The sequence below is a fragment of the Glycine soja genome, chromosome 18 (genome assembly GCF_004193775.1).
Source record: "Glycine soja cultivar W05 chromosome 18, ASM419377v2, whole genome shotgun sequence".
NCBI classification, from domain to species: Eukaryota; Viridiplantae; Streptophyta; class Magnoliopsida; order Fabales; family Fabaceae; genus Glycine; species Glycine soja.
The window spans coordinates 22,895,456-22,967,544 of NC_041019.1; the positions used below are offsets into that span (position 1 = coordinate 22,895,456).

The 72,089-nt window shown below is 39.8% G+C and overlaps 2 protein-coding genes across 2 annotated transcripts; one reads left to right on the forward strand and one right to left on the reverse strand.

Moving 5' to 3' along the window:
• Positions 1–6,011: 6,011 nt before the first annotated feature.
• LOC114397105 lies at positions 6,012–6,686 on the forward strand. Its single transcript, XM_028359222.1, has one exon. It carries the CDS (start codon positions 6,012–6,014, stop codon positions 6,684–6,686), a length of 675 nt encoding a protein of 224 aa, XP_028215023.1.
• An 8,158-nt stretch (positions 6,687–14,844) lies between these two features.
• LOC114395655 (copper methylamine oxidase-like) lies at positions 14,845–23,265 on the reverse strand. The gene is made up of 12 exons (XM_028357487.1): positions 22,834–23,265; positions 21,589–21,698; positions 21,138–21,443; positions 19,575–19,687; positions 19,149–19,479; positions 18,805–19,020; positions 18,466–18,702; positions 17,831–18,016; positions 17,260–17,400; positions 16,457–16,725; positions 15,538–15,619; positions 14,845–15,150 (listed from the first exon to the last, which is right to left on the reverse strand). Exons 1-12 carry the CDS (start codon positions 23,012–23,014, stop codon positions 15,028–15,030), a joined length of 2,295 nt encoding a protein of 764 aa, XP_028213288.1. The 5' UTR covers positions 23,015–23,265; the 3' UTR covers positions 14,845–15,027.
• Between the last annotated feature and the right edge of the window lie 48,824 nt (positions 23,266–72,089).

Consider the following 72,089-nt stretch of genomic DNA (forward strand, 5'->3'; position numbering starts at 1 on the left):
ATCAACTATGCCAAAAGTCAGTTTGGGATTATTGGAGGGATGGTCAACTGGGCAAATGAGGCAGCCCAACTTTTGAACTGCAGACAAATAGAAACCCCTTTCTATTATTTGGGTATCCCAACTGGGAAAATGGAAATGGGCCCTAGCTTCTGAACAAAAGCAGCTATGGGCCAGAATTATTAACTCCAAATATGGTGGATGGAAGGAGTTCCAGCTTCGAAGAGATAAAAGGGGATTTTCCAATTGGTGGAAGGATCTGAGGAAGATTTACCACCAGTCTCAGCACAACATTTTTCATCAAAACATGGTTTGGAAGATAGGTTGTGGTGACAGAATTGATTTCTGGCATGACAGATGGGTAGGCGAATGCACTCTTAAACAGCAATACAACCAACTTTTCATGATAAGCAGTCAGCAACACAACCTCATTTCAATGATGGGTAATTTCTCCCAGGACAATTGGAGATGGGATTTGCAGTGGAGGAGAAATGTTTTTGATCATGAACATGACTTGGCTGTGAGCTTTATGGAAGACATTACATCTATATGTATTCAGAGAAATGTGAAGGACATTATGATGTGGAAAGCTGAACCTAACGGTGTGTACTCCACCAAGTCAGCTTATAGCCTAATGCTGAAGCTAAATGATTCTGGTTCACAAGACAGGTTTTCTAAACTAATTTGGAATCTGAATATACCCCCAAGGGCAGCAGTTTTCATTTGGAGACTTCTTAAAGACAGGCTCCCCACCAAAGGGAATCTGTTAAGGAGACATGTGGATATTCAAGATGCTGGTTGCCCACTCTGTGGCCAAGGGCAGGAGGAAGTGGGGCATCTCTTCTTTAATTGTAAAAGGACAATAAATATGTGGTGGGAATCAATGGGATGGATCAAGGCTGTAGGACCCCTTCCAGCCTCCCCATTAAATCATTTTGTTCAATTTTGTGTTGGGTTTGGGACAAACACAAATCAGAGTACATGGAGTGCTTGGTGGGTTGCTCTAACTAGCATTATATGGCATCACAGGAATCTTCTGATTTTTTGGTGGGTTGCTCTAACTAGCTTGGGGTTTTTTGGAGGCCAGCACCAGAGGTGCTTGTATTTCTTTTATTCCAGTACCACTTGTACTGCTTTGATCATTTTAATAATATATATATTTTATGCCTTCCAAAAAAAAAAATTCATTTCCTAAGGGACTCAATTCCTCATTCATTGAAACCAGTATGCAACATTTTACATCAAACACTAGTATATAACATTTTAAAGCAAACACCACTATATAATATTTTAAATGAAACAGCAGTATATACATGCTAGTTCCTATGTACGTACCTGGAGTTGCTATAACCCGAACGACCTTCAACAACAATGTCAATTAAAAGTAGTCTATGATAACCTGAAAAAAAAAACCAATGGTCATGGACATGGCTGACACATTTGGAGAAGATTTTGGTATTCATTTCTACCAATGGTCATCCAATATCAGAGCAGGATTTAATCATATAGTAAGAAATGGAAGCCATTAAACCAAAGTCAATACTCATGAATGCTAGAAAATCCATCAAGAATGATAACAAAGCAGTAATTTCAATTAAATTCATCTTAGTTTTTCTATTTTATAATCACTCCTAGGTTCTGTCAAGAGCAGACTTGACAGATTCCTTGTGTCAGATCAATGGCTAGCCCTATGGCCTGACTCATCCCAGCATGTTCTCCACAGAGATTACTCTGACCATTGCCCTGTAATTTTGAAAACTAAACTGGTTGATTGGGGCCCTAAGCCCTTTAGGGTGCTGGACTTGTGGCTCAACCAAAAAGGATATCAAAAGCTGGTGCAGGAGTCTTGGTCTAAGGATCAGCAGGGTGGATGGGGGGGCATTGTCCTTAAAAACAAGCTGAGAAATCTTAAAAATACCATCAAACAATGGAGTAAAGATATTGCTGATATCAATGTTAGTCGAATCCAGAATTTGAGACAGAAGCTTAATGACTTGGAAACTACAGCTGGTGATAGAGTTTTATCTCAAGAGGAGGTCAAAGTCAAGAAATTACTGCAACAAGAGCTGTGGGAGGTTTCAAATGCTTATGAATCCCTGCTGAGACAAAAATCTAGAGATAAATGGATTAAGGAAGGTGATAGTAATACAGCTTATTTTCACAAAGCTATAAATGTCAGAAGAAACTATAATGCTCTTCAGGGTCTCTTCATTGATGGGAATTGGGTTCAACAGCCTGATCGAATTAAGAATCAAGCTTTTAATTTCTTCCTTCATAGATTTTCTGAAGATAAGAGTTTCAGACCCACCCTTGATGGGGTTTTCTTCCACTCCATTGATCAGAATCAAAGAGAGGGACTCATTGCCCCTTTTTCTGATCAAGAGATTAAAGATGCTGTTTTTGGAGTTGTGGTGGTGATAGATGCCCGGGTCCCGATGGTTTTAATTTCAACTTTATTAAGGCTTTTTGGAAGATTCTGAGACCTGAATTCAGGAGATTTGTGGATGAGTTCCACTGCCATGGAAGCTTTCCTAGAGGCAGCAATGCTTCCTTCATGGCCCTTATCCCTAAATCAAATCATCCTCAATCCTTAAATGACTACAGGCCTATTTCTCTCATCGGCTGCATGTACAAAGTCATATCCAAGCTTTTGGCAAACAGGTTGAGGACAGTTATTTCGGGTATTGTTGATGAAAGGCAATCAGCCTTCATAAAGGATAGACATATCCTTCATGGAATTCTGATCCTTAATGAGGTGGTGGAGGAAGCTATGAAGACAAAGCAGCCAGTTATGGTCTTTAAAGTGGATTTTGAAAAGGCCTATGATTCAGTATCTTGGTCTTTCTTGGCCTACATGCTGTCAAGACTAGGATTCTGAACTAAATGGAGACAATGGATTGCTGCCTGCCTTCAATCAGCATCTATTTCCATTTTAGTTAATGGTAGTCCGACTAAAGAATTCGCTCCTACTCGAGGTCTGAGACAAGGGGACCCTCTAGCCCCTTTGTTGTTTAACTTAGTGGGGGAAGGTCTCATTGGAATGATGAGACAGGCCATTGTAAAAAATCTGTACCGTAGCTACTTGGTTGGAAAACAAAAAGAGCCTATTAATATTCTCCAATACGCTGATGATACTGTTTTCATTGGTCAAGCTTCCTTGGAAAATGTTATTGTTTTGAAGGCAATGCTTAGAGGCTTTGAGATGGCCTCTGGTCTGAAAATCAACTATGCTAAGAGTCAATTCAGAATTTTTGGAGATTATGTTAACTGGTCTCAAGAAGCTGCTCACTTTCTGAACTGTAGGCAGATGGGGATTCCCTTCCACTACTTGGGCATCCCCATTGGGGTCAGATCCTCAAATCAGGTGGTATGGGAGCCTTTGATCAGCAAATTTGAAGCTAAACTCACTAAATGGAACCAGAAAAGCTTATCTATGGCTGACGGGGTTAATCTGATAAATTCTGTTTTGAACGCTTTACCAATCTATCTATTATCCTTCTTTAAGTTACCCCAAAGAATAGCTGATAGACTGGTTTCTCTGCAAAGGAATTTTATGTGGGGTGGGGGGCATGATCAAAAGAAGATTCCTTGGGTCAAATGGGATGAAATTTGTCTTCACAAGAAGGAAGGCGGTTTGGGAATCAAAAATCTGATCAAATTTAATGCTGCTCTCATGGGAAGATGGATTTGGGAATTACATTCTAAGCAGAATCAGTTCTGGGTCAGGGTTATAAATTCAAAGTATGGGGGATGGCCAGCCTTGCAGAATGGCAGAGTCCATTGCTGGGACTCCCATTGGTGGAGAGATCTTAGGAAGATATATCAGCACAATGACTTCAAGATTATTCATCAAAATCTGGTGTGGAAGGCAGGTTGTGGGGATAAAATTCGATTTTGGAAAGACAATTGGCTGGGAGAGGGCTGCAGTCTGGATCACAAATACCCTCAGCTCTTCATCATTAGTAAGTAGCAGAACGATCTTATTTCAACCATGGGTAGCTTCTACCAGAATATTTGGAGATGGGATTTGAAATGGAGGAGACACCTATTTGAACATGAGGAGGGAGTAGCTGTGGCTTTCTTGGATGAGATTAGTGCTTACCTTATCCAAAGTCACTTGAAAGATACAGTTCTGTGCAAATTGCTTTCCTCAAAGACAGACATATCCTCCATGGTGTAATGATAGCTAATGAGGTCTTAGCTGAAGCTAAATTCAAAAATAACCCCTGCATGGTTTTCAAACTTGACTTTGAAAAAGCTTATGACTCAGTTTCTTAGGGATTCCTAAACTATATGATGATGAGGATGGGATTTTGTGAAAGATGGGGAAAATGGATCCATGGATGCCTTTCTAGTGCAACTATATCAATTTTGATCAATGGCAGCACTACTAGAGAATTTGTGCCTGAGAGGGGACTGAGGCAAGGAGATCCCCTTGCACCTTTCCTATTTAATATAGCAGCTAAGGGACTCACTGGTTTGATGAGGACAACTGTCTCCAAAAACCTTTTCAGCAGCTATAAAGTGGGGAGGCAAAAGGAGGAGATTAACATCTTGCAGTATGCAGATGATACACTGTTTTTTGGAACTGCAACTACAGCTAATGTTAGAGTCATGAAATCTATCCTCAGAATTTTCGAGTTGGTTTCAGGACTCAAGATTAACTATGCTAAAAGCCAATTTGGGTGCTTGGGTAAATCTTTGGACTGGTGCAGGGAAGCAACTAGCTACCTTAATTGTGGCCAGCTGGAATTTCCTTTTTCTTACCTTGGAATTCCAGTAGGGTCCACCTCTAAAAGCTGGGATGTTTGGCAGCATGTCATCAGCAAGTTTGAATCTAAGGTAGCCAAATGGAAGCAGAGATGTCTCTCTATGGGAGGCAGGATATTCCTAACAGCCCTTCCTATCTACCTACTGTCATTCTTCAAAATTCCTAAAAAAGTGGTGCATAAGGTAGTATCTATTCCACACTTGGTGTTGGTTAAATGGAATGGAGACAAACTTCCATCTTCAGATTTTTGCAGTGCAAAAAAAAAAACAATCATGCAAGCATATTTGAAAACTTAAAATACGAATAACTCAAGTTAAAATCAATTCATTTTTTACAACTGTGAACAAATTAACTAAGGTACAGTAGGCAAATTTGTTTTCACTAATATTAGTAGGTCATCACCACTGCAGTAGAATTTAAGTTAAACTTAGATAAGTACCTTATGAAGAGGCCAGCTACCTTGTCACAGCTAACAAGTCAGAACTGAACAAATTTCTGCATGTATAATTCAACAAATTTGTTATCAAACTTGTGTCTGTGTGTTTCTATCATACGTGTGTGTGTGTGTGTGTCATCAGTGTGTGTCTGTGTGTTTCTATCATACGTGTGTGTGTGTGTGTCATTAGGGTTTGTGTGTGTGTGTGTGTGTGTGTGTTTCATGACCAATTTTTCTTACTGGCAATTCAGTGGCAGTGTATTGCTTAGGCTTCCGTCGAAATGAAAGGAAAATCAACGAGTCTGACAGAACAACTTCAGTCTTCACTCTTCACTCTTCACTATTAGAACACAAATAAAAAAAATTAAACTACTTCAAGGATAAATAAAAGGTTCAGAAGCAGAAGACCTAGATTGTCTAAGCTATTTTATAATGGGAAGCTATAGTTACAATGATGATGAAATGAACTATAGAAAAAACAAGTATAAAATACAGAAGAATAAAAAACAATTAAGGGCAGAACTCAAAAGCTTTTAGCCATGCTGCTTGGAATTTAATCAATGAATCAATCATGTCACTGAAATTTGGAACATAAATGAACTTCTCCCTTACTATCATTCTATTTCTCTATTTTTTCTCTCTCTCTAGCTGCCTTGGGCTGATGGTGGGGTACCGTTTAAAGAACGATTCTCAGAATTATACCAAATCTCTTCCCAAAGATTGCATTCTATTGAAGACATGGGGTACTTTTCTGAGCATGGGTGGGAATGAAATTTCTCTTGGAGACGTAATCTATTTGATAGCGAGATGGGGGTAGCATCAACTTTCTTAGAGACTATTGCTGCTATCAGAATTTGTGGTACCCTGAAAGATACCTGGCTGTGGGGAGCTGAACCTAATGGCATCTTCTCTACTAAATCAGCCTACAACCTCATTAAAGCAGAGCAGCTTTTGGAAGATCAAGATTCAGGTTTTCACCAGCTTTGGGATCTTAAAGTCCCCCCTAAGGTTCTGTCTTTTGCTTGGAGGCTGCTCTGGGATAGACTCCCTACTAAGGATAATCTTTCTAGGAGACAAATCCAGCTTGACAATGACCTATGCCCTCTATGTCAAACTCAACCCGAAACTGCATCCTATTTGTTCTTCACTTGCGATAAAGTGCTGCCACTGTGGTGGGAATTCTTCACTTGGGTTAAGGAAGGCACAGTTCTACATAATAGTCCCATGGCTAATTTTCTTCACACCTCAACTACAACTGGAGGAAAGAATATTACTAGAAGAAGGAAGACTTGGTGGTTGGCTGCTACAAAGTCAATCTGGCAATCCAGAAATGACTTGGTGTTTCACAATCAGGCGTTTGATATTCATAAGTTGATAGATAATTCTATTTTCCTCACTTGGACTTGGCTCAAGGGGTGGGAAAAGAATTTCTGTGCTCCTTTTCACCACTGGTCCTCAGCAATGTCCTTAGTTTTTGTTTAAGTTTGCTTTGTAGGGAGGGGTTTGTGGGTTTCCTCACGAGGGGGTCATGTTTTTTGTATCCTTTCAGGAGTTTCTTCTCCTGTGTTTCATGTAGTACCCCTGGTACTCTTATCTATTAATATATTTATTCTTGGCGGTTAAAAAAAATGGTCGTGGATCAAAGCAATGGACAAGGATTTTACTCTTTATTTTAACCAATGGTCCTCTAATCTTAAGGAAGGTTTTAGGAACTAGGAGGCATTAACTCTTAAACTCTTAAACTGTTACAAGAACACAATAAGGGTAAGGGAAACTGTTAAACTCCAATAATAGGCGTTAACTCTTAAACTGTTAGAAGAACACAATAAGGGTAAGGGAAACTTCACTAAGGAGAAGAAGCACAAAGTTGTCACGATGCTCGAGTTAAATATGAGAAACCCTAGCCATGTTTAGTTCACTAAGTGTGCGATACATGAATGCAATCAAATATTTATACAGGATTAGACCAAACATACCTACGTGAGGTGGCGAAGGAGAAGAAGCACAGACTTCTGATGATGCTCGAGTGTGACGAACACGATGCTTGACCTAAGACAAAATGATGGTCAGATGGAGAACATACAGCTTCAAGGTAGATGGAGAACAAAGAGAGCAAGAAAGCTTAGATGGAGAAGAAGACAGAGAGAAGGACAAGACAACGCGAAGGAGACGAAACATACCTAGGTATGGTGGCGAAGGAGAAGAAGCAGAGACTTGTGACGATGCTCGAGTGCGACGAACACGATGCTCAGATGCACACAGGGACGGTTTCGCTAGACGGAGATTAGAAGAAGAAGACAGCGCGGAAGCTTAGATGGAGAAGAAGACACAGAGTGCCAGCTTCTTAGGGCTCACCATATTTTTTAAAATATAACTTCAACATCGGTTTTTAAAAAAACCCAATGTTAACAAAATGATGTTAAGGTTAACATTGGTTTTCTAGAGAAAACCGATGTTAACATAACAAACGTTAACATCGGTTTTCTAAAAACCCGATGTTAATAAACATATGTTAACATCGGTTATTTAAAAATCGATGTTACTAATAAATGTTAACATCGGTTCTCCAATAACCGATGTTAATGAACTTCGTTAACATCGGTTTTTCACAAAACCGATGTTAACGTATACACGGTATTTACAATTATGCCACCGCGCATATGTTAACATCGATTTTTTTAACAACCGATGTTAACACACCGATGTTGAATCCGCTTTTTGTAGTAGTGTACTGCCAATGCTTTCCTTCATGTACGTTTTTTTGGGTAAAATATAATCCTGGGACGGTGATGGGTTGAGTGACTTTTTTGAATACTATTTTTTGGAGCTTTTCGTGTGTATAATGTATTGTTACATTTGTAGTTACTTTAAACACATTTGTATATTTTTAACAAACTTTAACAATAAGGATATTTAAGTAATCATTATATTATTCATAGGAAAGAAGATCAAACAAACACATGTTTTAATTATTGCAGGACATATAAATTACCGAACATTTTTAATTGTTAATCAAACACATTTTATACAATATATATGTCAACAATATTCCTATATTTTATTCCCAAAAATAATATTTTCAAAATTAAAAAAATTATCCGTGAAATAAAGGCTCCCACGTGTCTATATATGAACATGTGCTAAAAGCTTTTAAACAAGCAAGAGCATGAGTTTGTGCGCATGAAATCAACTCAAGTGGGTTTATTATAGTGCAAATCATCCAAAGATGTTACTTATGGCACCATAAAAATCCCCTTTGCACCTCCTTCTTTTTCAAAATTCAAAAATCACCCTTTTTTTTTTATTTTATAACTTCTCACCCTTGTCCCCTACATACTCGAGCTCCTTATTCAGAAACTGCATCCAAAACTACTTGCATCCTACTACTTTCTGCTAGTATATACTATATATAATAAATGTTTGAGCACCGCCTCTAATTTTAATTGCAACGACCACCTGCTCCAATTATAGGTAAATATCAGCCGTCAAATAGTCTTAGGACTAAAGACTGAAGAAACGGAGAGACAAAGTAAGTACATATCAGGTTTTTGGCATCATGCTTCTGTAATATATTATGATAGGGATTAAATAATCTGGAACGATGCTTTTACATTTCGTATTATCTCTAATCTGGAATTAAACAAACAAACAAAATTGTAATCTGAAACAGGAAATCAAGAATAGGCTTTCCAGATTAATTTGATGCATTATGGAATAACTACTCTGAAATATACAAAACAAATTGATACGAAGGAAAAAGAAACAACTTGTAGAGGCAACAAAGACATACAAACAAAGGTACAAAAGCAGAACAAAAGGGTACAAATAGCAATTAAGACAAAGAGGACCATCACAAGGTCCTCTTACCTCAGTGACTGCGTCTAATGCAGTATCAAGGGGAGGAAGTTGACCTAAAATGCCTAAAGTGCACCATATTGCTAATCATTTGTAATTGTTGGGTATTGGGGGGACAGTGTAATCAAAATTTGATTATCCAATGATTGCATAGGGATTTTTCTTGGCACAAAATGACAAGCTATTAGCAAGGAAACTAGTATAAATAAAGCAATTTGTAATTCAATTACATATATGAAAATATCCAAGCTTTCCTCCTCTTCTTCCTATTCCTTACCTTTCTGGAGGTACTAGCCTCGAATCCAGTTTTCTGCTTAACATTTTGGTGCTCTGGTTGTTTGACTCCCTCCATGGCCTCCTTCGACAAGCTCGATGAGATTCTTCTTCGACTATCCAACAATCAGCTTACCCTGGGTGAATCCATGAATACCCTGACTCAGAAAATTAATGATCTCCTTAACAGAGTCACCCCCATCATGTCTCCATCACCTTCATCCACTTCATCACCATCTTCGCCTGTACCTGTAAACCACCATCGCATGAAATTAGAAGTACCTCGATTTGATGGTACAAAACCCCTTGGCTGGATTTTTAAAATAAATCAGTTTTTCGAGTACCATGGCACTCCTGAGAATGAGAGGCTTACCATAGCTTCCTTCTACATGGAAGGACGTGCACTCACTTGGTTCCAGTGGATGACTGGAAATGGCCAATTTACGTCGTGGTCGGTGTTCCTGCGGGCCCTACAAACACGATTCGCACCATCATAGTACGAAGATCCAACAAGGGCATTATTCAAGCTTACGTAAAGAAGTTCAGTGGCATAATACCTCTCCAACTTTGAAGACCTCGCTAATCGAATTGTTGGCTTACCTCCGCCGTTCCTCCTGAGCTGTTTGGTTCTCCAGACCGACATCGGAGATAAAGAGAGAGGTATAAGCGCACCAACCGCCGACGTTAACCCAGGCCGCGGGCTTGGCACGTTTGCAAGAAGAAAAGCTTCTCGATGTCCATCATCAACCCAGGTCACGCGCCCCACCCGTGACAGTCGTACCGCCACTCCAGCACTGCCCCCCAGAACCGGAACCCTTCCACCCTTGTTGCCTTTGTCGGGCCATCAGGCTCCACCACCGTTGAAGCGCCTCTCCCCAGAAGAAATCGCCTCTCGTCGGGAGTGCGGTCTCTGCTTCACCTACGACGAGAAATACCATAGAGGCCATCGTTGTGCCTCTAGGGTTTTTCTTCTGATAGCAGAAGAGGGCGAGACCCCTAACCCTCATATAATAGTGCTTGACCCGCCCCTCGACTCATCAGTCCAAGTGGAACCATCAGACCCGGGCCCGACCCAAATCAGTTTCCATTCGTTGGCTGGTCAGCTTGCCCCAGAAACACTGTGAATACTGGGCTCACTTTCCGACTACCAAGTGGCGGTGCTGGTGGATGACAGAAGCATTCACAATTTCATCCAACAGGAGTTGGTGACTCTCTTGCATTTACCTTGTCGCACAACCTCAGTCCCCTTACGGGTCATGGTGGGAAACGGGCAACACCTTCAGTGCACAAGTTTCTGCAAAGCCATTATCATTGATATTTAGTCCTCAAAGTTCATCGTGGACCTCCATGTCCTTCCAATCTCCGGCGCCAATGTGGTCTTAGGCGTTCCATGGCTCAAATTGTTAGGTCCCATCCTTACAGACTATAACCCCTTGTCCATGCAATTCATCCATGAGGGGCGGGTAGTAGAGCTCAAAGGAGATACAAATGGTACTCTGAACATCATCACTCCGCCACATTTTCGGCGTATGGCGCGATCTCAAGCAAAGGGTGTCTATTGTCACATATCCCTTTTTCCGGAAGCAGTGACCATTCTGCAAGATATTCCCCCAGCCATCCAACCCATCCTGATTAAGTTCACGCACTTGTTTCAACAACCATGGTGCTTACCGCCGGAGCGTGACATTGATCATCATATCCACCTTCTTCCACAATCAACTCCGATCAACATGCGGCCGTATCGTTACCCGCATTTCCAGAAGGTCAGGTGGACCTCATGCTCCAAAAGGGCCTCATACAACCCAGCACGAGCCCTTTCTCTTCTCCGGTGCTGTTAGTGAAGAAAAGTGATGGGTTATGGCGGTTTTTTGTCGACTATCGTGCCCCGAATGCCATTACCGTTCGTGATCGCTTTCCAATTCCCACCATTGACGAGCTTTTGGATGAGCTCGGTGGCGCCAAATGTTTCTCTAAGCTTGACCTCCTTCAAGGTTACCACCAGATAGGCATGCACTTCGAGGACGTACCCAAAATGGTGTTTCGCACACATCATGGGCATTACGAGTTCCGAGTAATGCCTTTTGGGCTGTGTAATGCCCCGTCGTCGTTCCAGGCAACGATGAACACCATTTTCTGACCATATCTCAGCCAATTCATCATTGTGTTCTTTGATGACATTTTAATATATAGTGCATGCCTTGATGATCACCTGCGTCACCTTGAATTGACCTTCCAAGTATTATCTGATAATCAATTCGTTTTGAAAATAACCAAGTGATTTTTTGCCCAAAATCAAGTGGAGTATCTTGGTCACTTGGTCTCGCACAAAGGGGTTGAACCACTAGCCTCTAAGGTCGATGCCATTCAACAATGGCCAACACCGAGGATGGTCAGGGCAGTTCGCAGCTTCTTAGGCTTGGCCGGATTTTATCGCCGTTTTATTCGCGACTATGCTTCGATAGCAGCTCCCCTGGTCCATGTCACCACTTTGGCTGAATTCAATTGGTCACCACAAGCCCAGGCTGTCTTTGACCAACTCAAGCAAGCATTATCTCAAGCTCTTGTCCTTGCCTTGCCGAATTTTGACCTTCCCTTCACCATTGAAACAGACGCTTTGGGGGTAGGTATGGGTGTAGTGTTGTCCCAAAGATACCACCCCATAGCCTTCTTCAGCAAGCCTTTCCCGCCCATGCTGCTCCGTGCCTCGGCCTATGTCTGCAAACAATTCGCGATTACAACAGCGGTGAAGAAGTGGAGGCAGTACTTGCTTGGCCATCGCTTGACCATAATTACAAACCACAAAAGCTTGAAAGAACTGTTGACGCAAGTGATACAGACACCCGAGCAACACATATACCTCACACACTTGATGGGTTATGAGTATCAAATTCAATATCGCGCCGGTGCTCATAATCAAGCAGCAGATGCTCTCTCTCGGTGTTGTGAGCATGATAACGCCTCTCTGTCCCTTGTCCTCTTTTCATGGAGGAGTTGCGCCGTCAATTGGAGGCCAATGCAGAATACCATCGTCTCTGGCAAGCCATTAAAATGAGCCCCGCCAAACACCCCGATTTCACTCTAGTTCAAAATTTGATTTTGTGGAAAGGTCGCCTTTGGCTTCCAAAGGGCCTAGCCATGATTCCCACACTGCTATTGGAGTACCATACCACCCCCACCGGCAGTCACATGGGTACTGCGAAAACGACAAACCGCTTGCTGGAAAATTTCGAATGGTCGAGTCTACGACAGGACGTTACAAACTTCGTATCCCAATGTCTCGATTGCCAGCATGTTAAGTATGAAACAAAACGTGTTGTGGGTTTGCTCTGCCCTTTACCAATTCCTCATCGGCCCTGGGAAGCCTTGTCCCGGGATTTTATCACAGGGTTGCCGCCATTTCGTGGCAATACAATAATTTTGGTGGTGGTAGACAAATTTTCCAAGGGGATTCATCTTGGCATGCTTCTAACAGCGCACACAGCCCATGCTGTAGCTTCTTTGCTCATGAAAATAGTGGGAAAACTTCACGGCTTGCCCTACAACTTGGTTTCTGACCGAGACCCTTGTTTGTGAGCAAATTCTGGCAATAATTGTTTTTCCGGAGTGGAATGCAACTGCGGATGAGCTCCGCTTATCACCCACAAAGCGACAGCCAAACGAAGGTGTTAAATAGAGTCATTGAGCAATGCTTGCGAGCTTTCGTCCATGGTCGACCGCAGGAATGGGGCAAATTCCTCCTTTGAGTGGAGTGGTCACATAACACTTCTTGGATCGCAGCCACCGGCACCACCCCCTTCAAAATTACCTTCGGGTGTATACCCTTTAACTTTCCTGAGTATATCGCAGGGTCATCAACTTTGGATGCTGTTGACAAAATGTTGACCAATAGGGAGGAAACATTCCAAGTGATACGCAAGAAACTCCTCCGGGCCCAAGAACGTATGAAGCTGACTGCCAATACCAAAAGGAGAGAGGTGACTTATCAGCCAGGGGATTGGGAGATGCTCAAGTTACACTCTTACAGACAAGTCTCGGCAAAATGGGCACAAGCAACCTGAGGCAAGCTAGCAAAAAGGTTCTATAGACCCTTTCAGGTGCTTGAACGCATAGGACCAGTGGCCTATCGTTTGAAATTATCGAAAGAAGCCCATATTCACTCTGTATTTCACTGTTCATTGTTGAAAACATTCAAGGGATCCCCAGATTGCATTCTGAAAGCAGAATTACCTTCACAATTTGTTCAACACCAACCCATCATTTCCCTCTTAGCTTTGCTGGATTATCGTCGATCATCGAAAAACGCACCCTGGGAAGTGTTGGTGCAATGTGAGGGGTTGCCACCAGATGATACTTCGTGGGAGAATTGGGAGCAATTATGTGAAGACTATCACCTTGAGGACAAGGTTAATTTCCAAGGGCCAACGGATGATACGAAGGAAGAAGAAATAACTAGCAGAGGCAAGAAAGACATACAAACAAGGATGCAGAAGCATAACAAAGGGGGTACAGATAGCAGTTAAGACAAAGAGGACCATCACAAGGCTCTCTTACCTCAGTGACTACATCTAATGCAGTATCAGGGGAAGGAAGCTAACCTGAATTGCCTGAAGTGCACCATATTGCTAATCATTTTTAATTGTTGGGTATTGGGGGATAGTGTAATCAGAATTTGATTATCCAATGATTGCATAGGGATTTTCCTTGTCACAAAATGACAAAAGCCGTTAGCAAGGAAACTAGTATAAATAAAGCAATATGTAATTCAATTAGATGTATGAAAATATTCAAGCTTTCCTCCTCTTCTTCCTCATCCTTACCTTTCTGGAGGTACTAGCCTCGAATCCAGTTTTATGCTTAACACAAATTTATAGATCATTTGATCCCAAAGCAAAAACTAAATGCAACTTTATGCGGTTTTATCTATCTGTAACACTAACACAACTTCTGAATAGGATCATCCAGATTCTAGAAACAACACAAGTCCACTAAAAAAATGCATTTCAACCACCAGGAACAACACAACTGACAATGAACGGTGCACCAATGAGGTGAGCCCTTTGGTTTGTGGTGGCGTCAACTATGGTGGCGATCTTCTGGAAAGGCTGTAGTGAAGGGTGAAAGGGAGTGCACTAAGAGAAAAGGAAAACACAATTAGGAACCAGAATGGGTGCCAAGATGGGAAAAGGGTCACTTTCAGGCTTTTGAAAAAATATCAAATTTTGGGGAGCTGTAGCTTGAAATATGTTGGGGTAGGAAGCATGAGCCATCGTCTAATTTGCTTCTCTGTGTGCAATGATTGGGCCTCTTACACTTTTTTATATTATTTTTAGTAAATTTAATTTATCTATAAAAAAAACCCTCTTGTTCTTCTATAGTTCTATTAAAAAACCCAACTTTTAACTTGTGTTAGTGGAGTTTTGCAAAGTTCAGATTTTATCCCAAAAAAATATGTTTTATAATCTAAATTTATTTAAAACTTCGCACAATGAGGCTTCAGCATAGATTCCACATCAAATCAAAAGACATTAAGTTAGTTACCCAGCATCTACCATGCAACAAACACATACAAATTATACAATATAGGCGTTTCTTAATTATCCAGCTAAGGTTTGAACACCAGCCCAAACAATAGTATTTAATATTTAATAATTTGAACATAACCACGTAAAGTGGCAGATCCTCATTTTTTATCCTTTCAAAGCTTGGCAATTAGCCCATTCTGAATAGGCTTGGCTGGCAAGCCATTCTCTTTGTCATCCAAATCACTTGGGTTAGGTGGAACATCTACAGCAGGCGAGCAATTGAAAAACCCATGCGGCTGCATCATAAATAGCATGAACACAAAACTAGCATAAGCTTGTTTCCAAGTAAACATCTTTATTCCATATGAATTAAGTGTTTCAATATTTGGTGGAACAAATAAGTGCTAACAACATACTCTCTAACATACTCCTTGTAACACAATTTATTATTGGTTAAAATTTGTTGAAAAGTAAAAAAAAAATAAAATTAAAAGTATAAAATTGAGAGTGGCTCATTAAATGAAAAGTAAAACCTACAAAAAAATTGTGCTTTTCAATCAATTTTAACCAATTGTAGGGAATGTTGTTAACATTTCTCTTGTTTATTCGAGTGAAGTGTGTTAGTACGAATCTCATTTGAAATTCGCAGAGAGAATGGTAAATACTAATGGTGAATGGCATACCATAAGCATGAAACCAATGCGTTCCACGGGCATAACAGGCCAGTCTTCCAATCGAGGAATGTGTGTCACTCCAAATACGTACCTGCAACATTTCCACCAAATAAATAGACATATGCAAAAAATAAATAAGCATGTTAGGATTCATGGACGTAATACAAGTGACACCTGATTGATGTCGCCACACATCATAGATCTCAAAGAAGAGAAGAGGAGTACCAACAAAGTAACTCATTGTATTTGATTAAAATGATAAAAGATACAATGGCAATACCTAAGTGCTCTATTTATAGAGCCAATTCCTAACAAATAACAAACTAATACTACTCTTAACAAACCATAACATCAGAACTGAGTCTAAGACAACAATTATCAGTCATTGATGGCACCTCGGCTACTAATTGTAAGCACCATTGCATATTCAAGTTTGCAATGGAAAGGGGAATTGGAGAAGCATGCATAAAGCAAATATAATAGTACGCACTATATTAAAGGTTCTTTTTACCATATTTATATTGAATTAATAAATTAAAGTCATATGATTAAAATGTTTTATCAATTTAGAATTGTTTTAATTTTGGTTACCTTTTCAAAGTGCAATTTTATCTCAGTAAAAGAAATTTGCAATATATATAAACAAGAATATAATGACCATGCACTGTTTGTGTAAACTTTTACTCTCTTGGCCAATTAGGAATCACCATAGGTAGTTATTGTAAAAATCAACAAATTACCATACATGATAGTTTGTAATTGAGTGAAAGTATACTTTAGGTCATCAGCACATAACCGATTTTCTCTATTGGCAAATCAACCCCAAATTGATACAAGTGTTGTTTTCAATATTACTTTGATAAAATTTGTAATATTAAACTGGGCAAGTAGCAGGTATCATCTCGCTGGAAGAATTGAATGAACTAACCAAAGAACTATATCAGCTTCCTCCAATGATCGGTTTTGCTTAACCCAAGTAGCCAAACCCTCTCCAACGCGCGGATTTTGATTAGGGAACTCTCCTCCAGGATGCATTTCATCACGGGCATAAGGAGTAACCCAAAGGTTGTGTTTCAAGAAAGCTGCTCTTCTCAAAAACTTAGCCTCTGAGCCAGCTAAAGGTAAACAATTTGAGCCAGGTACTAGCTTGTAACCAGTTAGATGCCCAGTTCGGTTTACAGTCCTTGTGTTCCTAACCTAAAATGTAATGTTTTGTAAGATATATAGTTTGTTCAAACTAGCAAATAATCCCAACATTTAAAAAATATAACTACTGACACAGTGAATATGCCTGTAGGACCTTGGAAATTTGGAAAACAGAGAATGTAGTAAAAAAAAAAAAAACAGGATAACGAAATAGCTAACAAATGAAAAATTTGGTACAATTAATTTCCTATAGTTTCTCAATATGTGGGGCCCACAATACTAGTAGCTGGACATCTTAAATCAATGACTACTTGAATCATGCAATCTAAAAAAAAACATAATTTTTTTCAAATTATGTAAATAAATTTAACACATGTAGCATAAGTAGTACTGTGCAATACCCTTCATAACTTACAGATCAGAAGCAGCATAAAACAGCAGCCAGATCTGAAAATTTTAGATTGTCCCTGCTACAACATCTAAAGTGGACAGTGACAGCAGAAATATTCACCCAGGCAAAAAATTTAATATCTGAATTTTTTTTTTTCCTGGGAAGAGGGGGTTTCAAAATCAGTAAGAACTTACAATCCAGTGACGAGCAGATAAAGGATCACAATCACGCATTGCTTCCAATTCTGATTTAAGCAGTTTTTCCTCGGCATAAAATGCATTGTTATGAACATTATTGTCTCCTGGCTTTTCAACTTTGACATTTACCTCAACGACCTGGGCAGAGTGGGAAAATATGAGCTTATACTTGATGAGTTCTAGTTTATGATGGAAGAGGAAGACATTTATATCAAAAAGGAACTGTAAAATCAGGAGTTCAACATGGAAAATCAAGTATCAACAGGTAAAAGAACATAAACCATATACAGCCACGGTAGCGATGTCAAAGATTTAGAACATAGTAGTTAGTAGTCAAAAAGACATAATTAAAAGAGAAACTACTAATCACTGTTAATATATGGGTACTCTTTTGAAAGACAATAATTGTAGACAGCTCATTGTCCAGCTATAGAATGCAAGACATCTAATCGTATTACATGAGTTACGCTATTGTTACTATTATAAGATTAGGCCAGGTGGGGGAGAAGAAAAATTTGCCTTTTGCATTAAAGAACCTGCCCACTTGAAAATGAAATTGCATTCTAACCTGATTAAATGCTTCACCAGGCTTGCAATCTACTGCCATGTCCATACGAGCAACAAAAAAATGTTGGTGGACAGGCGCATATAGTCCAGGTGCAATGGTTGTGCCATATTTTCGAGTTTCACCTGGTTGAAGTGATCCTAAGCTGAGAATTCCTGTGAGCTTGATCTCTGCTTCTATTTTTCCATCCTGAAGGAAGGAAAATACAAATAAAGAATTACAGAGACAACAATCTAACATGTTTGAAGTTTAAACATTTTTTTAAAAAAGCTTGAAGTTTAAACATGTAAATCCAGCAGAAAGTCATAAGGAATGCAATTTGGAATATCAGATGAGAAAAATGCATGATTTAATATACATGAAATTCAAATCAATAAATGGAATATCTCTTTGCAATATAAAATAAGGATGCAAGCAATGCTACCAATCCTATTCCCATTCTGATTTAGTTGCTACTTGCTAGGGTATATCCCTCCCCTTGAATCCCTCTTGGTACTCTATATAGTATAGACAAACCTACAACCGGCGATACTTGTATGTATTTAAAAGAAAGGAAGTATATAGGCCTAAAAATAATTGATGGTTCTACCAATATCATTCAACTGACTCACAGATAAATGCTTGGATATTTAACTTGCCTGATAAAAGTGCCAGAAAAATCCATACTCATAGTTAGCCACAGTGCATATAAAAGACACTGTCAGCCTTCTAGACCTTCGAACTTCAGCCAATCCTGTTCTCCAATCTTGATGCTTCCATAAAATACCATGATCTTCTTCATGCAAACAAACACAGTTCTCAATTGTTTCAACACCTCCATAGAAGTTTGTGAAGTGCGCATCAAAGTATTTGATATAGCCTAAACAATCGCAGCCCTGAAACAGTCACATTATGCAAAACAAATTCAATTTCATTTACATTGAGAAAGGAGGCAAAATGAAGACAAGAATGTCTGGAATATAAGCAAATGCATTTACCTTCTTGAGAGAATGAGCATTTTTACCCAGGCCATCTTCCCCAGCGTCAAAAGCATTTTTCCTATAGTGAGGATCATTAGGATCTCCATACGGGACTACCATCTCAACAAAGCTCAATCTATGGGCCACAGGTCTTCGTCCCCGACTTCCATCAATATAGGCTACTGAATGAATTACCAAACCCTCCCTAGGAGTGAATCCAATACGAAAATTCCACTGCAAAAATGGTCAATCAGTTTTAGCAATTCTCAATATGGATGATATATTTTTTTTTTTTTTGGAAGGCCTCAATATGGATGATATAATGATGTAGTTTTGGAAAATATACTTAGAAAAACAACCACCTTCTGCCATTCAATGAAGTGCCCATTAACACGAAAACTTGGACCTTCAGGCTGAATAATCTGTAAGGGTTTCACATCACTTCGGTCAACTCCTCCCCGGGTTTCACCAGAAGTATAATTTCTTAGTGGATCAGCAGGTGGAAGTGGGACAAGTTTACGGTCTTCAAATTCAAGAACAACCATATTTTGCATGTCAACAAGTACATGGATTCCATCAACAGGACGGGCATAGCCATTTTCCATGGGGCAGTCACTTTCAGTCCTACAAAAGATTAGTGGTTTAGCAAGTCTTCGGCTAGGAGCATCAACTTCACTGTGATATCCAGCACACCTACAAGTTTCAACACAAGTATTAGACAGAACAAGACATAGCTGAAATAAATTCTCATAATATGTCAATCAAATCATCTTGAAGCAGTAACTAACCAGGGATCCACCATCACCAGATCCATATCCTCAATCCCTCTCTTCTTCATTGCTTCACGAAATGGAGGAAAGTCCTTTACAACAGCTTCACACTCTGCATACTCCACAGCATCCTACAGGTTCAGAGAGAACAACATAAGCAATGTTGATTTGAAAATAATTGAAACTAAGAACTTGAAGGTCAATGTAGCAGTTGCAGTAATTATCATAATTTGCTAATTAGGATTTTTATTGATGATTATGGTATTCAATTTGGATAGTTTTAATCTTGTGAGTTAGGATTTATCCTTAGTTTGGAAAGGGATATTCCTTTCCCAGTTTCTCTCCTCTTTCAATATTACTTTATTTTAGAAAATGGTTTGTGTAGAGGGCTACAAACATCCCTCTTTTTGCAATTTGAGGACATTTTTGCTTGATTATTAACTTAATTTTCAAAAGAAAAAAAATTGTTAACGAGTTTGGTTACTTTGTTTTATAGGCCTAAAACGTACCATGATCAAGTCAATTGCATGAAATGAGTAAATGATACAATTTTTTCCCGTTGTGTGCATGAAATTCAAAGTGAATCTATAATTCAAGTCTGCAAACAAGTTCTTTCTGAATTTACAAACTTTTTTGTCACCTAAAGCTAACCATAGTTCTAATTGAAGACAATTGTGCCAATAACTTTTTAGGATTGTCCAAGAACAATCTTATAAGAAGTGATTCTGATTCTCTCTGAGTCCTCATACAAGTATTGGCAAAGCCATTAAATTCTACGAGATAAACAAAGTCACAGCACAAAGTAGGGTTGGAAATGAGTCAAGCTTAGCCAAGCTTGGCTCAGCTCGAGCTCGACATGAACCTTATTTCCAATTCATACTCGACTTGGTTCAAGCTCATGAATAGCTCGTTAGCTCGAATCAAATGAACCAAATGTCAAATTTTTTAAATCCTATACGTTTCAAATTTTTAATTTATTAGTAGATTTTAGATAAAATGATCGTTTAATTTTTTAAAAAGACAAAACTGAACTTATTCTATTAGCTTTGTAGGACCACAAGCTATGACAAAAAAATAAACATAATTACAACCAAGTCTGCATAAGTAAAAACTACCCCACCCTAAAGATATAAAATAATAGAAATCTCAATCAATTATATATATATATATATATATATACACACACACGCACACACACATATACATACATATATTGAGCTGATTCATGAGCCAAATGAGTCGAACTATGCACAGCTCAAGTTTGGCTCATTTATTTAACGAACTCAATTTTTAGCTCATTTGGTTCATGAACCAAATTCAATGAGTTGATTATCGAATCGAGTTTTGAACTATTTTCAAGTTGATTCGGTTCATTACCATCCCTAGTACAAAGTAATATAAAACTAAGATAGTACCAATGGCTTCTTAAGTTAATCACAAGTTGCAAACTTCCACACAGAAAAATTGGAAAAGAAGGTAAATATTTTAATAATCAATTAGCATGGGGGCAAAGAGAACTCTAAGACTCCTAATAACATCACCATTAAGGAAGAATAGAAATTGAAGTAAGTTTGTATTCACCATTGGAGGCTGAACATCTGGAACAACAGTAGATGAAACCACTTTGCCCCTATGGTGTCCTCCTCGAGTTGCTGCATGAACTTCTCTAAGTTCAACAATCCATATGCTAGTCTCATTTGACCTTTTATTGTAAACAACTAGTCTTGCTTTCCTTGGTGGAAGTTTTGTTGGAATCACAGGTCCACCTTTTGTCCTAGGGAGCAGTGATGGTTGGAAAGGAGGGAAGAAATATGCATCTGCTAATGCAACAACTTGCTTTTCTGGTTCTACCAGGTCTACTTCAATAAAGCGCATGCTATCCCTCACCTGATAATCAAAGAACTTCATCAACATGCATAAACAGTAATATAGAGAGGTTATAGCTTGATGGGCAATGTCTAACACAGTTTTGCCATTACTTGGTAGTAAACCCAAGCAAAATGTATACCAAGGAGGAAAATGAGTTATGTACCTCAGGTGTTGCTCCAGCTGCTCGAACGGTCGCTACAGCTACTGATATTTCAGCAGCAGTTAGTGGATCCAAGGGGTGGCTGGTTTGAGCTCTCACCATGACAGTGATACCTATGCCAAAAAGAACAGTTCTTCAACTTTGGAAAAGCAATTTCATAAAGGAGAGATGAGCAGATAAACTAGGCAAAGATGATAAGAAAAACAGATATGACAGAGAACAACAAAAATGGCAAGGCAAAACTGGGTATAAAACCCAAAACACAAAAAGGTTCCCAATCTCCCTGCAAATCAGAGGGAGCAACAAAGTTGAAGCACCCCCGCAAAATAACTTATGCCGACCTTCAATACAAACTTTCATTACATAGATTACTGAAATGAAACTCCAATTTTGATTGGAGAACAATGCCTAAAGCACCTGATGAACTACATCTAACTTTTGTCCTTAAAAAAATCCCTTAAAGATAGGACTCCTAACCCTCCCCAAGCAGACATATCAGAGGACTGCACAAACTGAACATTGCCATAGAAGAACTTATCCATTGCTCTCCAAATTAAGAATATAGGCTGATTATTAGAGAGAAAAAAGAAAAATGTTCTCTTTCTTTATGCAATTAAAAGGAAACATGGCAATTCATTCAAGTTCTCCAACATGACAAGTAGAAAATTTTAATAACTCTTCCACCGAGTATAAAGAGAAGTTAAAATAAGAACAAAGCATGAAACTGATACAAAAAAAAAAAAAAAATCCAAAAGGAGAAAAAGATTAAAACTCAGTATAAGAGCAAGCGCAGTGTGTTTTTACCATGTAGGTAAGTCCAAGTAAGAAAGGTAGTATGTTACTCTGTTCAGTAGATGACAGTATATAGAGAAAATGATGGTGAAAATGAAATAAATGAAATTTTGGAATCAGATAATTAGATTAGAGGAAGACAAATAAACCGGACTCAATATAAAACTAGAGAGCAAGATCAAACATGTATGGAAGCAAGAAAAAGAGTGAATAAAGTGTACTTTTATAACTGATAGTCAAATTCAAATAAAAATTGGAGGAGTCAGAAAATCATCATAAAGAAAAGGATAAGTCAAACAAATAAATTGACTGAATGAAAATAAAACTACTTTTACATAACTAACTTGTTTATTCTTATCATTCTATTAGCAACCCAGAAGACGATCAAGTCAAATAGCAATAACAACAACTAAGTATACAAAAAAAGAGAAATTGAAATATTAAAAAGAAAGAAACCTTTGGCAGAAGCGGTTTTGGGAGGAGAATCGATGGCGGAAATGAAGGTGGCAACAGAGGGTCGTTGTTGTTGTTGTGATTGTTGTTGGGGTGGCGCTGAAGAAGAAGATGATGTTGCTGCGACCTTGTTGTTATTTTGAGGGGCGCAACATGGCGTCGTTTTTTCCTGAGTTGTGGCCATTGGAGAGGGTTAGCGAACTCGGCGTAGTAAATCCCACTGTAATATTCCACTGACATACAGCAACAATAATGCCAGTTGTTGTTTCCACTCTTCGCCACCGCCTCCGCCACCACCACTACCACCAACTGCGCGCAGCAGCAACAACAACAGTTCAATGGAATCGCACGAGGTTGTGTTTTTATTATAAAGAAAACAAAACAAAATACTAGTAGTAGCTTTTTTTCTTCTTTCTTTTTTTTTTTTTTATCTGAGATGTAGAATAATGAGAGATACTTATGCTTGGAAGATGGATACGTAAGTAGTCTTCAATGCTTTTTTTTTTTTCCCAATGGGAGAGGAAAGCGATGGGGTGGGAACTCGGTTTAGTGGAGTTTGGTGAATCCAATTTTGTTAATTTAATTAATAATTATTAATTAATCATTTATTGATTCATGTCTATCTATCCATGAAGGAAGGAAAGGATATATTAATGGCAAGAGGGAGGGCAGGTAGGTGGAGGTGGGGAACAGAGGGGAGTCACGTCAACGAAAGCGACAAGGGTTGCCAAATAAGCAGATCAGCTACCAGTGAAAGTGACACAACAGACGCACACCTAGACTCCGACGGAACGTGTAACTGGAAGTTACATGAAGGACCCACTTATGACTCATTTTGTGTTCTAGTCATTTTTTAAGTTTAGCACGAAAATTGATTCAAAAAATTGAGCATTGTTTTAGTGGATCAATATTTTAAATGGCGTAAAATGGATCATAATTTTTGAACTATTGGCTTAATATCATTCCATAGGTCCTTTACACTCTTTATATTAGATTTAAGTTTATCATAGTAAATTATAGTTCTCATAATTTTTGAATTATTGTTGTCAACTATCGTAGGTCGTCGTTGAAAATCATCTTTGATGGCCACGACGCTTCATAAACTTTAATCTTCCCCCAATATCTTCCTTTGCTTCATGTGACTTCATCATCTTTTTTTTTCCCTTTCACGATTTATCTTTTTTGGCTTATGGGTTTGATTTGATGAGATTGCTTTAGTGTTTGGAATATGAGCAGGACTATACCCTTGCGTTCTTTTCACAGATCCACACCCCAAACCCTTCTCTCTAGCCCTTACGCTCTTTGAGGACCCTTTTCATAAGCCCTTTGTTGGTTTTGCTCCATGCAAAAATAACACATCGGTCTATTTGTCCCTTACCTTCTTCTCTCTGTTTTCTACTAACAACATCATTTTTTATGCTGCATTGGTAGGGCAACTCCATGCCCAAACGCTAAGGACGTGCAAGATGACTCAACCCGAACCAAAACCAAACTAATCATAAAAAAAATGCAATTTGGTTCGAACGGGTCAAGAAAATGGGTCTACATGGTTAAATTTGATTGGACTCAATGGTTAATAATAGACCAGTTGGAAACCAACCTGACCCGCAATTGTTTAACTTAATATAAGTTTAGTTAGGCTCACACCCAATTCCTTTCATGAGATTACACTATTATTGTCAACCATTACCCAATGACCTATATTTACCAATTAACCCTAAATTCATAAAAGTAAAAGTGTAAAGTGTAAACCAAACCAGCTGTCAGTCACTCACCCACTCTCAGTCTCTCACTCCTTTAGCAGCTTCGTCTTCCCTCCCCTAGTTCCCCATTTCTCTTTCCCTTTTATGTTCAACACAAAGCACACCTACCCATCCTTTCTCTATTTTCTAACTTCTTTCTTCTCCCCCTGAACACGTGACCCCCTTCCCTTTTCTCACTTTGCTTGTTGGAGCAATCATCAGAGCAGTCGACCACCACTTCCTCATCATGCCAGAGCTATTGTGGGAAGTGGGAACTGTCATGACATAGCCATAATCAGGGTTATGATCGAATTCGTGAGACTCGTGATGATGGTTGTGTTTCTGGTGTTTGCAGTTCTGGCATTGGGTGGTGGTTGAACTGAGAAATTTGAACCTCTTCTTTGTTCTATTTTCCATTTATGAGTTTTCATCGAACCCATACCAAGAACGTGTCACCTGCTCAAATTGAACCTTTCAAACCGAAAATTACATTTCAAAAGAATTTGGAACACAAATGTCCACCCGTAGGGTTAGGTCAAATGGTTTTTTTTTTGCCCGAACCCAACTAACCCAACCCGTTGCACACCCCTACCAAACACTATTCTTTAGTGTTGCACCCCTTGCGGGGGGGCTTCCACATCGAGACATCATTTTTGTAACCCTCTTAACTTTACACTACTGCCACACTCTTTTTGTTTTTGGTCTTCTTCGATTTTACTTCTTTTACTTTATTCACACCATACACATTTTTGAGTGTGCTAATTGAAATATATATTTGATTTTAGGTCTTTTTTTATTTATTTTGGTGTTTCAAGGTAATTATTAATGATTGTGTTTACGGAAATCTCTATTCGATTTTGGTTTTATGACACCTTTAGATGAACTTTTATTTTGAAGTGGGGTCATGGTTTCGAAAACGAGGAGTGGGACGCTGATGGAAGCTTGCTTGTGGGACTTCTATGGAGGCTAGATCTTGACCTTCAATGAGGTCCTTTAATGGTGATTTTCCACCATGGAGATACAGCGGAAGACAAAGGAGAAGAGGTGAGAGGAGGCACCCTCCACTAGGGAATAAGCCATGGAAGAAGGAGCTTCACCACCAAGATGAGCCTTGGATAAGAAGCTTGGAGAGGATGTTTCAATGGAGGAAAAGAAAGAAGGAGAGAAAGAGAGAGGGGGGAGCACAAAATTGAAGAAAGAAAAAGGGAGAGAAGTTGAACTTTGAGTTGTGTCTCACAAGACTTTCATTCATCAAAGTTACAACAAGTGTTACACATGCTTGTATTTATAGACTAGGTAGCTTCCTTGAGAAATTTTCTTGAGAAAACTTCCTTGAGAAGCTTCTTTGAGAAAACTTCCTTGAGAAACTATAGCTTAGCTACACACACCCCTGTCATAACTAAGCTCACCTCCTTGAGAAGCTTCCTTAAGAAGATTCCTATAGAAGTTAGAGCTTAGCTACACACACCTCTCTAATAGCTAAATTCACCTCCTTGAGATGAGAAGCTAGAGCTTAGCTACACACCCCCTATAATAGCTAAGTTCACCCATATGCCAAAAAAACATGAAAATACAAAAAAAAAGTCCCTACTATAAAGACTACTCAAAATGCCCCGAAATACAAGGCTAAAATCCTATAATAGTAGAATGGCCAAAATACAAGGCCCAAACGAAGGAAAAACCTATTCTAATATTTACAAAGATAAGCGGGCTAATACTTAGCCCATGGGCTCGAAATCTACCCTAAGGCTCATGAGAATCCTAGGGCCTTCCCTTGGATCTCTAGCCCAATCTACTTGGAGTCTTCTATCCAATGCCCTTGCGGGGTAGGATTGCATCATTCCCTCCACCTTGGAAATGATTTGACCTCAAATCCCGAGGTTCTTCATACTCTGGGTTCCTTCCCTCGACACCTGTAAAAAGAACAAAAACATATGTATTAGTGGTGTTTGGTATGTTAAAGTAAGGTAAGGTCTGAAAACCCATTTCCTGGGCATCTTCCCATGAAGGAACATGGTTCCTCACCAACTCAATGAGTGGTGCTACAAGTATAGAAAAACATGGGACAAACCTTTTGTAAAAGTTTGTTAAGTCATGGAAGCCCCAAATTTTTCTTATACTTGGTGGAGTGGGCCACTCAGGAATGACCTTTATTCTCTTAGGGTTCATGGGAACCCCTTGATCACTATTTGAAAAATTAAGAAAAGTAACGCAATAAAACATACCTTTTTCTGTATTTTCATATTGATTATTCCTACCAAAAAGTATGACAAACCTAAGGTGTCCCATATGAGTACCTAAGTTTGTATTGAAACTAAAAATAAGAACAAACCTACCTAATGGGTCCCTATGTACACACACCATGAAGATGTTAAGTGCACAAGTGATTTTACAAAAGAGGGTTGCACCACTCAAAACATTCATCATACCACCTATTTTAGGGACTTGGTGCCTAATAATACCTATTTTGGGCACCAACAAAGAACAAGGATTTAAGCTCTTGCAAACCAAACCCTCATCCAACAACTTCTTTACTTGAGGAATAAACTCAAGCCCAAGAGGTGTGGCAATGCTAGCAAGTGTCTTTTTACAAAAGAGAAAATGTGGAGGTTGTCTAAGAGGGAAAGTTTCTTTAATGTTTGTCTTTATTGTAAAATGAGTTTCCTTCTTAGCTAACCTCTTGGAGGAGACACTTACCTCCTTACACTTCTCTTTAACCACTAATGGTTGTCCTTCTTCTTGGGGGTAGATTTCTTCTCTAGATTCTTCCCCTTTTGCTTTTTCACTTTCACTAGAGGAAGTTGAAGTAGTAGCCTTATCTTGGCTACTATAAATGTCTTGGCCTTCATAATCATGGTTTTTGTGGTGGGGCATTGAGAAGTAATGTGTCCTCTTCCAAGACATTTAAAGCACTTTATAGAGCTAGTTTTCTCTTGCATACTAGCCTTAGGGGCTTGCTTTTCTATTGTCTTCCCCTTATCATCTTTGGGCTTAGAAGGTGTCACCCCTAAGATGCCTTGACCTTGGTCTTTCTTTGGATAAGAGTGAGAGCCATAAGATTTTGATGTAGACTTCTTTTTAAGTTGTTGCTCTACCCTTATTTCCCAAACTAAGTTAGCCTCTACATTCTCCTTCCCATGGAAGTATGGGAGGTTAATGTTAGCCTCTTGAGACTTTCTTTCCTTTTCTCTTCTATGGGAGTGAGGTCTAAGATGTGACCTATGCCTTCCTTCGTAATAGTCACGAAGTTCTTCACTTAGGCTCTTGCAAGAGTTATGACTACTATAGGAGGAATGTTTTTCTCTTTTCATTTCTTTCATTATTTTTCTTCTTTCTTCCTATCTTATTTTATTTCTTTCATCTTGACTTATTTCTTCCACTCTTTTTTTCCTTTTTCTTTTCTGTCTTATTTTTCTTTCCATAACTTAAGGGAACTCAACTCATCTAAGATTCTAGATAAAGGGTCTTTATGACTAGTACCCTCGCCATTAACACTAGATGAATGATGACTCATGTTGGTTCTTAAGTTGTGGTTCTTTCTTGTTGGAGGTTTGAAAACAAAAGGTAAAAGAAACTATGATTGAAACTAGCTAAAATAAACACTAAAAGAGGTGTGAAAGATAAGGTAAAAAAACTAATTGGTAAAAGGAAAGCTATCTAGGCGGTTTGACAATGGAAGGTAAAGGAAATAAGCTATGAAAGTAAGCAAGAAATGTAAACTAGACGAATCCTAAGAGTGTTTGGATGACCATATTCAAGGTTCCCAACAAAACACTCACTATCCTATGGAAAAATTGCCTAAAATTATTACATACAAATGGAAGTTTGGTAACCTATTGGAGGCTCCCAACACACTTCCAATGAAAGGCCTTTTTGTTACAAAACTTGAAAGCAATGAAGGTAAGTAAATTGCAAATTACAAAACGGTCCTCAATTTTGGTGGTTGTTCTCTCTTTGGTGATTCACTCAATTTGGAGTGCTTCTTAGTCCAATAGCTCTTAAGGTGGTTGGCCCCTTTCTTCTTGACTCAAATTCTTCAAGGGATGGCACCAATCCTCCTTCCAATTCCCTATATTGCAACCCACAAACAAGGAAACAAAGAGACAAGCAATAACCAAAGACAAAAAAAAATGAAATGAAAGCTAAACCAATGAGTTTTAACAAGACAATTTTTCAAGGATTACTCAACAATTAAAGCAATGAAAAAGATATAGAAGCAAGCTAGGACTCAAAGAAAAACTTAAAATGGTTCTAGAGTAGAGTAAAAAAAACTATAAAAAAGAAGACTCAACAAACCTCTAGCTTTGGCACTTGTTTTCACAGTAATTTTCAATTGAAATTTCGGAACTAAGATTGGTATAACATAGGCACCAATTATAGAATAAATTTTGAGCCAAAACAACAAGCACACTTCCCTTTCACTTTTTTTTTCCTGGATACTGATTTTTCTGCCAACTTGTGTGATTTTTAGTATTTTTTCATTTTATCCAAATCACTTGATTCTTTTTTTATAACTTTTTTCCAGATGTCTAGCAAATTCAGTAAAAATTTCAGCTCAAAATTCAAAGTAACCAATTCTCAGTAATTTTTACAGCTTTGTATGTCCATGCTGCCAACACCAACGATTTTTTTTAAGCATGGTATATTGGTTGCATTGGGCTTACTTTCAACCTTCCTATGTATGTTGAACTCACAAGGATTGTTTACCACAGTTTTAGAAGTTCAATATTCACTTAGGATCAACATTTCAGCCAGCAATTCAATCACCAAAACTCAAATTCACAATAGACACAATCATAAGGAAACCTAAAAGTTCAAGAAAAGGTTCACAATCAAAGACTCTCTAAGAATTTTGCATGAACATGTTAAGGACTAATTAACATGAACGATTTGACTCAAATCAAATAATAGGCTAAGAGAATTTCATACACTCATGAACAAATGAGTTAGACAAAGAAACAAGAAAAATAAAATTCAGCATAACATAAGAAATCTTATGTGACAAGTTTCATGACTAGACACGACTTCTATGACAAAACTACAATAGGTGAAGAAGTCACTCTATATTTTTGAGGTTTTCTTCTACTTTAATATTTTGTAAGAATTTTATGGTTTAGGTTTCAGCCACAAAAAATAATAAGACAAAACTCAAAGGAACCTAAACTCAACACAATTCATGGTTCAAGAACAAGAACAAGAAATTTGAACCATAAAAAATCAAATCTAGCTTCTATAGCAAGTTTAATCGGTGGAAACTCTAAAGAATCATGTTAACAACATTTAGTACAAGACATGTGAGGAGATACATGGAGAAAAAATGAAGAAACAACAATGGAAGAGAAGATAAAGCAAAAAATTAATGGAGGTTTAAGGAGCACCTACTTGAAGCTCTTGTGCTTTGATACCACTTGATGGAAGCTTGCTTGTGGGGCTTCTATGGAGGCTGGATCTTGAGCTTCAATGAGGTCCTTTAATGGTGATTTTCCACCATGGAGATGCAGCGGAAGACAAAGGAGAAGAGGTGAGAGGAGGCACCATCCACTAGGGAATAAGCCATGGAAGAAGGAGCTTCACCACCAAGATGAGCCTTGGATAAGAAGCTTGGAGAGGATGCTTCAATGGAGGAAAAGAAAGAGGGAGAGAAAGAGAGAGGGGGGAGCACGAAATTGAAGGAAGAAAAAGGGAGAGAAGTTGAACTTTGAGTTGTGTCTCACAAGACTCTCATTCATCAAAGTTACAACAAGTTTTACACATGCTTGTATTTATAGACTAGGTAGCTTCCTTGAGAAGCTTTCTTGAGAAAACTTCATTGAGAAAAATTCCTTGAGAAGCTAGAGCTTAGCTACACACACCCCTATCATAACTAAGCTCACCTCCTTGAGAAGCTTCCTTAAGAAGATTCCTAAAGAAGCTAGAGCTTAGCTACACACACCTCTCTAATAGCTAAGTTCACCTCCTTGAGATGAGAAGCTAGAGCTTAGCTACACACCCCCTATAATAGCTAAGCTCACCCATATGCCAAAAAAACATGAAAATACAAAAAAAAAAGTCCCTACTACAAAGACTACTCAAAATGCCCCGAAATACAAGGCTAAAACCCTATACTACTAGAATGGCCAAAATACAAGGCCCAAATGAAGGATTCTAATATTTATAAAGATAAGCGGGCTCATACTTAGCCCATGGGCTCGAAATCTACCCTAAGGCTCATGAGAACCCTAGGGCCTTCCCTTGGATCTCTAGCGCAATCTACTTGGAGTCTTCTATCCAATGCCCTTGCAGGGTAGGACTGCATCAGACGTAGACTAGGGTAGTCGTGGTGGTGTAGTCGGAGAAAAAGGGGTTTGGATGAGTTTCTTAAGAACCTTATAGTTTTATTTTCACAAATTCTTTGCTTGACTAAGAATTGGATTTGTGAGAAACATTTGATTGGGAATGGATCTTGAATTTAATTAGTGTGAAGATTTATCAATTATTTTGTGAGAAACATTGAATTGGATTTTACAGGAGGAGTTATGGGAGAATATGTGATGTTAACCACTTGGATGTTGAAGTTCCTTTGCCTCCTCGGAATTGTCTTCTTGTTGGATTGAAGAAACAAAGTTCAGATGGTGATGTTGTTGTATTTCCATCTTTGGTTGTTGTTGTGACAAACGAAAGGAAAAAAATATCACCACCAAAAAATTGCCTTAGGCAATGGTGAGCGATGGTTATGTGGCGGATTTGGGACCTGGAGCCTATAGTGACAATTTTCTTTTACAAATATAATAATAATAATTATTATCACTAGGGTTTTAAATTGAAGTTGCACTTGTAATCATGGATGTTGCTTTGTTGCAATTATTGATATTGTTAGAAATTGCAAAAAAATGTGGTTGACATGGCCTCAATTGTAATTTTGAGGTGATTGTGTTAAGTTGGCAAACCTTTCCATTGTGGCTACAATTGTGACTATAGACCGCAATTTAAAACTATGATTATCATAAATATGAAATAAAGTATGAGATGAAATAAAATGTGTAGTTGAATAAAACATAAAAACACTTACTTAGCTGAAAATAAACAATATTAGGAAATAAAAAAAACAAAATTTAATAATGACAAAAAATAGAAAAGGCAAAAAGATAATAACACTAGATATATACTTATATATTTTTCAGTCTGGGTGGGTATTTGCACTCCAGATGAAAAACTGAGAGCAAAGAATTCAAATTATAAAAATGGAGGGGATAAAAAGATAACAATACTAGATATATATTTGTATTTTTACCAAAGTTAGGGGTACAAATGCACCCCATCAAGACAACACAGGTTTGCTAATGGTTGGAGGTTGCTGGTTAGGAATTAGAAGGGAAGGAGGAATGTTATGATGAGGGTCTATGGTAAAAATATACACCTTAGATTAATCTAACAATTGATAATTGTGTTTCATAGTGAATCATCTATGAAAATGATTCACCCTTAAATTGATCCCAAAGTTGTAATTAAAAGTCAAAAGTTTTCAATGTTTTTTTTATTGTTTTTCTTGAAAAATTTAGGTGAGTTGAATTTTGAGGTTCATCCAACTAGTAAATCTATTTAAACATTACTTATTACCAAAAAGATCATCAAATCAAAAGCAAAGTATGAATTTATGTTGTGAAATATAAACTTGATTTTTAGTTTTTTACTAATTGGATCAACTTTTTGTAGACATGCTTTTGTTTTCTTTTTACCTTTTATTTGTCTCTGTGAATTGTATGATTGAACTAATAGTTAGGTAAAATTATAAAAAAAATTATAATGAAATAATTTTAAATATATTACTGAAATGAGTTTGTTTTGTCACGGTCTCCAAAACTTGTTATGCAGAATTTCTTGTGTTATATGGCCTCTTTATTTTTCTTTTAAATGGATTGCCTATCATGTGGCATTTTGCATGATGTGTAATTTCTTTATAAAAAAATGTTGCTTGTTCATGTGGTACTTTTTTAACAGTTCAAACAAATAATTAACTAATTAAAATAAATCATGAAGAGATCTTTATTAAGATTAAGCTATTATATTGTTTGAGTAAAAAATGTTTTAGGTATATTATTATTATTATTATATCTTAAAGATTTGCTTATGTTCAAATTATAGATATATCATTAGTTGTTAGTATTACTATTATTTTTAATCTTACTATTATGATTATTGTTATTATCATTATTCTAGTGTTAGAAATTAATAAGAATAAGATAATAAAACACTAAAAGAGCAACTATGGCTCAATAAGATATTAAACTTGCAAAGGCACATACCCACCTAAGTTTTATAAAAAGATGAGAGAGAAAGGAATTTGGGTTAGAGTCCTTAGTTAGAGCTCATCTTAAAGCGTTTCCCTTAAGTGAGTGTGTTCCTTTACCATTTCCAAGTCTTTACACCGATGTTTTATGTTTTTTTCTTCTCCTTTCAACCCTCCTCATAGTTCCTAAGGTTAGGGTGTTAAATCCTCAATAAAATTGTGAGTGATTAGAATCTAGAGTAGATTTTATGTGAATGGCGTAAGAGGGGCGAGTGAGTTATCTCACTCATGGGTTTGAACATGGATTATGAGTAGTAGGGTTGGCCTTAAATCCCAATTAGTTATGTATGTTATGTTTTAATTTATCACATTTGAATTTTGATTTGATCAGGTTGGTTGTGAATCTAAAGCATTTTAATTTATTCCATGGATTGATAAATCGGCTGTTTGGCTATTCTTAGTGTTTTGGCCTTTTTTGGGATTCTTGCAATTTAGAAATTCCATTTTGCCAAGTGTTTTTTGTGTTAATTTTGGCCATTGAATTGTTTAATTCAATTTGCTATGACCTACGTTGTTTTGGAATTGTTGTTAAAACACTAGAGAGTGTTTGGTGAGGCTAGGAGACCTTTAAGGGTAACTTGAGTTCATAAAAACACAAATTGTGATGTTATGTGCATCCCAATTTGCTGAGTGAATTAGGGATTTGTGAGAGAAATAGGCCCATGGATATGAGTGTGGCCTTGGAAGAAATCCATTAAGCAAATGAATGGGAGAAATTTGCTCAGCGGAATTTTGACAAAGATTGGGCAAGTAGGCGAATATAGGACTTCTCAAGAGAATTTAATGACTGAATTACGTTTAGATGTCTTCGTAAGAAATGTTGTATGGGATGTAAGCTAATTGATGACTTTTGTTTCACCTAAAAATAAGGTCTATAACTCAAAGATATGATCAAATTTGCGAGTAAAGATCGAGCTGTCAAAATTAGGTTACAATTTTGTGTTCCTTATAACTTTTTTGTATAGTAGACAATCAAACTAGCTTTTGAGGTCAACAAATAGAAGTTGTAGATAACTTTCTTAGCTTTAAAACAAGATAAAGAATAACTTAAAGGGATTAACATTACTCCAGATGTTATGATTACATTCTACGGAGCTCATGGTTGCATAGGAGAAAATATTGGTGGATCAAGTGGCCTCAGAATAATTAAGAAGGGGGGGTTGAATTAATTATTAATGTGTCATGACTAATTAAAAATTATCCTTCTTAATATTACTAGATTCAATTAGGCTTTTACTACTAAGTTAAGAAAGTAATGAACAAAAATAGAAACTTAACCAAAAGTAAAAGCGATAATTAAAAGTACACAACGAAAATTAAAGAGTGTAGGGAAGAAGAAGACAAACACAAGATTTATACTGGTTCGGCCACAAATCGTGCCTACATCCAGTCCCTAAGCAACCTGTGGTTCTTGAAATTTCTTTCAACCTTGTAAAATCTTTTACAAGCCAAAGATCCACAAGGGATGTACCCTCCCTTGTTCTCTTTGAAAAACCAAGTGAATGTACCCTCCACTTGAACTGATCCATAAGAGATGTACCCTCTCTTGTTCTCAGTATAAAAATATCCAAGTAGATGTACCCTCTACTTGTACCACAAAGGATGTACCCTCCAATGTGTTGGGACAAAGAATTCTCAGGTGGTTAGTCCTTTGAATCTTTGTAAGGGGAAACAAAAGATATCTCAGGCGGTTAGTCCTTTGAGATATTTTGTTTAAGGGGAAGGGAAGAATCAAAAGAATTCTCAGGCAGTTAGTCCTTTGAATTCTCTTGGAAGAGAGAAGAGAGACACAAAAGAATTCAGGCGGTTAGTCCTTCTATTCTTTTGGCAAAGGGAGAAGAGAGACACAAAAGAATTCAGGCAATTAGTCATTCTATTCTTTAGGCAAAGGGAGAAGAGAATGAAGAAGAATAGCACAAGTTTTTTTATCAAAGAACTTTTCTTGAAAGAGAAAGGATTGAACAAAAACTTTTAGAAAGATGAAGAGAAATGAATAAGAAAGATATGTAAAGAACTTGTTATGAAACTTGTTGGAAGATTGATTGAAAGATATTGAAAGATGTTGTGAAATTCATGCCATGGTCACATATTTATAATCTCTTGATGACTCAAGTTAAAGTTTGTGACTCCTGGAAATTTCTTTAAAACTAGTCACCTTTTAAAAATTGTGACTCTTTTGAAAACTAGTCACTTAAAAAGTTGTGACTTTTGAAAAAATCTTCAGAAACAAGTCACTTGAAGAATTGTGACTTTTGGAAATTTATTTTTCAAAATCAGTCACTGGTAATCGATTACCATCAAGGTGTAATCGATTACATATCAACAGATGTGACTCTTCATATTTAAATTTGAAAATTAAAACATTTAGAAACACTGGTAATCGATTACAAGTATTGTGTAATTGATTACACAAGTTTAAAATGATTTGAAAATGTTTAAACTCAAGTTGTGAATCTTGAAATTTGAAATCTAACGTTTTAAAACACTGGTAATCGATTACATGCTCATGGTAATCAATTACAGCTTTGTAAATAAGTTTTTGAAACAATGTTGGCTACTGGTAATCGATTACTACCTTCTGGTAATCGATTACCAGAGAGTAAAACTCTTTTGTAATGATTTTGTGAAAACTTCTTGTGCTACTCAATGTTTTGAAAAACTTTTTTAGTACTTATCTTGATTGAGTCTTCTCTTGATTCTTGAATCTTGATCTTGATTATTCTTGAAACTTGATTGTTGAATCTTGAATCTTGATTCTTGAAACTTGATTCTTGAACCTTTGGAATTTGCTTAACTCTTGATTCTTTGGCATCATCAAAATAACCTTGGAAGGTATTGCTTCCACAATCTCCCCCTTTTTGATGATGGCAATCCTAAAATCAAGAGAATGCATGCAAGTTTTGTTCTACCGTTCACTCATCCCTTTCTTCCCCTTTCCTTTTGAATTTATGCTTAATTTTAAAGTTTTAAAAAATTTAATATCTTGATTTCTAAAATACCTATTTTCTCTCCCCCTTTGGCAACATCAAAAAGGCCAAAGTACGTAAAACATAATTTAAAACATACACAAAGCATTCTTTGTAAAACAAACATAAAAGATTCTAAACCATTCATAAAGCAAGACATGAATAAGCCAAATTAAAATGCAAACCACATATATATCCCAACCCATAAATATTCAGTCATACTAAGCAAATATTAAAAATACTAAGTGTTCAAATGTTATAAGCATATAGCCAAATACAAGGCTTTAGAAACAAAATATAATAATAATAATAATGTCTAAACTGATGATGGTGGTAGAGGTAAATCAAGGCAGTCGCGAATGATGGTGACATCTTCTTCAACCTTTGTGATCCTTGAGTCCATTGCATCGAATCGCATGTCCATTTGTCGTTCCAAAGCATCAAACCTCTCACCAACATAGGTTTGAAGTCCATCGAACCTGTCCAAAATACTCTGAAGGAGAGAAAAGTCCCCTTCAACCGGTACGTGTCCTTCATCATCATTTGGTTGAGCACCCTTTTTTACCCAAGAGCCATCACGCTCTTTGCGGTAACCAAAGGAGGCAACCACAACAGCACTGATCAAGAAAGATCTCTTGATTGGAACATAAGGTTCAGAATCAAGAGGGATGTTAAAATGTTGAAGGAACAAAGTGACTAAGTGTGGATACGGTAAGGGAACATTTAATCGCAATGCCTTATGCATGCGATACCAGACTAAATGTGCCCAATCAATTTGTCGGCCAGTATGAAAGGCCCACATGACTATAAGATCTTCTTCAGAAACCTGTGCAAGGTTTGGAGATCTTGGGAGTATGATACGAACAATAAGATAATGAAGGATACGACTTTCAAGAGCCAATGAACTGGCAAGCAGCCGCCGGTCATATCCACTTGGTTGCAGCAAACCAACCAGCGGGCATCATGCCTAGAAAAATCAAATTTCCAATCATCATCTAGTGTACCTTCAAATGGTACACCTTCGCTAGACAATTGAGTCAAATCATAGAAGAGGGATTGGTCAATGACAATCTTTATCCCATAAACCTCTAAAATCAAGGTACTTTCTTGAATTTCAAGATTAGAATAAAAAGCTTTTACCAATTCAGAATACACAGGCAATTTTAGAGACATAAAGGGAATGGGATTTGAGTTTTGAAATTCTTGAATGCATTCGAAACTCTCATCAGAAAAGAAATCCATATCTATAAACTTAGGGTCTATGATAGAACGAGAGGAGAAGAGGTTTGTGTACTGTATATGTTGTTCTTCTGATGAGAACAATGAGGATGAGGAAATGGAGGAAGGAATTGGAGTATCCTGAGCCTCGGAATGTCGTTGGCTTCTACTCGAAGAACCTTTGCGCTTCTTTGATGGTTCCACCATTTGAGAGACTTATTCAAAATTTGAATTGGTTGAAATGAAAGAGAATGAAAAAAATGAATTTTGGGCTTTGTGGGAAGTGATTTGGATAAGAAATGAGTGAGTTATGGCAGAAAGAAAAATTGGGAATGAGGGTTTCGTGAGAGAAATGGAGGTTCTGGTTCGTGAATTCTGAAATTTGAATTTATAAGCACCAGGGACGCGTTGTAATCAATTACACCTTTTTGGTAATCGATTACACTTAGCCTGACTCGCTGTAATCGATTACATATTGTGGTAATCGATTACCAGAGAGCTTTTTAGGAAAACTAAGTGCTGAATGAATTCTTAGAGTGAAAGGATTTGAAAAGTGTTCAAAATAATTTATATCTAAAAACTTTTATAGGAAAATAAATATATATAACATAATAGATTTAAAAAAAAACTTTATGAATGACTTTTAAGCAAGTAATTCACATATCATACAAAAAATCATGCAAGAATCATATGTACTATCAACTATTTGTTTTAATAATAAACTTTATGCTTCAAGAAAGAAAATAACTCAATCAAACATATAAACACATAGCAATCAATCAAGACAAACAAATAAAATTTTGTTAGTCATCATATAAACAAGTTAATTGAAAGAAAAAATTTCAACGAACTATATTTGAAAGAGAATGATTTTGAAGTTACCTTTTTCATGATTCAAGTGTCTAGATCTTTGAAGATGGAAGTCAAACTTTTATTTTTCTTACTTAAACTTATTGAGTGATGTTATCATCACTTTCATAGTCCTTGGATAGAAGGTTGATCTCCTTCTCCGAACCATTAGATGAGTCATTGTCATCCCAAGCAATATACGCCTTCTTGGATCTTCTTTCTTTATAGCTTTTCTTCTCATTCTTCTCGGGCCATGACTCATTTGAGGGGCAGTTTGCTTTTTATGTGACCGGGTTGATTACACTTATAGCATTTAAGTGTAGGAAAAACTTCTTGGGATCTCTTCCCATTGTTGAAGTTATGGCTTCTCTCCATTCTTCTATTTTTAACGAATTTGTGAAACTTATTCACAAAGAGTGAGAAGTCCTCTTCATCATCAGATTCTTCTTCTTCTTCTTATTCTTGCGTTGAGGAGGAGGCTTTGAGTGCTATGCTTCTTTTTCTTTTGTCGGTCTCTTCATTTTGATTGAGACGTTGAAGTTCCATTTCATGTTCCTGCAATTTGCCAAACAAAGTGGCAAGAGACATAGAGGAAAGGTCTTTACTTTCAGAAATGGAAGTTACCTTGGGCTGCCATTCCCTACTTAAACATCTTAAAACTTTATTAATTAAATCTTCATTAGGGAAGATTTTTCCTAAGGAGGCAAGATGATTGACTATGTGTGTGAATCTTTTCTGCATACTTTGGATGTTCTCATTAGGGTTCATCCTAAATAATTCATATTCATGTGTAAGGGTATTTACTCTAGATCTTTTCACATTAGTGGTGCCTTCATGTGTAAGTTGGAGAGTATCCCACATCTCCTTTGCATTTGAACAGTTTGACACTCTAAAATACTCATCTATTCCTAGGGCAGAAGTGATGATGTTTTTGGCTTTAAGATTATATTGGATTCTTCTTCTATCTTCTTCAGTCCATTTATCTCTAGGTTTTTGTGTTGTTGTGCTAGTGCTTGGATCTACTATGGTGGGTATGTAAGGTCCTATTTCTATTGCTTCCCAAATGTTTAAATCTATGGCTTCAATAAATATTTGCATTCAGGTTTTCTAATAGTGGTAACCCTCACCATTAAAGATAGGTGGCCTATGGATGGAGTTTCCTTCAGGAAACAGAGAATTTGAGGAGGCCATGAATCTTGAAGTTGTGAAACTTTCTACAAGATACCTGCTCTGATACCACTTGTTGGATCAAGTGGCCTCAAAATAATTAAGAATGGGGGGTTGAATTAATTATTAATGTGTCTTGACTAATTAAAAATTATCCTTCTTAATATTACTAGATTCAATTAGGCTTTTACTACTAAGTTAAGAAAGTAAAGAACATAAATAGAAAGTTAACCAAAAGTAAAAGCGATAACTAAAAGTACACAGCGAAAATTAAAGAGTGTATGGAAGAAGAAGACAAACACAAGATTTATACTAGTTCGGCCACAAATCGTGCCTACATCCAGTCCCCAAGCAACCTGTGGTTCTTGAGATTTCTTTCAACCTTGTAAAATCCTTTACAAGCCAATGATCCACAAGGGATGTACCCTCCCTTGTTCTCTTTGAAAAACCAAGTGGATGTACCCTCCACTTGAACTGATCCACAAGAGATGTACCCTCTCTTGTTCTCAGTATAACAATCCCCAAGTAGATGTACCCTCTACTTGTACCAGAAAGGATGTTCCCTCCAATGTGTTGGGACAAAGAATTCTCAGGCGGTTAGTCCTTTGAATCTTTGTAAGGGGAAACAAAAGATATCTTAGGCGGTTAGTCCTTTGAGATCTTTTGTTTAAGGGGAAGGGAAGAATCAAAAGAATTCTCAGGCGGTTAGTCCTTTGAATTCTCTTGGAAGAGAGAAGAGAGACACGAAAGAATTCAGGCAGTTAGTCCTTCTATTCTTTAGGCAAAGGGAGAAGAGAATGAAGAAGAATAGCACAAGTTTTTTTATCAAAGAACTTTTCTTGAAAGAGAAAGGATTGAACAAAAACTTTTAGAAAGATGAAGAGAAATGAATAAGAAAGATCTGTAAAGAACTTGTTATGAAACTTGTTGGAAGATTGATTGAAAGATATTGAAAGATGTTGTGAAATTCATGCCATGGTCACATATTTATAATCTCTTGATGACTCAAGTTAAAGTTTGTGACTCCTGGAAATTTCTTTAAAACTAGTCACCTTTTAAAAATTGTGACTCTTTTGAAAACTAGTCACTTAAAAAGTTGTGACTTTTGAAAAAATCTTCAGAAACAAGTCACTTGAAGAATTGTGACTTTTGGAAATTTATTTTTCAAAATCAGTCACTGGTAATCGATTACCATCAAGGTGTAATCGATTACATATCAACAGATGTGACTCTTCATATTTAAATTTGAAAATTAAAACATTTAGAAACACTGGTAATCGATTACAAGTATTGTGTAATCGATTACATAAGTTTAAAATGATTTGAAAATGTTTAAACACAAGTTGTGACTCTTGAAATTTGAAATCTAACGTTTTAAAACACTGGTAATCGATTACATGCTCATGGTAATCAATTACAGCTTTGCAAATCAGTTTTGAAAACAATGTTGGCTACTGGTAATCGATTACTACCTTCTGGTAATCGATTACCGGAGAGTAAAACTCTTTGGTAATGATTTTGGGAAAACTTCTTGTGCTACTCAATGTTTTGAAAAACTTTTTTACTACTTATCTTGATTGAGTCTTCTCTTGATTCTTGAATCTTGATCTTGATTATTCTTGAATCTTGATTCTTGAAACTTGATTCTTGAACCTTTGGAATTTGCTTAACTCTTGATTCTTTGGCATCATCAAAATAACCTTGGAAGGTATTGCTTCCACAAATATCACAATAAGCTATAAAAATATGATGAATTGTCGAAAACTTTCATCCTAGTATTAAGTGTTAGTATCAAATGCCCATAGTGAATTCATCAACTTGCTTGTACTTCTTGGCTACTTTCGAAAAAGGTTTTAGATGGTACCACATCTATATGAGATAGAAATGAATGAAAGACATTGCATTGCATTGCAAGTGTACATGATTGTGAATGTGTTTGGCTTATGTGTTTTGTGATGTAAATGTTGTGGGTGTAATGTATCGTACCTATGTGAAGTGTGAGTGATTCTCTCTAGGATTGTTGATATGTTTTTTATATGTGAAAACTGCCATTGTGACTTGTATGGAAAATTAATGTGATATCAAGATTAAGTGTATAGGAAGGGTTATATATAGAGTAGTGTAATGTGAGTTCTAGTCAAGACAAATATATATCTGAGGATTCATGTTATTAATTAAGGATAGAGTGGTGTAAGGTGAATAATGGGAACATCTTAATGTATAGTAACCCTAGACTTGACTTTTGTAGATAACTCATAAGTATCAAAGGAAAGAAAGGCAAAGTCTAAGTAAGGAATGTTGATGTTAATTATGTAGAGTCGTGGTAGGAAGATATTATTGGTGAGAAGAAATCCTAAAACTAATGAAGAGATTAAATCGATATAATAGTATGAGAATAAGAGAGAAGTCAACAAAAATATTAATGATTGGAAGGTGTAGATCCAACCTTTGGTATGGGAGATTTATCATAGACATAGTAAGGCCAAAGCCATTAGAGATAAGCAAAAGTGATGTTTGGGTAGAATAGTCTAACCACCAGTAGAGTTCCTAGATCACTCACTGAGACATTATGTCTCACCTCTTTAAGTTTTTTTTTTTTGAGAAATAGATGGAGGTAGATGTTAAATTAAGCTTAGACCCAAGTGCAAGAAGATGTAGCTATAGCTTATATTTTTGTATTTCTCCCTTATGTTTTGTATAACACCTTCCTGCGATAAATAATGGGATCAAACATGTACAATATTTTTACTTTTATTCTTATTTAATAATTCTTTTAAGTTATTAGTAAATTTCATATGTTGTTTATTGTATTTTATAATTTTTGTGTTCCTAGAAACCTAAGCACAATTAAGGTAATAACTTTTAAGGTGTTACATGATTAAGATGAATGTTTGAAGAATAAATCAAAAGAGAAATAGATGAGAGTAATAAACTGCAATCAAGTAAAAATGGCAAAAATGCAAAGCACTAGTTTTAAAATATGGATGAGAGCATATACATTTCTATGAACCCATAGCCATATATAATGGAGAAATTTGTTGTAATTGTTTCAACAAGAAAAAATGGGTACATGGGTCTCGATCTATTTATAGAATGACTTAAATGCAATTTTGGTTCCTCTATTTATTAAAATTCGTAATTTTGATTCCCTTATTTTAAAATAGAGACATTTAATTGTTTTACAAAAATAGTGAACTTGATGGAAGAACCAAAATTGTGAATTTTACAAAACTAAAGGACTAAATGTTTGTATTTGAAAATATTGAACTCAAATTATGAATTTTAAAAAATAGAAGAATTAAATGTTTTTATTTTAAAATAAGGGGCGAAAGTTGTGGATTTTGAAAGATAAAAGATCAAAATTGCATCCTGATTTGATTAACTAACAGTGTCAAATAAGATTTTCGCACATGTACATTTGCTTGGGATTGTCTATTTAAGATGTTGCAAAGTTGTCTTAATTTATTTGCTTTTCAAAAACTATAATCATCGTTATAAAGCAAAATAATTCTTCCACATATATGTTGGCATAACAAGTCTTCCTTTCAAGCATTTTTTTTTTATAGTTGACAGGCTAATGTCTCGAACGTGTCTTCAGATGATCCACACTTACCAATTTTACTTCAACTTAATCACATAAACCTATTTTCTAGCTTTCAATACACACTTTTAAAAAACTACTTCATTCTCTTTAATATCTCAAACAATGTGTGCTCTTGAAAACACTTTTTGATACACATTTCTTCTCACCCTTCTAATACTTGAAAAAAAAGTGACACAAACACAAATATTTACTTTATTTTTTAAACTATTGTTTAAATTTTAATTTTAAAACAAAATTTAAGCAAAGAAAAAGCTATACTAAAAATAACATTACTAAGATTGTAGCAAAAATAAAGTAACAATACTAAGGCTATTTGATCTTTCACGTTTCAACCTTTGATCTTTATAAAGATATATGGTTTTTATTAAAAATATATAATGAAGAAATTCCCCCACATATATATAGAGAGAGAATATTTCAAACGAGAAGAAGTTTAAAATGAGATTGAGAAGAATTAATTTTAACCATTATATTATAATTAAAAAAATTGATGGTTGACATTAAAATTTCAATTTTTAATACATCACGTTTCTTTTCCTCAACTGATTTAAATAATTATTTTTTAGATCGGTCACTTAATGAATTGATCTTAAAAGTTAACTTTTAAGATCGGTTAACAAACCAATTTAAAAAGTATGACTTTTTATGTCATCTACATAGATATTGGTCATACAACCAATGTCGCAGCCTACCCTTCGGCGGGAGAGCGACGCGTGACTCGCGGGTGCGTGTTCCAAGAATGGAATACGCGCGGAGTCGCCACCAACATTTATTTGAGGAAAACGTCGGAAAAACCGGAAAAGACGTGATCTACGAACTTTAAGTGAAAGGTTCGAGAGTTGTATTTACGAACGGGGAATGTATTAGCACCCCACGCGTCCGTTACAAGAGACGATAACCTTTTAATTAAATGTGCAAACATGACTTCAATTTTATATTCCCTTTTACGTTTTTATTCCTTTTCATATTTTTTATCTTTTTGCGGTCGATGAGGGTGTTTCCCTTGCTCCTACGTATTCCTTAATTGCGATATGGAAATCAGACCTACGTAGTTCTTTGTGAACAAAGTGTTTGGTTAAGTTGTTTTTATCTTTTTTTTGCAAAATATGTTTTTATTGAATGAAAGATCATTTAAGGCGTTGGACCATTAAACAATCTTTCGATTCCTTTGAAAAGAGAGAAGACATTAAGGCATTGGACCATTAATGGTCTCTTTATTTTTGAAAGAGGTAATAAAGTTACATGTTGATTTTAGGCCTTTAGAAATCTACACTTAACAAATAAAAGCGGAGAAGACCATTTCAAGGCGTTGGACCTTTGAAAATGGCTTTTTTAGGCGATGACAAAAGTTTGGTTTATGAATTGATTTTAGCCTTAGTTTCACTTTGGTTATTAGTCGATTCAATCAAGAAAGAGAAATCCCAAAGAGAAACGTTCGATTGCTTTTTTTTGATTTATTTTACTAAAAGATATTTTTTGATTATTATATTATTATTTGACCCCTTTTTGGTTTCCAACGTGGTTACGGCACGACTGAACGGTCGGATTTCATTTTAATAGAAATTAACGAATATTACAATTCAAATGATCGGTGGAAATTTATTTTATTTTTTGATTAGGCAAGAAAATGACTTAAGCAAATGACTAAAGCACGTCAAAAGGGGGTACGGAAAGTAAATGAAATGAAAATAAAAGCACGTGAAAACAAATGAGGACCACTAAGGGTACATAGAATGAATTGAAAAGTTCAATTTCGGGTACTTACCGGTTGAAGACCGAAGAACGATGAAGAACGAACGGAGAACGGTTGAAAATCTTCGCGAAATCACCCACGGAAACGTTACGGAAGCACCTCGGCTTGGATTTTCTTCACGGAACCAATTTTTTTCACTAATTTCAAGTGATTCTCGAATTACCAGGAGGGCTAAACATCTTTTCTCTTCACTTCTCCCCCTATTTATAGGAAAATGGGGGAGATGCTTGCCACCTAACTCGCCCAGACGAGCTAGGTTGCTTCCTCCAGAAGCAACCGCCTTCCGGAGAAATTTTCTGGAAGGCCCAAGTGGGTCTGGTTGCTATTTTCACCCCCATTTTTACTAAGTACACCCCCTGCCTTTTGTTGGCGATTCTTTTTCCGTAACTTTACGAATTTCGTAACGATGCTTGTTTTCTTTTCGTAATGTTACGAAACCTTACGGATTACGTAATCATCCCTTCTTTGCCTTCCGGAATGTTACGGAACTTTGCAGATTGCACAGTAACACTTCCTTTTAATTTCCGACATGTTGCGGAACTCCACGGATTGTGCTACAATGCCTTCTTTTAACTTCTGGCACGTCACGGAACTTCACGAATTGCCTAACGATGGGTGCCAAGTACCTCGAAGTGGTCAAACGAGGGTCGCATCCCAACAATGGATGGTCCCCGGATGAAATTAGGGTATGACAGTTGCCCCTCTTTACTTGTCTTTTATTGGAGATAAAAGGGAAGTAAAGATAAGACACTAATTTTGTTCGAGCGAAACACCATTCGGCCAGTGAACCTCCCTGCCAGCGGAACCTGCAAAAATTTGAAAATGATCAGTACTGACACATCATCCTGATATAGTTGAATTTGTTCCTCTTGGTTGATACAAGACGCAGAATGACCATAATTTGTCTCTGCGTTTTGTTGGACACGATCGAGCCTGGGCGGTGAAACACAGAATGACCATAATTTGTCTCTGTGTGCCATCGGACACGACCGCCTCTAGACGGCGAAAAGGTGTGCGGAATGACCATAATTTGTCTCCGCCCACCTCTCAACTTGCTGTTTTTGAATGACAAAGGGCGCAGAATTTGTCTCTGCGCATTTATCACCCGCCTTGCTGCTCCTTAATGATAAAGGGCGCAAAATTTGTCTCTGCGCATTTACCCACTCAGCTTGTTGTTCCTGAATGATAAAGGGCGCAGAATTTGTCTCTACGCGTTTACCCACTCAGCTTGTTGTTCCTGAATGATAAAGGGCGCAAAATCTGTATCTACGCGTTTACCCACTCAGCTTGTTGTTCCTGAATGATATGGGGCGCAGAATCTGTATCTGCGCGTTTACCCACTCAGCTTGTTGTTCTTGAATGATAAAGGGCGCAGAATCTCTATCTGCGCGTTTACCCACTCAGCTTGCTATCATGCTTCGAGTCTTAGAGATAGCAAAAAATTTTTTTTACGGATAACCACTCGGGTATCTCTGCATGTCCCGTGACTCCAGTGTCAGTATGACAGAATTTGTCTGCGCGGATGATGACGTAAATCTCCGCGTGTCAACGGGCTTGTTGGCCGCGATTGACAAAGGGTGCAGAAGACGATGTTAGTCTCTGCGTGCTATCATGCTTTGAGTCTTAGAGATAGCAAAAGAAAGTTCTTACAGATAACCACTCGGGTGTCTCCGCATGTCACGTGACTCCAGTGTCAATATGACAGAATTTGTCTATGCGGAAGATGACGTAAATCTCCGCGTGTCAACGGGCTTGTTGGCCGTGATTGACAAAGGGTGCAGAAGACAATGTTAGTCTCTGCGTGCTATCATGCTTTGAGTCTTAGAGATAGTAAAATAAAGTTTTTATGGATAACCACTCGGGTATCTCCGCATGTCACGTGACTCCAGTGTCAGTATGACAGAATTTGTGGGGGCGGCCGACAAAAGCGAGGCTCTTGCTCCTATGTATCCTCAAGGAGGAACTCAGACCTACGTATTTCTGGCTAACTTGTGAGACTAAAAATAGTCTCGGTGTTTTCTTCACTAAAATGCGAACATGCTTTAGTAAAGAGAGAAGACTTCCTGTTAGTGCTTAGCTCTACTGAGTTTTAAAAGATTGGCTAAGATTTTGTTAAAACATAAGCACTTAGACAATGAAGGAAAGTTGGAGTTGCTGCACATGATGTCCAACGTTATGTCAAAGAATAAGATCGGGCTGCACAATGCACAAGGCAAGATGAAATGTCAAATGAAGAATTGAAGCTGCAGGATTCACGATGTCGGATACAATGTCCAGGACATCCTGCCTGAAAATACTGGAATTGCTAAAAGCATTGAAGCTGCAGGATCCACGATGTCGGATACAATGTCCAGGACATCCTGCCCGAAAATACTGGAGTTGCTAAAAGCATTGAAGCTGCAGGATCCACGATGTCGGATACGATGTCCAGGACATCTGGCCCGAAAATACTGGACATATAAATCTGTTATATCTTTAACAGATTATTGTGCAGTTAGCAAGAGATAAGATGATCTATCTTTAGGAACGAATTAAAAGATAATTAAAGTTCGAATTACAAACTAGAAGAGTTCGTTCAGGGATTAAAGATTAAAGATTAAAGATAAAAACTAAAAGATCAAACTGTATCTTTTAGATCTTTAAGTGCAGATTTTTCAGAAGAATGATAGATCTCATCCAGCACAAGAAGTTGCAGCCCAGATACGCTCACTGCTATATAAACACGAAGGCTGCACGAGTTCTGTACCAAGTCCGGGATTGAAGAGTTATTTTGTGAGTTTTGGGACTTGAGTGTTTTGTGAGCCACCTTGATGTTACTCTAACATCAAGTGTTGGACTTGAGTGTGTAGAGTTGATCTCTAGTGTGTAGAGTTGATCTCTAGTGTGTGGAGTTGATCTCTATTGTTTAGAGAGCAATCTCTGGTGTGTCTTTGATTTGTTTGTAAACACGGGAGTGTGATTGAGAGGGAGTGAGCGGGGTTCTCATATCTAAGAGTGGCTCTTAGGTAGAGATTGCACGGGTAGTGGTTAGGTGAGAAGGTTGTAAACAGTGGCTGTTAGACCTTGAACTAACACTATTTTAGTGGATTTCCTCCCTGGCTTGGTAGCCCCCAGATGTAGGTGAGGTTGCACCGAACTGGGTTAACAATTCTCTTGTGTTATTTACTTGTTTAAACTGTACACACTGTCAAATATAATCTGCATGTTCTGAAGCGTGATGTCGTGACATCCTGTACGACATCTGTCCCCAGTATCAGAATTTCAATTGGTATCAGAGCAGGCACTCGAAATCACTGAGTGAGATCTAGGGAGATAAATTCTGATGAACATGGAGAAAGAAGGAGGACCAGTGAACAGACCACCAATTCTGGATGGAACCAACTATGAATACTGGAAAGCAAGGATGGTGGCCTTCCTCAAATCACTGGATAGCAGAACCTGGAAAGCTGTCATCAAAGGCTGGGAACATCCCAAGATGCTGGACACAGAAGGAAAGCCCACTGATGAATTGAAGCCAGAAGAAGACTGGACTAAAGAAGAAGACGAATTGGCACTTGGAAACTCCAAAGCTTTGAATGCTCTATTCAATGGAGTTGACAAGAATATCTTCAGACTGATCAACACATGCACAGTGGCCAAAGATGCATGGGAGATCCTGAAAACCACTCATGAAGGAACCTCCAAAGTGAAGATGTCCAGATTGCAACTCTTGGCTACAAAATTTGAAAATCTGAAGATGAAGGAGGAAGAATGTATTCATGACTTCCACATGAACATTCTTGAAATTGCCAATGCTTGCACTGCCTTGGGAGAAAGAATGACTGATGAAAAGCTGGTGAGAAAGATTCTCAGATCCTTGCCTAAGAGATTTGACATGAAAGTCACTGCAATAGAGGAGGCCCAAGACATTTGCAACATGAGAGTAGATGAACTCATTGGTTCCCTTCAAACCTTTGAGCTAGGACTCTCGGATAAGGCTGAAAAGAAGAGCAAGAATCTGGCGTTCGTGTCCAATGATGAAGGAGAAGAAGATGAGTATGACCTGGATACTGATGAAGGGCTGACTAACGCAGTTGTGCTCCTTGGAAAACAGTTCAACAAAGTGCTGAACAGAATGGACAGGAGGCAGAAACCACATGTCCGGAACATCCCTTTCGACATCAGGAAAGGTAGTGAATACCAGAAAAGGTCAGATGAAAAGCCCAGTCACAGCAAAGGAACTCAATGCCATGGGTGTGAAGGCTATGGGCACATCAAAGCTGAATGTCCCACTCATCTCAAGAAGCAGAGGAAAGGACTTTCTGTATGTCGGTCTGATGATACAGAGAGTGAACAAGAAAGTGATTCTGACAGAGATGTGAATGCACTCACTGGGAGATTTGAATCTGCTGAAGATTCAAGTGATACAGACAGTGAAATCACTTTTGATGAGCTTGCTGTATCCTATAGAGAACTATGCATCAAAAGTGAGAAGATCCTTCAGCAAGAAGCACAACTAAAGAAGGTCATTGCAAATCTGGAGGCTGAGAAGGAGGCACATGAAGAGGAGATCTCTGAGCTTAAAGGAGAAGTTGGTTTTCTGAACTCCAAACTGGAAAACATGACCAAATCAATAAAGATGCTGAATAAAGGCTCAGATGTGCTTGATGAGGTGCTACAGCTTGGGAAGAATGTTGGAAACCAGAGAGGACTTGGGTTTAATCATAAATCTGCTGGCAGAATAACCATGACAGAATTTGTTCCTGCCAAAAACAACACTGGAGCCACGATGTCACAACATCGGTCTCGACATCATGGAACGCAGCAGAAAAGGAGCAAAAGAAAGAAGTGGAGGTGTCACTATTGTGGCAGGTATGGTCACATAAAGCCCTTTTGCTATCATTTACATGGCCATCCACATCATGGAACTCAAGGGAGCAGCAGTGGAAGGAAGATGATGTGGGTTCCAAAACACAAGACTGTTAGTCTTGTTGTTCATACTTCACTTAGAGCATCAGCTAAAGAAGATTGGTACCTAGATAGCGGCTGTTCCAGACACATGACAGGAGTCAAAGAATTCCTGGTGAACATTGAACCTTGCTCCACTAGCTATGTGACATTTGGAGATGGTTCTAAAGGAAAGATCACTGGAATGGGAAAGCTAGTCCATGATGGACTTCCTAGTCTGGACAAAGTACTGCTGGTGAAGGGACTGACTGCAAACTTGATCAGCATCAGTCAGCTGTGTGATGAAGGATTCAATGTAAACTTCACAAAGTCAGAATGCTTGGTGACAAATGAGAAGAGTGAAGTTCTAATGAAGGGCAGCAGATCAAAGGACAACTGTTACCTATGGACACCTCAAGAAACCAGTTACTCCTCCACATGTCTATTCTCCAAAGAAGATGAAGTCAGAATATGGCATCAAAGATTTGGACATCTGCACTTAAGAGGCATGAAGAAAATCATTGACAAAGGTGCTGTTAGAGGCATTCCCAATCTGAAAATAGAAGAAGGCAGAATTTGTGGTGAATGTCAGATTGGAAAGCAAGTCAAGATGTCCCACCAGAAGCTTCAACATCAGACCACTTCCAGGGTGCTGGAACTACTTCACATGGACTTGATGGGGCCTATGCAAGTTGAAAGCCTTGGAGGAAAGAGGTATGCCTATGTTGTTGTGGATGATTTCTCCAGATTTACCTGGGTCAACTTTATCAGAGAAAAATCAGACACCTTTGAAGTATTCAAGGAGTTGAGTCTAAGACTTCAAAGAGAAAAAGACTGTGTCATCAAGAGAATCAGGAGTGACCATGGCAGAGAGTTTGAAAACAGCAGGTTTACTGAATTCTGCACATCTGAAGGCATCACTCATGAGTTCTCTGCAGCCATTACACCACAACAGAATGGCATAGTTGAGAGGAAAAACAGGACTTTGCAAGAGGCTGCTAGGGTCATGCTTCATGCCAAAGAACTTCCCTATAATCTCTGGGCTGAAGCCATGAACACAGCATGCTACATCCACAACAGAGTCACACTGAGAAGAGGGACTCCAACCACACTGTATGAAATCTGGAAAGGGAGGAAGCCAACTGTCAAGCACTTCCACATCTTTGGAAGTCCATGTTACATTTTGGCAGATAGAGAGCAAAGGAGAAAGATGGATCCCAAGAGTGATGCAGGAATATTCCTGGGATACTCTACAAACAGCAGAGCATATAGAGTATTCAATTCCAGAACCAGAACTGTGATGGAATCCATCAATGTGGTTGTTGATGATCTAACTCCAGCAAGAAAGAAGGATGTCGAAGAAGATGTCAGAACATCGGGAGACAATGTAGCAGATACAGCTAAAAGTGCAGAAAATGCAGAAAACTCTGATTCTGCTACAGATGAATCAAACATCAACCAACCTGACAAGAGACCTTCCATTAGAATCCAGAAGATGCACCCCAAGGAGCTGATTATAGGAGATCCAAACAGAGGAGTCACTACAAGATCAAGGGAGATTGAGATTGTCTCCAACTCATGTTTTGTCTCCAAAATTGAGCCCAAGAATGTGAAAGAGGCACTGACTGATGAGTTCTGGATCAATGCTATGCAAGAAGAATTGGAGCAATTCAAAAGGAATGAAGTCTGGGAGCTAGTTCCGAGACCCGAGGGAACTAATGTGATTGGCACCAAGTGGATCTTCAAGAACAAAACCAATGAAGAAGGTGTTATAACCAGAAACAAGGCCAGACTTGTTGCTCAAGGCTACACTCAGATTGAAGGTGTAGACTTTGATGAAACGTTTGCCCCAGTTGCTAGACTTGAGTCCATCAGATTGTTACTTGGTGTAGCTTGCATCCTCAAATTCAAGTTGTACCAAATGGATGTGAAGAGCGCGTTTCTGAATGGATACCTGAATGAAGAAGCCTACGTGGAGCAGCCAAAGGGATTTGTAGATCCAACTCATCCAGATCATGTATACAGGCTCAAGAAGGCTCTCTATGGATTGAAGCAAGCTCCAAGAGCTTGGTATGAAAGGCTAACAGAGTTCCTTACTCAGCAAGGGTATAGGAAGGGAGGAATTGACAAGACTCTCTTTGTCAAGCAAGATGCTGAAAACTTGATGATTGCACAGATATATGTTGATGACATTGTGTTTGGAGGGATGTCGAATGAGATGCTTCGACATTTTGTTCAACAGATGCAATCTGAATTTGAGATGAGTCTTGTTGGAGAGCTGACTTATTTTCTGGGACTTCAAGTGAAGCAGATGGAAGACTCCATATTCCTCTCACAAAGCAAGTATGCAAAGAACATTGTCAAGAAGTTTGGGATGGAGAATGCCAGCCATAAAAGAACACCTGCACCTACTCATTTGAAGCTGTCAAAAGATGAAGCTGGCACCAGTGTTGATCAAAGTCTGTACAGAAGCATGATTGGGAGCTTACTATATTTAACAGCTAGCAGACCCGACATCACCTATGCAGTAGGTGTTTGTGCAAGATATCAAGCCAATCCTAAGATAAGTCACTTGACTCAAGTAAAGAGAATTCTGAAATATGTAAATGGCACCAGTGACTATGGGATTATGTACTGTCATTGTTCAGATTCAATGCTGGTTGGGTATTGTGATGCTGATTGGGCTGGAAGTGCAGATGACAGAAAAAGCACTTCTGGTGGATGTTTCTATTTGGGAACCAATCTTATTTCATGGTTCAGCAAGAAGCAGAACTGTGTGTCCCTATCTACCGCAGAAGCAGAGTATATTGCAGCAGGAAGCAGCTGTTCTCAACTAGTTTGGATGAAGCAGATGCTCAAGGAGTACAATGTCGAACAAGATGTCATGACATTGTACTGTGACAACTTGAGTGCTATTAATATTTCTAAAAATCCTGTGCAACACAGTAGAACCAAGCACATTGACATTAGACATCACTATATTAGAGATCTTGTTGATGATAAAGTGATCACACTGAAGCATGTTGACACTGAGGAGCAAATAGCAGATATTTTCACAAAGGCATTGGATGCAAATCAGTTTGAAAAACTGAGAGGCAAGCTGGGCATTTGTCTGCTAGAAGACTTATAGCAATTACTTCTATTTGAATGTGCTCAAACGTTAATAGCACATTCATTATTGGGCCAAAACAGATTCGACCGTTGCTTCACACGCCCCTCTACATTCTTCATTCAAATTTATATTTTCGTGGCATTCTTGTTTTCATCAGCATTCCCCAACACCTCTCGGAATTTCACGAAATCATTTCAAAAGCTCTGCTTCTCCATGGCTACCTCACCAAAAGATACTTCATCACCTGGTTCGCCTTCTGTACCATCATCCCCATCATCCACCAAAGCGCCATCAATCCAGGAACAACCTGAATTCCATATCCAACCCATACAGATGATTCCTGGTCAAGCCCCTGTTCCTGAAAAACTGGTTCCCAAACGACAACAGGGTGTGAAGATTTCTGAAAACCCTAGCCTTGCAACGAGTCCTAGGGAAGTAGACACGGAGATGGACAAGAAGATCCGCAGTATTGTGAGTAACATTCTGAAAAATGCTTCTGTCCCTGATGCTGATGAAGATGTTCCAACATCTTCCACCCCAAATGCTTCTGTGCCTAATGTTGAGAAAGATGTTCCAACATCTTCCGCCCCAAATGTTGAAGTCCTCTCTTCCTCCAGCAAAGAGAGATCAACAGAGGAAGATGATCAAGCCGCAGAGGAGACTCCTGCACCACGGGCACCAGAACCTGCTCCAGGTGACCTCATTGACCTAGAAGAGGTAGAATCTGATGAGGAACCCATTGCCAACAAATTGGCACCTGGCATTGCAGAACGATTACAAAGCCGAAAAGGAAAAACCCCCATTAAGAGGTCAGGACGAATCAAGACTATGGCACAGAAGAAGAGCACTCCAATCACTCCTACCACATCCAGACGGAGCAAAGTTGCAATCCCTTCCAAGAAGAGGAAAGAAATTTCCTCATCTGACTCTGATGATGATGTCGAACTAGATGTTCCCGACATCAAGAGGACCAAGACATCTGGGAAAAAGGTGCCTGAAAATGTCCCTGATGCACCATTGGACAACATCTCATTCCACTCCATTGGCAATGCAGAAAGGTGGAAATTCGTGTATCAACGCAGACTTGCCTTGGAAAGAGAACTGGGAAGAGCTGCCTTGGATTGCAAGGAGATCATGGACCTCATCAAGACTGCTGGACTACTGAAGACAGTCACCAAGTTGGGAGATTGCTATGAAAGTCTAGTAAGGGAATTCATTGTCAACATTCCCTCTGACATAACAAACAGAAAGAGTGATGAGTATCAAAAGGTATTTGTCAGAGGAAAGTGTGTTAGATTCTCCCCTGCTGTAATCAACAAATACCTGGGCAGACCAACAGATGGAGTGGTGGATATTACTGTCTCTGAGCATCAAATTGCCAAGGAAATCACTGCCAAACAAGTCCAGCATTGGCCAAAGAAAGGGAAGCTGTCTGCAGGGAAGCTAAGTGTGAAATATGCAATCCTGCACAGGATTGGCGCTGCAAACTGGGTACCCACCAATCATACTTCCACTGTTGCCACAGGTCTGGGTAAATTTCTGTATGCTGTTGGAACCAAGTCCAAATTTAATTTTGGAAACTATATATTTGATCAAACTGTTAAGCATTCAGAATCCTTTGCTGTCAAATTACCCATTGCCTTCCCAACTGTATTGTGTGGCATTATGTTGAGTCAACACCCCAATATCTTAAACAGCATTGACTCTGTGATGAAGAGAGAATCTCCTCTATCCCTGCATTACAAACTGTTTGAGGGGACACATGTCCCAGACATTGTCTCGACATCAGGGAAAGCTGCTGCTTCAGGTGCTGTGTCCAAGGATGCTCTGATTGCTGAACTCAAGGACACATGCAAGGTGCTGGAAGCCACCATCAAAGGCAACACAGAGAAGAAGATGGAGCTAGAACGGCTGATCAAAAGGCTCTCAGAAAGTGGCATTGATGATGGAGAAGCAGCTGAAGAAGAAGAAGAAGCAGCTGAGGAAGAAGAAGAAGCAGCTGAGGCAGAGGAAGATGCAGCAGAGGATACAGATTCAGATGATGATGATGATTCTGAAGCCACCCCATGATCATCAGACCTTTATGTTTTTTTTGCTTTTACTTTTATTAGCTAAAGGGGCATGTCCCTTTGAACAATGGTTACTATTGGTCTGTAATATTTGCACCTTAAGCTCATGCATTCTACTTTTGTCAAATTCTGTCTAAAAAGGGGGAGTAATATAGTTATGCATGATTTGGGAGTAATGGTATTAATATGTATGCAATAGTAGTATTATGCATGATGTATGATTTTGAGAAGTAGGATACGATGTATGCATGATTCATGATTTCGAGGGGGAGTTGTATGTATATGATTTTGAGGGGGAGACTGCTGCTGCTGATGATGACTGATGTAAGCTACTAGTAGCTGATAGAAGATGCTGCAGTAAGAGCATGAAGACAGGGGGAGCAAAAAGCTGATGTCACATGAGATGTCTCGACATCCTGGAAAAGACTAGTAGCTGATAGAAGATGGTAGCTGATAGAAGATGCTGCAGTAAGAGCATGGAGACAGGGGGAGCAGAAAGTTGATGTCACGTGAGATGTCTTGACATCCTGGAAAAGACTTGTAGATTTGCAACTTGCAGAATTTTGCTGTCACCACTACAGATACCGCTGTGCTTGATTACTCTGATAATGAAAGTTGCTGATCCCACTTGCATAACTGCTCGTACCTGCTCAGGAAGTGTCTAAGTATGTTTTAGACAAAATTTGCCAAAGGGGGAGATTGTTAGTGCTTAGCTCTACTGAGTTTTAAAAGATTGGCTAAGATTTTGTTAAAACATAAGCACTTAGACAATGAAGGAAAGCTGGAGTTGCTGCACATGATGTCCAACGTTATGTCAAAGAATAAGATCGGGCTGCACAATGCACAAGGCAAGATGAAATGTCAAATGAAGAATTGAAGCTGCAGGATTCACGATGTCGGATACAATGTCCAGGACATCCTGCCTGAAAATACTGGAATTGCTAAAAGCATTGAAGCTGCAGGATCCACGATGTCGGATACAATGTCCAGGACATCCTGCCCGAAAATACTGGAGTTGCTAAAAGCATTGAAGCTGCAGGATCCACGATGTCGGATACGATGTCCAGGACATCTGGCCCGAAAATACTGGACATATAAATCTGTTATATCTTTAACAGATTATTGTGCAGTTAGCAAGAGATAAGATGATCTATCTTTAGGAACGAATTAAAAGATAATTAAAGTTCGAATTACAAACTAGAAGAGTTCGTTCAGGGATTAAAGATTAAAGATTAAAGATAAAAACTAAAAGATCAAACTGTATCTTTTAGATCTTTAAGTGCAGATTTTTCAGAAGAATGATAGATCTCATCCAGCACAAGAAGTTGCAGCCCAGATACGCTCACTGCTATATAAACACGAAGGCTGCACGAGTTCTGTACCAAGTCCGGGATTGAAGAGTTATTTTGTGAGTTTTGGGACTTGAGTGTTTTGTGAGCCACCTTGATGTTACTCTAACATCAAGTGTTGGACCTGAGTGTGTAGAGTTGATCTCTAGTGTGTAGAGTTGATCTCTAGTGTGTGGAGTTGATCTCTATTGTTCAGAGAGCAATCTCTGGTGTGTCTTTGATTTGTTTGTAAACACGGGAGTGTGATTGAGAGGGAGTGAGCGGGGTTCTCATATCTAAGAGTGGCTCTTAGGTAGAGATTGCACGGGTAGTGGTTAGGTGAGAAGGTTGTAAACAGTGGCTGTTAGACCTTGAACTAACACTATTTTAGTGGATTTCCTCCCTGGCTTGGTAGCCCCCAGATGTAGGTGAGGTTGCACCGAACTGGGTTAACAATTCTCTTGTGTTATTTACTTGTTTAAACTGTACACACTGTCAAATATAATCTGCATGTTCTGAAGCGTGATGTCGTGACATCCTGTACGACATCTGTCCCCAGTATCAGAATTTCACTTCCAACTAATCAGAGCAACATATGCTTTTCGGATGAAAAACAATGTGTCTACTGGGGAAGGGGAGTACGCTGATGAAATCTTTTCATAACCACATATGAGATTTTGGATGTTAGCATTTCATTTCTAAATAACTATTTAGAGGAAACACTGGGTTCAACAAAAATAGAAGAAAATCACTCAAAGTGTATCAATCTCACACAGGTAAGTGTTTCATCCTAAATCCGAACCAGAGGTATGTCATGACTTGATTTTGAAAATCATCTCCTATCAAATCAAAGATTACATGCGTGATCATGGATCAGTAGGACTTTTTCTTGGGAATGGGGGTTTTCTTGGTGGACAATCTGGCTTTGAGTGTTTTTTGGCCTTTTTCTTCTCTGTTTTTGTTTAGTGCGAGGCGAACAAGTCACCGACGCACGGGATTTTGGTTGGTAATCAAAGGGAGAGGAGCACTTTAGGTCGTGGTTTCCTTTCTTTCCATATTTACTTTGGTGATAACTCTGTATTTGTTCAGATGTCGTCTGGTCCAAAGACTTTTTTGTATATTTCATCTATTTTCTTCCGATCCTTGATTGGGAATTTTCTTTCCTTTTTTCCTTTTCTCTTCTTTTCTTTTTCTCCTCCCCCTTTTTGTTTTCTTTTGAGGGCAAGGCTTATGGTGAGTTGAGACTTTGGCTCAAGGCTTGTAGAACGGATGGACATGATATATGTCAGGGTGTTGGTCTAGTTTAGGGATAAAAGGGGATGTCCCACATTATTTCCATGACACAAATGCAACGATGATGATTTGGAAATTTTATGCAAAACTAGTCATGCATGCACCTATGTGGACACTCAAATGTCGAAAAACTTTTTGGTCATGTGATGCTAGGGCTCATAATTCATTTTTCTATTTTAGTCAACCCAGTGTTTCCAAAATATGTTCTTTTATCAATTTGTGCATTCATCCAAATCTATTTTGGGTGTTTGAAAAACTTTCACAGCATTTGCCCTCCAAGCGTACACATTTTTTTTCAAAAATTGGTTATGATCAGTGAATTCTTTCAAAGCAAAGTTGGAAGTTATCTCTTTTCACAAGCATGTTGTTTTTTAGCCAGACAATTTTTTATTTTTATTATTTTCTTTTTCCTTCTTTCTTTTTCTTTTCTTACTTGCTCTCTTTTCCTTTTCCTCTTTTTCCCTTTTTAAGTTATTTATCATTTGTTCATTTCCCCTCTCTTCTTTCTTTTTTTCTCCTTTTCTCTCTGAAAAGGTCGTGCAGACGAGGGCGCACACTACCTACTTACGTCTAACCACAAGGTGAACGAAAAATGCACGAAAATGGTAAGTCACAAAAATGGTGACGAAATAATTGAAAGCCATAACGCCAAAAATTTCTAACAGAAACGAACGATAATGATAGTAACATTAGTAACCATATGAACAAAACAGAAAATAGTAATGTCAACAGTAATATGGGCAATAACAGAAAACGTTAATAGCAAAAAAAACAAAACAAATAAAGATATGTCAAAAAATGCGGTGACCTCAGTCACGTGGCTCCGCTGCCTCCCAAGAAATCGAGCAAATCCGTCATCTCCTCATCCATGCGGGCCTCCTCTCCATCATCGGGAGCCTTTGCGGGCGCCTCCCCTGCCTGGGCCTCAGGCCAATCTCCGGGCCATGCGACCTCTGCCCTGAACTGATCTGGAGTAGGGCATGGAAAAGGAGCGAAACCCTGGCTCTGCAGACTGAGGCTGAGCTGGTAGAGACAGTCATGGGTCTGCACGTGCGCCCTGTGGTTGGTCGCCTGCTGGCGAACCAAATGCCGTAAATACCGCTCCGTGTCAAATGACCTAGCTGGATCAGCCTGATGAGGTGACGGCAGTGCGTTTGGGGCCTGCGGTGTGCCACCCTGCGCCTGTCTAGGCGAGCAATACTTCTCTATGAAGGCCCGAGTGATCGGCGGTCGAATCACCTTACTAGGTGTGACGGGAACATCGAACGACTGGCAGAGACCCGTGATCAATGCTGGAAAACCCAGGGCCCTGTTAGACTTATCTGGGTCTAGAGGGTGCCTGGTAGGCGGCATGCCTGCAAATAAATAAATGGCATCAGTGATCAACTGAGCCACATGGACGCTCATCCGTGTCAGGATGGCATACACCAGCTGACACTTCGGCAGCGGGAGATCGGAGTTATGATCGCTGGGCAGGATGTTGCTGAGCAGCAACATCATCCATGTTTGGGTCAAGGTAGTCATGTTGGTGCGCATGATCCGCACCCGTCTCCCGGCAGTGGTCCGGGCAAAATCCTGACCTGGTATGCATAGCAGCTGGGCAATGGCCTCCTCGTCAAATCCATCGGCCCGGTTCCTTCTCTGACTGTACTTGCACTCCTGGCCCTCCTCCAACACTAGCGGGTATCCCAGGAACTGGTTGAGGGCGTCTGCATAAAAAAGAATCCACTGGCCCCTTACCCATGACCGCATGTCCCGCACGCCCTCCTCCGTAGGCCAAGCATTGGCATAAAACTCGAGAACTATATCCGGATCAAACTTGGCCATGGGAGTGACCAGTGACGTCCAACGCCGGCAAGCTATCTCCTCCTGGAAATCTGTGTACTCGTCATCCCTGAGCTGGACGCGTCTCTCTCGATGGAAGGACCATCCCTTGATGGCTTCGAAACGCTGCTGGTGCTTAGCGCTCCTGAAACGATGGCTGTCGAACTCGGGAGCGGCACTAGTCCCTTCGGCCGCAGCGACCTTCCTAGATCTCTTTGTGGAAAGCTTTCTCGGAGCCATTTCCTGCGAAGACAAATATTTGGAAAGTTAGTTTACAAGAAAGTGCTTATTTTAACGCAAAAACGACATGCTAATCTTTCCGATTTAGAACAAACTTGTGCACACATTTCCTTAATGTAAAACATTTATGAACATGCGTATGCGTAAAATATCCTACTATTTACATCAACATACAAGTATATTCAAAATATTCTAGTTACCACAAATATATATTTTTTGAAAAGAATACATATACACATGCTCAAAATATTGTGTCAAAATTACACATGTTCATATCCTAAGCATTTCGCTACCACAAACTACACATTTGAATTATTTTATTTAACATACAAATTTTTGTTGTTTTATTCACATTATTTATACACATATGCACATCAGAGCCAATCTCACGTTACGCACACGCTTGCATTTGAAAAGGAACTTTCATGTCATCTATATATACTTGAGGGGCAATCCCACATCATATATTCATTTGGGAAGCATCCCCGTGCTATTTTTGACATGGGTACATTTTTTTTATAAAAAAAGACTCCTTATACTACCCATCCACAAATATACATATTTTGAAAGGCATTTTTACTATTCATTCACACTTTGCAAGGTATCTTTATGCCATATACATTCACATATATACATACCGTCGAAAGGTATTTTCCATGCTACCTAAGTGCAAGGTATTCCTCATGGGGCAGCAAAATTTAAATTCTAAAAAAAAAAAAAACCTCTCAAACATGTCCTAATATTCATGCCTTTTTCTTTACATTCAAAACCAAAATTTAAATTCCTAGGCATAAGTCATGCTTCCTTGCATTGAAATTAAAAGCTTGGGTTCCTAGGCCTAGAATTGCATTTGGGCACTCATTTTAAATCCTTCATGTTGTCCCTATATATACAAAACAGTCTCACAATCCCAAGCTTACAAAACCATGCTCATATGTCATTGAGGCATTTCATCGAGCACTTGGTGGGCGCATGTTTAGGCATGAATAACAATAGAGTGGGGGCAATGTGGCATGCCACATTGCTTCAGGATGCACCCTAGGCCTAAGGCCATCCCCTACAACCTCTCAATTCAAACCAATCAAGCATGAAAACAAACCAAAATTGCCCCACAAATTTGAGCACATTCCCATAATTTAGAGCACCAAAAGAGGACCAAAATACACCAATGGAAAGCTAGAAAACTCAAGGATGAGATACTTACTTGTTGGAGTGAGTAGGAGTACCAAAAATGAAAGCAAAATGCAACCAAAGGTGGCTTGGGGGAGCAAAACCGTGAGTCCCGTGAGCTCTCTCTTTTTGAATAAGGGGGGAAGTTTTTGAGTGCAGAAAACATTTCCCTCCCTCGTTTTTTATATTTTGGTGCAGGGGTTGCTCGCCCAGGCGAGCTCAGCTAGCCCAGGCGAGCTAACCTGCCATTTTTTTTTCAGGGGGACATAAGCATGGCCCTCGGCGTTCGCTTACTCGAATCCACTCAAGGTAGATTAGGCATCCATTATTTATTTTAAACAAACAATAGTAATAATTACTGTGAATTTAAAGGATACTAGGCTACCTTGCAGCGGCGTTTTCCGCTTGTCCCGAGCTGGGAAAGGATGATGATCTGTTAGTCGTGACCCTAGCCTCTATTTGCGTCCGTTTCTAAGTACCTGAAAGTAGGAAACAACAATGCGTGACAAATCGTGACTGCGTCATCGTCTTACCTTGATTGGTTTCTGCTTTTAGCTTTGTCTTAACCTCCGACTGTGGCCTAAGATGATTATGCCCCTGTTATCACAAAAATATGCATGCGTATGCATATGCATGAATGTTTTCAAATGCAATAATCTTATTAGTGAAAGCTGGTTAGGTTCAATTTTGATTAAGCGCTTGGGGCACCCCATGAACTGAGCGCAAGGGCTCAGGTTATCACAAACTAACACATGGTTTAAAACCAAAGCGAGGACTGAAGCCTCAAATCCATGTTCTCTTCCTTTAAAAGACTGTGACAAGAGATATACAGTGGACGGGAATCCCTGGGGGAAACCAAGAAGACACACAAAAATAAAAGAACATGCAGCGACATCCTTAATTGCCCCAGATTCTAAGCATAGTATTGCTTGACAACATCAGAGTTCACAGGTAAAGGCAACTCCTCGCTGTCCATGTTGGTAAGCACCAGGGCTCCTCCGGAAAAAGCCCTTTTCACAACGAAAGGCCCTTCGTAGTTCGGGGCCCACTTCCCTCGACTATCCTTAACAGCGTGGGACATCTTTTTCAGCACAAGGTCTCCCTCATGGAACTTGCGCAAGCGTACCTTCTTGTCCAACGCATTTTTCATTCTTTGTTGATACAGGCGCCCATGACTCATGGCCGTCAAGCGCTTACCTTCAATAAGGTTGAGTTGGTCATAGCGTGTTTGAGCCCACTATGATTCTTTTAAGCCCGATTCTGCTAGTATCCTCTGGGAAGGGATTTCTACTTCAAATGGGAGTACCGCTTCCATTCCATAAACCAAGGAATACGGCGTTGCCCCAGTAGTAGTTCGCACTGAAGTTCGGTATCCATGCAAGGCAAAAGGCAACATCTCATGCCAATCTTTGTATGATACTGTCATCTTCTGAATAATTTTCTTAATATTCTTGTTGGCTGCTTCCACGGCTCCGTTCATCTTTGGCCGGTAGGGCGTGGAATTGTGATGCTGGATTTTGAAATCCGCGCACATCTCCTGCATCATCTTGTTATTCAGATTGGTACCATTGTCGGTGATGATCTTCCTAGGGAGTCCATACCGACAAATCAGCTCCCTCTTTATGAATCTGACCACTACACTCCTCGTGACATTGGTGTAGGAAGCCGCCTCGACCCACTTGGTGAAATAATCTATCGCCACGAGAATGAAGCGGTGACCGTTCGAAGCCTTGGGCTCGATGGCCCCGATGATGTCTATTCCCCACATGGAAAAAGGCCAAGGGGTGGACATGACATTCAGAGGATGTGGCGGAGCATTGACATTGTCCGCGAACGCTTGACACTTGTGGCATTTCCTTACATGGACGCAGCAATCACCTTCCATGGTGAGCCAGTAATAACCTGCTCTCAGGATCTTCCTGGCCATAGCATGCCCATTGGCGTGCGTTCCAAACGAACCCTCATGGACTTCCTCAATCATGTGGTTCGCCTCTTTGGCATCCACGCATCGCAGGAGAGTCATGTCGTGGTTTCTTTTATATAGTATGCTCCCGCTCATGAAGAAACCGGCCGCCAATCTCCTCAATGTCCTTTTATCATTGTCAGAAATCTTCGGTGGGTACTCTTTGCTTTCAACATATCGCTTGATATCGAAATACCAAGGCTTACCGTCTTGTTCCTCTTCCACCTGACAACAATGCGCGGGTTTACCCCGACACCAGAACTCAATGTATGGTAGATCCCCGTGCGGCATCAGCTGGAACATGGACGCCAAAGTGGCAAGCGCATCAGCCATTTGATTTTCCTCCCGGGGAACATGATGGAAGGAGATTTCATCAAAGGAATTAGTCAGCTCCTTGATATAGGCGTTGTAGGGTATCAGCTTGGGGTCTCTAGTTTCCCATTCCCCTCTCAGTTGATGGATCACCAACGCTGAGTCCCCGTACACCTTGAGTAGCTTGACATTGGAGTCAATCGCTGCCTGGACGGCCAGGGCACATGCTTCATACTCAGCCATATTGTTGGTGCAGTCGAACCCCAACCTGGCTGTGAAAGGTATACATTGATTTTCTGGAGAGACCAATACTGCTCCAATGCCATGGCCTAGAACGTTTGACGCTCCATCAAACCACACGGTCCATTTGTCCTGGTCCTCGTCTAGTTTTTCCTCAAACAAGGTCATGATGTCCTCATCCGGGAATTCGGGATGCATTGGCTGATAGTCGTTGAGAGGCTGCTGAGCCAAATAATCTGCTAAGGCGCTTCCTTTTATCGTCTTTTGGGTGACGTAAACTATATCAAACTCGGATAGCAAGACTTGCCACCAGGCGATCCGTCCCGTAAGAGCTGGCTTTTCAAAGATGTACTTAACCGGGTCCATCTTGGATATCAACCAGGTGGTATGGCTCAGCATGTATTATCTTAGGCGATGGGACGCCCAGACTAAATCACAACACGTTCTTTCGAGCAGGGAGTAATTTATTTCACAGGCCGTGAACTTCTTACTCAAGTAGTAGACAACGCCCTCTTTCTTTCCGGACTTGTCATGTTGCCCCAGCATACATCCCATCGACTCCTCCAAAATCGTCAGATACAAGATGAGAGGCCTTCCGGGTACCGGTGGCATAAGCACAGGAGGATTCATGAGACACTTTTTGATCCTCCCAAATGCCTCTTGACAATCCTTATTCCAACGGTCGGTTTGGTTTTTGCGTAAGAGTTTGAACAACGGCTCACAAATAGCAGTGAGATGTGATATGAATCTGGAAATATAATTCAAACGTCCCAGGAAACCTCGGACTTGCCTCTCGGAACGGGGTTCCGGCATTTCAAGGATGGCCTTCACCTTTTCGGGGTCCACTTCTATCCCTTTCTGGCTTACGATGAAACCTAGCAATTTCCCTAATTTGACCCCAAAAGTGCATTTAGCGGGGTTCAACCTCAATTGATACTTCCTAAGCCTTTCGAACAACTTCCGTAGGTTGACAAGGTGTTCCTCCTCGGACTTAGATTTGGCAATTATGTCGTCCACATAGACCTCAATCTCTTGGTGCATCATATCGTGGAACAAAGCTACCATAGCCCGTTGATAAGTTGCCCCGACATTCTTGAGTCCAAAGGACATCACCTTGTAACAGAACGTCCCCCACAGGGTGATGAAGGTAGTCTTTTCCATATCCTCAGGTGCCATCTTTATCTGATTGTAACCGGAGAACCCATCCATGAAGGAAAATAAAGCGAAATTGGCCGTATTATCTACAAGAATATCGATGTCCGGCAAAGGAAAATTGTCTTTGGGACTGGCCCAATTCAGGTCCCGATAATCCACACACATCCGCACCTTCCCGTCCTTCTTAGGGACTGGTACAATGTTGGCGACCCATTCTGGGTACCGAGCGACAGCCAAAAACCCGGCGTCAAATTGTTTCTTTACCTCTTCCTTTATCTTTAAGGATGTCTCGGGCTTCATCCTTCTCAGTTTCTGTTTTACCGGGGAACACTCAGGATTTAGGGGTAATCGGTGCTGTACAATGTCAGAACTCAAACTAGGCATATCTTAGTACGACCAAGCAAAGATGTCTTGGTAGTCTCTTAGCAGGGCCGTTAATTCCTCACGGATGGGTGCGGTCATACCCGTGCCTACCTTTACTTCTCTTTTTCCACTGCCAGTTCCCAAGTCTACTAATTCGGTCTCTTCTTGATGAGGCCCCATTTCTTGGTCCTCCTGGGCGACTATCCTTTCCAATTCCGGGGGAAGTCCCACATCCTCGTTCTCTTCATCTTCTGTTTGATTTGTTTCTTGCTCGAAATTGATGGGAGGGTCCCAGGTATTAGTACCTTCGAGGGACTCGTCGTCGGGTCTGGTGTTTTAAAACATAAAGAAATAAACATGCAAATGGATGAGAATGGGTAGAGACGCAGGAACAAATGAAGAAATATCTTTGTATTATAGATTCAGGAACAAAAGACAGAAAGCCTTAACAAAAGGAAACTCTAAATCCTAGGCCCAACTGTAGAGTTTTTAAAGCCATAAAAAGGTTTACATTATGCTTGTCGCATAAATGTCCGGGCACTCCTCCACTCGCCAATTTCCTAGTCGGAAATCAGGAGGGCATGGTCGTACCAAATCTGACCCACTCGGAGCATCATTTTCACATATTGCAACGACTTGGCCTTCATCCCCTAGACCCGCGCATATAAAGCTCCTACTTATGTGGCAGGGCGGGATTCCTTCTTGTTTTAATCGCGAGCCTTGACTTTCGCTTTTCCTTCCCGCAATGCTTTTCCTTATATCTGCCTGTGTGGGTTTGTAGCCTAACCCAAACTTCCCACGATTTCCCTTGGCGCTTATCAGGCTAGTTATGCCATCGTTGTCCTTGCCCCGGGTTCATAACCATTCCCCAACATTACCCGGGCCACCATCACTGTCGTATCTGATAGGCAAGGTTGCCCAAAGAAGGAATCCACGGAGGAAATACTTACCACCTCGAAAGACTGGAAAGCGGTTTCTAATGACTCCTCCGCGGCCTCCACATATGGCATAGAGGATGGGCAACTCACCAAGATGTCTTCCTCGCCCGATACGATAACCAAATGCCCTTCCACTACGAACTTCAATTTTTGATGGAGTGTAGAGGGAACGACTCCCACTGAATGGATCCATGGGCATCCCAACAGGAAACTGTAAGGGGGGTTAATATCCATGATTTGAAAGGTAACCTAACAGGTGTGAGGGCCTATTTGTACCGGGAGGTCGATTTCTCCCTTAACCTCTCAGCGGGTGCCGTCGAAGGCACGAACTACCATGGAACTTGGCTTTAGATGGGAAGCATTAAACGGTAATTTCTCCAAAATGCTTTTGGGCATCACGTTTAAGCTGGAACCATTATCGATGAGCACCTTGGGTACAACGTGGTCCATACACTTGACTGATACGTGCAAAGCCTTGTTATGCCCTCTTCCCTCGGCAGGGATTTCTTCTTCGGCGAAGGCGAGATAGTTGTTGGCAGTGATATTATTGACGAGCCCTCCGAAGCCTTCCACAGAGATATCTTAGGCCACGTGGGCCTCGTTCAAAACCATTACTAGCAGAGCCCGATGAGGCTCCGAGCTCATGAGTAATTCCAACAGCGAGACCCTGGCCGGGGTTTTGTTGAGCTGCTCAATAACCTTGAACTCGCTCTGCTGAATTATACGGAGAAACTCGCTGGCTTCCTCTAGCGACACCTCCTTCTTGCCATAACCATCCCTTTTCTCTGGAAGACCTTTCACCGGAGTATCCTCATTCGGAGTGAGGGGCGTTTTATCATCTTGTTCTTCCACTACCTTTGCCTTCCCCTTGACGTTCGTGGGCTGAATTGGTAGGTCAGGAGGCGCAAATATGCGACCGCTGCGGGTCACACTGCTCAGCCCCGTGATATTGGTTACCTTGGCCGACAACGAACTGATGTCGATGGCTTCTTCTTCTTCTTTGTTCGGAGGTGTGTACCTCCATGGGACTGCGTGACTGTTTTGGTATGGGAAAGGGACAGGCTTAGCTGCCGAGGGGTGTCGGGGCTTTTGCGAAGCCGCACCCTTGGTGAAATATATCACCAAAGTTTTAGGCCTTCCAAAACTTCTCTCATCCACGGACTGCATACATATCTGCTGCTCTTCTCTTCCCTCATCACCGACTTCCAGTTGGCCTTGATCTATCATTCGCTGCAACAATTCCTCTACTGCCAAACATGTTTCCATGCTATGTAGCTCGCCGGGATGCAACAAACAAGAGTCCTCTTTATGCCCGCCGTGGGGAATCACACCTCCCTTTTGTAGGGCCTCAAAGATAAACCTCCTAGGGGTTGCCACGTCCTTTAAAGGTTTAGACCTGCACGGCCTATCTGACCCAATGGCATTAACCGCTCCCCCTCCATGATTGGCGAGCGGGTTGGTTTTCACATTGGGCTGATCCTCTTGGAATGTCAGCCATCCAGCATCTATCAAATGTTGGACCTTGTATTTAAGGGCCAAGCATTTTTCGATGGAATGCCCCGGGGTATTCCCATGGTACTTGCAAGTTGCGTTAGGATTATACCACTTTGGGAAAGGGGGTTGGAAGATCTTCCCGAGAGTTATTACAGCCAGTTGGTTGGCGATGAGGGACGGCAAGAGGTCTTCATACGTCATTGGGTGTGGGGTGAATTCTTGAATTGGCCTCGGGGGAAAGTTCCTCATTGCGTTGGAATTGTCGGCCGAGCGAGTCGTGGTTGGGGTTGGAAGTTGGGGGGCCTCCCTCTGAACGGGTGCCTTAGGCTGCATGGGTGCTGAATTAGAGGAGTTCCCGGCATGAGCTAAGAAGCTCGGATGATGTTGCACGTACTGATGTGTACCATGAGATGTCTGCGGGGGTTTGACCTACGCGGGCTCTGAAGTGACGGCGTGGGCATCTCCCTCCTTCCTTTTTGCCCTAGTTGATCCGATCCTTTTAGCATTGGCACTTGTGGAGGAAACATAATCGAACTTCCCTCTTTTCAACCCTACTTCGATTCTTTCCTCGGCGAATACTAGGTCCGCGAAGCTGGATGGCATGTAGCCTACCAACTTCTCATAGTAAAACACTGGCAGGGTGTCCACCATCATGGTGATCATCTCCCTTTCGACCATGGGAGGGGCCACTTGTGCTGCCAAGTCTCTCCACCGCTGTGCGTATTCTTTAAAGGTCTCACCTTCCTTCTTGAACATATTCTGTAGCTGAGTGCGATCGGGAGCCATATCGGAATTATACTGATATTGCCTTAGGAAAGCAGTAATCAGGTCCTTCCAAGTACGGATGTGGGAAGCTTCCAGATTACTGTACCAAACGACCGCGGCCCTGGCTAAGCTATCTTGGAAAAAATGTATTAATAGCTTCTCATCCCTAGAGTGCGCGCCCATCTTACGACAATACATCTTGAGATGGTTCTTGGGACAAGTCGTCCCTTTATACTTGTCGAAGTCCGGCACTTTGAATTTTGGGGGGATAACAACATCTAGTACCAAACAAAGATCTGTCATGTCTGCAAACAGATAGTCACCAAAGCCTTCAACAGCCCTCAATCTCTCCTCTAGGAGATCGAGTTTCCTTCTTTCTTCGGTCGCCGGGGGTGGTCCTTCTGTGGACAAGATTATTGGCTGTGCTGTGAGGTTGGGCTGAGGCAAAGTATTGGGTGCCGGCCCCTCGACGGGGATCGGGGGGTAGAACTCGACATCCCCTTGGGCATACTCTTGATGATCTTCGTGGACCTCGTCGGGCTGTCGAGGAGGCTCCCCTTCAAGGATGGGAGAAGAGATATGACCTGCATCATCTTGCATGACTGGCGGCGTGTAATTAGGCGGCAATCCATAAGGGTAAGCCGCTCGGTTGTATCCCAAATGGGGGTTGCTGTTGTGCCCCAATGTGTTCCTTCCTCGTCCTATCGTATTTGGGGGAGGATGGTGCGCGGTGGCTAGGAGAGTCGGGTCTGCTTCGGCAGCCAAACTAATAGCGGCCGCGGTGGCCACATTTTTCTCCATGAGTTGCCTCATTCCTAACATGGCCTCCATCATGGAAGCCATTTGTTCTTTCATAGCCGACATGTCGGCTTTCATCTGTTCCTGTGTCTCTTCTTGATCACCCATCATTCTAGATTTGGATCTGGTGCGATAGGGATGCCTTGGGGCGCGTTTAGTTATGGTGTTTTTCCCTAAAAAACCAAACGTGAGGAGTAGGTAAAATAATGAGTGCATGTTTAGGGATAAAATGCAGGAGTGATTTGATTCGCGCTGACTTTTTGGAGTAAAAACATGGGATAAACTCATTTTATTCAAAAGTTATAACTAGTCAAGATCTGAGTGACAATACAAGTTCCCTAGCGGTTCCTAATTATATGGGCCATTAAATCTATCATATGCTGACAATAGTCGAGAAGTCCGTGGATCTCCTCGGGGGCGGAGTAGGTGTCCGCCATTGTTTTGGCCTTGGCTAGCAATCGGGGAAGTTCTTGACTCCCATTCAAGGTAAGAGCAAATCGGTCCATCCACATGGTTGACTCTTGGTGTAACGAGTCGATCACCCTTCCTCTAGCCTCTCTTCCGCGTACACTTGGGCAAACTCGTCTGCTACCCTATGCTCGTGTGCCGTGGCTAGACTTAGTTCTTCTTGGTACTTGGTGATGATAGCTAACATGTTGGTCTCTGTCTCGCATAAACGGTGAGACAATTTTCTTTTGGACCTTGAGCAAACGACTAACTCTTCTTTTAAAACCATGTTATGTGCTCGTGATCGGTCTCTCTCTTCCCTTCGAAGCTTGAGCTCACTATTGCTGCCCCATAATGCTCCACGGAATTTGTCGCGACCATGCTCTTCCCTGCGAGCCCTCTTGGTTTCTTTTTCAAGGGCTTTTGCGGTAGCTGCATTTTCTTCTCGTAACCCAGCACACTCTTTCCGGACGTCTGTAGCGGCCAACTTGAATTTTTCTTTGGCAAGTCTCGCTTTTCCTAGTTCGGTTTTCAGAGCACGGACTTCTTCATCCTCTTTCGGAGCTTCGAAGTTCTCTTTGTTGATAATCTTTAACTCGGCGAGCCAATCTAAACCTCGTGTACGAACTTTCAGCCATTCATAATAACCACCAATGATGCCATTACGAATGCCCCTAAGTTCTTTATCTTTCCTTAACGGTCTTTCCCACGCCTTATGGACTCTTTGTATAACATTGAAATTTTGCGTGCCAAAATCTCTCACAAGGAAAGGAGACATGCTTTCTTCCGTCAGTGCTCCCCTCATGGGGTACCCTAACTGTCTTATAGTAAGTGCAGGATTGTCGTTAATGCAACCCCTCGTTCCTATCAACGGGATGTTTGGGTACCCCCCACATGAGAAGAGAACTCCCTCCTTTCCTTCTTTCCATCGTGGAAACCAGTTGACTGCTCTGCCTCCTATCCCCGCCAAGTGTTGGTCCCAATCTACTCTTCTTTTTTCGACACACGAGCGATGGCTTCGGAGCGGACATGGATGCCTTATGTCTTGTTGGAATAAATGCGAAACCAACCATACACAAAGAGCGGGTAAACAACAGATGATTCATGCACTACTCTTTTCGCACCTTCGGTCAAATGTGTCAAATAAGTCCGCCAAGACAGCTACCACCGGGCTCTCTTTGCTATGGTGATATGCAAGGAAAGCATCAATTGCAGCTAGGTCGACCAAACCATCCACATTTGGAAAGAGTACAACCCCAAAGATTAGCAATGCTAATACATCCATAAACGGAACCCACTCCTCTTGATTCGCCATATCCCTCGCCTTGCCTTCTAAGTACTTCTGTGGTAGGCCCACTACGCGGTTTCGAGTTTGCTTCACGTGGTCCAATCCTCTCGCCGAATCCCTGACCACAATTGCAATTTTGCTCAAGGAGGGAAGAAACCCGGAGAAAAGATACGGTTTCCTTCCCCCAAGAGGACATCCTAGAATCTCCTTAAATTCTTCAACGGTTGGTACTAATTGGAAGTCTCCAAACATGAAGCACCTCAAGGGCTGGTCATAGTATTGGGTGAGTGATGCAATGGCTTCTATGTATGTCTCTGCTATGGTCAAATCTAAGATCTTTCCGTACGCCTTGCGGAAGGCTTGCATTTGGAGAGGTCCCATCAACCGCCCCAACTCCTTAATGCTGGTGATATCTAGGCTCTTAATCTTGACTTGATAAAACCTTTTGCCAGTTTGATTTGTCCCCATGTTTACTAAAGTGAAACAAAAATCGGTGCGAATCAAAACTCCTACATCTATCATGTGTGGACTGGATGAATGCATGAAGAAATGCATATGACACAGATGCAATTTATGAACACGAGAGCCCGGGAAATTGTCTCCTTCTTAGATACAACGTCTTGGGGTAGCAAAGTGCCCAATGTATATATTTAAGATGGTGACACGGACCCTCCGTTGGTTTGCCCAAGAGAGAGGATTTAAGACGGAACCCACGCATGATGCATATGCGAAAGGTACAATACGGGGATGACAATATTCACAAACAAATATAAGCAAAAGGGTACATGATACTTTATGCATGGCAGTGTGAAAAAATGACACACAGCGTGTCCTCTTCGTGCCCCTATTCAAGGGACCTATATGGGAGGGAGCTAAAGGGCCTTTAGTGATAATTCCCAAGGTGGTCATATCTCTCTTGATGGTCTCTAGAGGTATCATCCTCTTCTAAGAACATAATGCAGCAGTAGGGACTACTAGCAAAAATATGTTTTCAAAGAGAAAAACTCTAGATGAGGGTTCACTATAATCAAGCAAGTCGGAGACCTAGCATGATCACAGATTCACCTCCACTCCTTATGTTCCCACGAACCCGGGTATAGGGCCCTTTTTCAACTCACCGTGTGTGCAAATAGTGTTGGTGTTTGTGTGCATCAAATGAATAAACATTTACCTCATGCATACATATTAAAACGCACTAAGAACATCAAAGAGTTTATATACACAAGAACATAAGAAAAATAAAGGGAAACCAACAAAGGAGGATGTCATGATAAAACATTGCACAAGATTAAATGGCCTAACTCTCAAAAAATAGTCCCCAGTGGAGTCGCCAACTGTCGCAGCCTACCCTTCGACGGGAGGGCAACGCGTGACTCGCTGGTGCCTGTTCCAAGAAAGGAATACGCACGGAGTCACCACCAACGTTTATTTGAGGAAAACATCGAAAAAACCAGAAGAGACGTTATCTACGAACTTTAAGTGAAAGGTTCGGGAGTTGTATTTACGCACGGGGAAGGTATTAGCACCCTACGCGTCCGTCACAAGAGACGACAACCTTTTAATTAAATGTGCAAACATGACTTCAATTTTATGTTCCCTTTTACATTTTTATTCCTTTTCATATTTTTTATCTTTTTGCGGTCGACGAGGGTGTTTCCCTTGCTCCTACGTATTCCTTAATTGCGATAAGGAAATCAGACCTACGTAGTTCTTTGTGAACAAAGTGTTTGGTTAAGTTGTTTTTATCTTTTTTTGCAAAATATGTTTTTATTGAATGAAAGGTCATTTAAGGCGTTGGACCATTAAACAATCTTTCGATTCCTTTGAAAAGAGAGAAGACATTAAGGCATTGGACCATTAATGGTCTCTTTATTTTTGAAAGAGGTAATAAAGTTACATGTTGATTTTA

Bases quoted from the DNA above. Each gene is read 5' to 3' on its own strand.
- LOC114395655 (XM_028357487.1), bottom strand. From the start codon at position 23,014: ATGGCCACAACTCAGGAAAAAACGACGCCATGTTGCGCCCCTCAAAAT. The intron at 21,699-22,833 runs GTTTCTTTCTTT...TTTTTGGCATAG, and splicing joins CAAAACCGCTTCTGCCAAAG to GTATCACTGTCATGGTGAGA. The intron at 15,151-15,537 runs GTATGCCATTCA...TTTATGATGCAG, and splicing joins GCATTGGTTTCATGCTTATG to CCGCATGGGTTTTTCAATTG.
- LOC114397105 (XM_028359222.1), top strand. From the start codon at position 6,012: ATGGGGGTAGCATCAACTTTCTTAGAGACTATTGCTGCTATCAGAATT.